Source organism: Nothobranchius furzeri, chromosome 7 (assembly GCF_043380555.1).
Source record: "Nothobranchius furzeri strain GRZ-AD chromosome 7, NfurGRZ-RIMD1, whole genome shotgun sequence".
NCBI lineage: Eukaryota > Metazoa > Chordata > Actinopteri > Cyprinodontiformes > Nothobranchiidae > Nothobranchius > Nothobranchius furzeri.
The window spans coordinates 78,192,665-78,264,753 of NC_091747.1; the positions used below are offsets into that span (position 1 = coordinate 78,192,665).

Genomic DNA, 72,089 nt, shown 5'->3' on the forward strand with positions numbered 1-72,089 from the left:
AAACTGAAAGAACTGGAGACGAGGAATGTGTGAATAAAGAATCTGGAATGGACAGATTGGAGCCAAATGAAGGAGGAAAGATAACTGTTACCGACATCCCTATCAGGCGATCGGACAGAGAACGTCAACCACCAAAGAGACTTGATTATCCAGAACTTGGAAACCCCCTGGTCACAGTAGTGAAATCATTTTTTCATGGGCTGACCACTGTATTGTCTGATGCTTTACATGATAATCGAGTAGCCACAACAGCTTCTCCACCATGCCAACCTCAAATTCATTGTGTCTGATTATTTCCATGTACAGGGACGTACATGAGTTCAGCAGGGGAGACTGTAACCAAGGTTTAGGAGAAATCTATTTTTATATAAAATATCATTCCATTAAAATGTGCTTAAATAATTAGATCTGACATAAATTGAGGAAAAACCATCAAATAAGTATTTTATTGGTAAACTGCCAAATAAATAAGATTTCATTGATTAAAAAACTGCTAGTTAATGGATTTTTTGTCAAAATATGGTGTTACTACGTTTCCCATGATCCCTCGGGAAAACCCGACCAATTGGAACGCTAAAACAGACCAAGGTCATGACACTTCTGGTTCCTTACTTCCTGTGAGTGAAACAGCCTCGTGTCATTGCTAGAAATTGAAAACTAAAATCTTCCGCCATCCGCATGAGCTCCGGTATTGGCACTCGGTCGGCACCGATGCTGGATCAATCTGAGAGACCCCATCTTGACTTGACGGTCAGGTTTTTTTTAGTATTGGACAGATCCGGATAAAGAACCTTGAACTTGCTCGGTTGAAGCATCCCTGCGAAGTTGCATCAGATCCTGGAACCTGAATCCTTAGAAGACTCCCAGCGGACGCTGGGTGGCGAGCCAGTGGAACCTCAGGACAGAAAAGGGTGTGGCACCCTTCCTTTTCCTCTGCCTGTGTGGTAGGACAATTGAATTGTTGCATTGGACACAAACCAGTGACAAGGGAAAAGAGAAAAAAAGGGCCCCAACGATTGAAGGGTATTAAAGTGGGTTTAATACTTTATTTTTCCTTGTTAATGTACGTTTTGCCGGCCAATTGTAATTTCTTTTTGTTCAGTGTTCGGAGGATTGGGTTGCACTACTGTGTTCAGATTGTCAACTGTGTTTTGTTATTGTTGAGTACACATAAAGGAAAAAACTTACCTTGTGGCATTCATCCATATTTAAGTTCACCTTGGCTCTCCGTACCAATTTATATCTTCTGAGACTGGTCCAGAATTGTCTTTTATTATTAAATATATGTTACTCGGTTATTACATAGTTAGTAAAGGGTTACACAGGACCTTCTCGCTGCAAGGCAACAGCTCTAATCACTGCGCAGCTCACCATCCTAACTCGTTAAACACAAATGTTACTTCTTTAAATCTTAAGATATGAAATAATAAAATGTAACCCTTTTAAAAGTGAACTATTGGATGATTAAAACTACTTAATCTGTTTATGATTTAATTCTACAACAATAATAGTAATACAGTAACTAAATTGGCCCCTTCTACCTGTAGGTCCTCCACCAGAGGGAAGTAGACGATTATGGGCCATTCCCATCTGTACCGGGTCGGCCCGGGCCGGGTAGTGTAGGTTGTTTACATATCTGGGTGGCCTGGTATTTTTCCGGGCCAACCAAGGCTCATTCTCAGCCCTCTTCTCGAGGGGGTCTGCTTCAGGCCGACCAGGGCCAACACACCCACTGCTGACAGCAAATTCACACCTTCCATTAGAGCAAGCCTCTGATTGGTGGGTAGAATCAGCCCACATGGGCTTAAGACAAGGATGTGTGGAATCAACCGGGCCAGGCTGGGGCCGACTGGGGCTACCCGGCCCGGGCCAACCTGGTACAGATGGGAATGGCCCATTGTTGAGGGTCTGACCTCATGAGGAAATTACTATGCAGTGATTTTCCCCAAAATGACTGTGCTTAAATTGTTCTGAAAAGCAAATAATCACATCAGCGCCAAGAAACTTCATTTCCCATGATGCTTTGCACACGGAAGCATTGTGATGACGTCACCGCCTAGTACCAGAAACACGTTCTGCGCATGTGCGGGAAGCCGTGGAGCTTTTCCCGCAAACTAAGACCATAAATCTTCAGCAGAGACAAAGAAACCTCGTTCTTTTGCCCAGGATACCTGGCGGTAAGGACACGCTTGTCAACGCTCCGACAACTTGAGCACGCGGAAGCTCTAAGTGCCAAGTTGAGCCACGGAACTGCTGGAAACTAAACTGCAAGCCCATCAGATCTGCTCGTTGCTGCTCCCCTCCAGCTGATGTTTGAGGACACAGAACTGCGGAGGAAAGCAACAACTCCATCAAGCACGCTGTAAGTTATAACTCAGCACAGAAAGAAACTTTGCTGTCTCTGTCCAGCCCGTGGAGAAACACTCGTGAACGCCAAACAACGGAGAAAGCATCAAACCGACGGATGACGCTGGAAACTGCGGAGAAAAACGGAGAACCGTCAAGTCATAACAGCGGGGGACGCCTTGCTGCTTTGGTGATCAGAAAACTCATTTTTTTCTCTCCTTTTCTTCTCCCGTTTCCTCTATAGTCCAGAATAAGCAATAAAACCGCGCTGTTGCTTAAAAAGTAGCTTCGTGTTTTCCTCTTTCGTCCCAAACACGTCCGTCGGGTCATTTTGAAAGAATAAACTGCTTATTGATCATTGTTTGGTATCTTAAAATGGTTTCTGTCATGGCCAGGCTGAAACTAAAAGATATTAATTTGTGATTAATCTTTTGTGTTGTTTCATGATCTTTTGAAATGTTTTGAGTGATTTAAGGTTAAGTTACTACTGATTCTAAGTGCTTTGGAAGTTAAAGTGCAAGTTGCCACCCACACTTTAGCCAGACAAAGGGGTCAGCCATCTTGTATTCAAGACTCCATTTTGAATCCATACACACGCACACACACACACACACACACACACACACACTACTCCTTTGTGAGAACAAAGGACCCCATTCATACATCCTCCATCACATGCAAACACATCCATCTTCAATCATATCACACGGTTATTATTCATCTATTCCACTGTTTATTCATTTGACAAATTGTTAATTAAATGTTATAAAATTCAGATTTTTGTGTCCAGTAGCTTTGTTGTGTCGAAGAGAAGTCTCTGCTCCGAGGATTCTACGAACTTCAAGAAAGACTGATAAGAGTTTTGGATTCATTTCCCTTTCTAATTAAAGGGTGGTGCCCCGAAGATATCTAAGAATATCTTAATTAATTAATAAATCAGTAAATAGTTCCATATTTACAGAATTTATTGAAGAATCCAAAAGTAAGTTAAAGCTTACGAATTGTTCGCTCCTAATAACCCCAACATTTTATTGGTGCAGCCCGCGTGAGGCTTGGATACACAGAGATTTCTATCCGGCACAAACAAACAAATAAATCCAAAGAGCTGAATTAAAAATAATCAGTTGTTCAGCCTTGAACCAGCAACAGAGTGGTGCTGATTTCGCTGAGCAGGAAGCTGCATCGAACTCTCACCAGTAACTCAGTGTTTCTTTAAAGGTGCAACGTGTAAATTAATTCTGGTTGACTTTTAGGTTAAAATTCAGTTTTTCCTTAAAGGTGCAACGTGTAATTAATTCTGGTTATCCTTTTAGGTTAAAATTCAGTTCTTCATTAAAGGTGCAGTGTGTAAGTAATTCTGACTAACCCTTTTAGGCTAAAATTAACTGCTAATTTAGCGACTTTAACTCACAGTGGCTATTGTAACTAACTGAAACCTTCACTCAAAGACTGATAACACCTTGTTTGCTAATATTCTGAAGGAATAACTAGCATATTTAACACTGCAAGTGTTGTAAGACGTTGCTACGGCAACGCACCAGCTTTTGCTAAAATACTGAAAGGAATAGTATTTTAGGCGTTAGTCACGGCATTCCGTGCAATCTTAAAACGCTAAAACCTGTGCGCACAAAGGTTAATTTAGTGTTTTTCTGCTACAAAGCTAGCAGTTGCTGCCCAAAAGGTGCAGCTTGAGCTATCTGCAGAAGCTCTACTAGGCTATTTTTGGTTTGGTTGTTAAATGGAGGGACAGAGTAGTGAACTGACTAACTCCCAGCAACCAGGTGGCGCTGCGGCCCACGACTATGAACCTGGCCTACTTTCTGGACAAATATTGTCCAAACTGGTCGCGGTTGCTCGAGAACCCGACTACCCTTCTAGGGATTTCACTGAAGAACAGCTTGACGCTGTAATCGATCAAATAGAAAACCCGGATGGTACAAAACCAATCCAGGTTCACTTAGCTAAGTTAGCCCTGATCCTCTATCAGAGAGGACTCCAACATGATAGAGAGATCATGAACCTCCAGAGTATGCTAGCTGAAAAACAGCGAAATGGAAGGCTGATCGAGGAAGACAACACCAGCACCGATTCTGGGGAAGATGGGGAGAAGACCCCGCCCCCTTCTGCTGATGACAACAGACAGTGGAAAGGGGGGGAACACCGTGACTCTGAGGCTGAGCCAGAGTGCTCTCCCACACTGGTACGAAAGCAAGCCGGCAAAGCCAACCAGGGTCCGCCCAGGACGATCGCCAAAGACCAATTGGTTTCCTCCACCCAAGGTAGCGAGGGACCGCCGTCCCGCCGTAAAGGTAGGCTACCTCCTGATACGTCTCCATACGATAATCAACAGTATGTGGTGTGGGACTCTCTGGACGGACGCACGCCGCAGGGGAGAGATGAAGCTTATCTGTCCCAACCTTCGGCCCCGTTCCCTACACACACTATAGGGCATTCAGGACCATCTAGGGGCCGAGGGCAGTTCGCCCTCGAACCCCAGGTTGGACCACCACCCTCATCTTCACGGCCTTCTCAATCAGTGAGAAGTCGACCAGCTGAGCGGCACCTCTATTTAGACCGCTCCCCCAGTCCACGAAGGGTGCAAGGTGCCGATTGGGGTTATGCACCCCAACCTGCACCTCAACCATCCACCCATCCTAGCTACTCCGGTATTCGGCATGCCGATAACCAGCTGCAGGACAAAGCATCCTACGCCAGTCCGTACCCGGAGAGAGCGTATTACGCAGAAGCCCCAGTTGAAAGACGCAGGCTGCACTACGCAGACGTGCTCCGGGAGGAGGACCTCCCAAGACACCCACGTGACGTGCCAGCAGCCCGCCACAACATGCCGGACCCCGATTTGGGCCCCAGGAGTCAACATTGGGAGCCCAGAGCACACCAGCGATATCCAGCACCCTCTGAGACAGACCGTGGGTCAGAGTCAGAGGATGACGCGCCGTACCGTGAGTCAGGGCTCCGTGTACGTCAAATTGAATCGCTAGCTAAAGACATAGAACGCTTTGATCCTAACACCAATTAATCCAATGTCGACGATTATCTCAGGGAGATAGAACGTTGTCTGCTTGATCTTCCAGCACCCTCTTCAAGGGAAAAGCTCAAGCTAATTTGGAAAACCACATCTAGAACGGTGCACGGTTTCATGGAAACTCTACCACCTGACATTCGAGATCGGTACTCCTCGCTCTGCCGAGCGTTGAGGGATGAATACGCCACGTATGCAGACTCCGCGTCAGCTACAATGGGGGCCTTCTCCATCAAACACGGGAGGAACGAACCCCCCAGAGAGTATTATCGCAGACTCAAAAGTGCTTATTTCCAAGGTCGATACGGCCCTGGGCTCGAGGAAGACCCTGCCTTCAGATCCCTTTTCATTCACAACCTGCACGAGTGTGTTCGCTCCGAAGTCTCAATGTATTGTCGGATGAAAAAACTGACAACTCAGGAGATTAGGAGATATGCTCAACAGGCTTGGGAAGCCGGCGGAAAGCCCCAAAAGCCTGATGCACATCACCGCGTCATGCACCTAGCTCCCGACGCCGAGCCGCGTTTGGAGCTTGAAGGCACAGAAGCTCCACCCACTAAGCCAAAATCTGCTAAACCTAGACCTGCTAAACCGCGAGAGCAGTCCCAATCTCCTCAACAGGGGAAGGGGGGTGCATATTGGCCACCTAGGTCTGGACAATCAGACAGGAAGTGGCCCAACCAAAACCAACGGCAGGCAGGTCGGAACAATGGAAGGTTTAAGGAGCGCCGCCCACAGGTAGGTCCCGGACGCGAGTCCGCAGATGAGTTTCTGACCAAAGCCGACGTCCAGGAGATGTTTCAGCAGTTCCTAGCTAAACAGAAGGAACAGCTGAGATCTGCAGAAGAAACCCTTACACCAAAGTCGTCTTCTAAGAAGCCAGACCCAGAGCCAACGTCAGCATGACTAGGCGTGGCTCAACCCCCCAGCGTGGCCAGGACCTACCTGATCAGCTGGGGGAACACTACGGGTAGATCACAGGAGTCTCCTGAAATCTACCCCCCAGAGAAACCTGATACTAAATTTCTGAAGTTCCTTGGTGACTTAACAAACCATGATCATGCTCGCCGTTTGTACTGTAGCACCAACGTAGGTGGGTGCATACAGGTTGATGCTCTGCTGGATACCGGCTCAGAAATCACCCTGATGTGCTCCACATTGTTCCATCGCGTGTCTGACACCATGCGGTCGCTCGGGAAACCAGTCCAGGTTGAACCTTGTGACCTGAAAATCACCAGCTACACCCAGACCCGGGAGTGTATCACTCACCGGGCGTGGCTGGACATCACCTTCCAAGACATGACTCTGGTTCACCCGTTTTATGTCTGCCAGCTAGACACTGAACCACTTCTCATTGGTCAGGACCTGCTTGAACGTCTAGCTCCCCTCATCGACTGCCAGAAGGGTCAACTGTGGGCCCAGGTGGACACACCTAAGCCCTGGAACCCAGATAGCAGCCGACCATCCTCCATTCTTGAAGTCAGCCTAAGTGAGCCGCAAAACCCTTGTTCCAAGGTCATGCCCCTCCCTACGGCTCCCACAGACGATGACCGCCTGCAAAGGCATGAAACCGCTCCTGGAACTCCGTTCCGCACACATTCATCTTTTCTCTGCTCGCTGAAGAACGTCAGCCTGCAGCCATATGCACCACACATAGTTGGTGGTCTTACCATCAACTGCACCCACATCTCAGATGCTCGCCTTGCTCTTTGGTCAGAAAAGTCAGCCATCAGCCAGCAGACGTTTGAACACCTGCGTCAGAAGGACCCCCTTCTGGTCAGTGTGACACATAGCCATCGGCTCTTGTCACCTACTTGGCCGCAGAGGCTCCTGAAAGCGCCAGAGGTCTGCTCTCTGACTATCCAACTTGGAGCAAGACAGCTCACACATACATTCAGCATCATACCACAGCTTGATCCACCTGCACTCATTGGAGCAGATCTGCTGGTTCGACTCGGTGCCCAGCTGGACACTTGCAATCAAGTCCTTTGGGCCCGGGCCACACCATCCTCTGAGCCTGGCTCAGAAGGCCCTGAACACTTGCTGTCCGGTCAGACCATTCCACAGGCCTGCCGTGCAGTGGTTGAGGCCAGCACGGTTCTGCCCCCACTGGTCAAAGGAGTGCCTGTTCGTCTGACTCTGATGAAGCATCAGAAGCTGCCAGGCACACAGGCCTTCTTCCAGCCATCACCACACTTCTTGGAGCTCAACTTAGCCGTCTGTGGCACGCCACTCTTGGAGCTGAACAATCGTTCTGCGTACTTGTTGGTCGAAAATCCGACCCAGAGTCCTATCCACCTGCCGGCAGGAAAGCCCTTGGGCATGCTGATAGATAGCTCATTCCATGACTTCGAACTTTCAGTCCCCGTGATCGGACAACTTCCGTTGTTCTTGAACGACAGACAGGTTGGTGTAGACACATTCAGTACTTTCCCTTCACAAATGATTACCATCAAGCGGCATGAAGCCCTTCCTGAGGAACCTATTTGCAGTGCAACCTTAGATACTGACGGCGGTCAGTGTCTAACGGTTTTTGCAATAAATACTCAACCCTCTGAGTCACCGGTTGAAAGCCCGGAACACCAGAGACCCTCCTCCTCTGAACCTTATGACGGCTTCGAGGCCGAAGTCAGCCAGCAGCTTGACAAAGCGGATGCGCTGGAGTCAGAGGAGCAGAGAGCAGCGCTTAGAAGCCTGTTCTATGAGTTTCAGTCCATCTTATCCAGGGACTCCCTGGACTGTGGACTCACAAACCTGCACACGGTTCGCATTCCGACGAACCCGAATGCCCCTCCTATTTTTGTACGTCAGTACAAGATTCCCCTCGCTGCTTATGAGTCGATCCAGGAGATCCTCGATCAGCTGAAGGAGAAAAACATCATCAGAGAGTGTAACTCCACTTACAACTCTCCCATCTGGCCGGTTCTGAAACCGACTGGGAAATGGCGTCTCACCATAGACTATCGTGCACTGAACAAACAAGTACCTCTCTCCAGGTGGCCTATGATCCATTTAGATCAGGAGCTAGCCAGAGTCAGAGATGCTCGTTTCTTCTCTACGGTTGACGTAGCCAACGGCTTCTGGACCCTGAAGGTTGAGCCGGTGGACCAGTATAAACTGGCTTTCTCCTTTGGAAATCGCCAATATACTTGGATTCGCTGCCCCTTTGGCTACTCTAACTCACCTGCCGAGTTCAACATCTTCCTCCACAAAGCCATGTCAGATGCTGCTTCCAGAGGGAACCTCATATATGTCGATGACATCTTGATGAGGAGTCGAACCTTCGAGGAGCACCTGGCCGAACTCCGTCACGTGCTGCAACAGCTCGCTGACGCCGGAGCTAAATTGGCGATTCTCAAGGGACAGTGGTGTCGAACCAAAGTGGAGTATGTTGGACTGCTGGTTGGCCCTAATGGAGTCGAGCCCCAAGCGGGACGCATTAGAGCCATTCAGGACATCAAAGCCCCAGCTAATCTGACTGAACTCAGGAGCTTCCTCGGAGTCTGCAACTACTCCAGACAGTTCATTGAGGAGTACGCTGAAACAGTGAGGCCCCTCACTGAGCTGCTTCGGAACGACACACCTTTCGTGTGGGACAGACCCCAAGAACTCTCCTTCCAGTTCCTAAAACAGAAGTTGGCATCCGCACCCTGTCTGGCTTACCCAGACAAGGATAAAGAGTTCTACATAGAGGCTACTTTCTCCTCTCACTGCCTGAGCGCTGCTTTGAAGCAGAAACACGATCAGGACATGAGAGTTGTGGCATACGCCAGCAAGCCTCTGAGCAAGGTGGAACTCCAGTTCTCAGACTGCGAGAGAGCTCTCCTCTCTACAGTCTGGGCCGTCGAACACTTTCGTAGTTACATCGGTGGACAGAAAGTGATCATTGAAACGTGTCATCAGCCTGTCACCTTCCTAAACAGCCAGCGTCTGCGCGAAGGAAGAGTGTCAAACAGCCGCATTGCGACGTGGATGATGGTGCTCCAAGGATACAACATTGAGGTCAAGTATGGTCAGAACACCAAGCTAGCGCTAGGACAAGGGCTAGCAGGCTGCCAGCACTGTGACTCTGACTCCGTCATGGGCCCCCTGGACACACCTGCCGCAGTCTACCCAACCGCATCCAATCATCGCTACTTTGATGAGAATGTTTGCCAAGGGCTTCCGAAAGTTTACACTGATGGATGCTCCTACCTTCACGAAGGCCAGCTCCGTGCTGGGGTTGGAGTCGTTTGGGTGGACTGTGACACTAAGCAACCAAATCACTACCGGCTGGGCCAAAAGTCTAGTCAGTACGCCGAAATTGCTGCAGTGTTGATAACCCTCCAGCAGGCGGCAGCCTTGGACATCACTCAAATCGTCCTTTGCTCAGATTCAAACTACGCTAGACACAGCTTCATTTCTCACTTCCCCATGTGGAAGGAGAACCACATGAAAAACGCCAGGAACAGAGATGTGAAACACTCGGAGTTATTCCTAGCGTGTGATCTGCTCACCACTGAGAAAGGCATAATGGTCTACTGGAAAAAGGTCAAAGGTCACTCCAGGACCATAGGTCCAGAGAAAGATGGTAATGACGAAGCTGACCGCCTTGCTAAGCTCGGTGCTGACCAGGGAACCTGCTGGGAATTCAAAGACGAGTGGCTTCCTCCCAAGGCCGTTCACGAGGTCTGTGCGATTACTCGTCGCCATGCTAAACAGGCAGACGAACCTCAGAACATTGGGGTACCCGTGTTTCTAGGCAGACAACCACATGACGCGGACCTAGTCACCATGCAGGAACAAGATCCTGACCTGAAGCTCATCCGCGAGCTTCTCCAAAAGGGCCCGATGCCTGAACAACCGTCACCACCTACTGGCGCAAGCCGAGATTTGGTAACCCTGCATCGTCAACTCACGCATCTGAAACTACAAAACGATTTGTTAGTTTACATGCGTGACGACCACAGCCCGCCGCGCTGGGTTGTTCCACTCGACCACAGAGGAGTGATGCTTGCCTACGCCCACGACACTCCGGTTGGAGGTCACCGCGGAGCAAAAGCTACCCTCGCGTCACTGACAGAAGTAGCATATTGGCCGTCGATGTCCAAGGACGTACACAGCTATGTCCAAGGCTGCCTCGTCTGTGCCCAGTTTCAACCCTCCCAGCCGCTTGCTAGAGCACCACTGCAACGCAGGGGAATAACCTTCCCTTGGTCCCACCTGCAGATCGACTGGGTTGGACCGGTTCCCAAATCGGCAAGAGGAAACAAATATATGCTAACTGTAACTTGCAGTTTCACAAAGTGGGTGGAATGCCTTCCAGCGCCAAACGATACAGCCGTCACAACCGCTGTACTGCTGATTAACCACGTTTTCAGTCGATGGGGACTTCCACTCTGCATTGACTCTGACCGGGGAACTCATTTCACATCCAGTGTAATGACGTCCCTGTTTGAACTTCTGGGAGTGGAAGTGAGATTCCACCTCCCCTATCACCCACAGTCATCCGGACAGGTCGAACGGATGAACCGCACGGTCGTCTCTATGCTCAAAAAGTACGTCTGCTCCACTGGGAAGGACTGGGACGTCAAGCTCCCTCTGGTCCTGATGGCCATACGGTCCACTCCACAGCGATCCACGGGGGTTACGCCCTTTGAGATGATGACCGGCAGACTGATGACTCTACCACTGCACCTCCTGTATCACCCAGAGGATGTCAGTGTTGCCACTGCCTATACCGCTCATCAGTATGTGGCAGACTTGAAAACACACCTCAGAGCTACGTTCGCGCACGCTCAGAAGAAACTGGAGACCAACGTAGAAGGCGCTAAAGCCTACTACGACCAAAAGACAACCAGCCGCGAATACGAGGTGGGTGACAAAGTATTCTACTTTCGGTTCGCCCAACCGGCACGCAAAGCTAAGAAGTTCCTGCCCTGCTGGTCAGGACCATTTGAGATCGTGGCAAAACTCTCTCCAGTTGCATACAGGTTACGCATCACCAAAGCGAGACAGGAGCCTGTCTACAAATGGGTGCATGCAAACCAAATCAAACCCTACGTCAAACCATCCCCGCGGGTACAGAGACCAGACTCCCCGCAGGAGGTAGACGTAGTCGCTACATAGTTCTATGCATGGAAATGGAAAAGGGGGGAAAGTGCACGTTTAACCCACTAACATGTACTAACCGACAAAGAACCAAGCCCCCCCCCCCCCCCCCCCCCCCCCGCCGTCATTTTCACTAACCAAGAGAAACTCCTCCTAGAACGCTAACAGGAAGTACTTACTAAAACCTTACAGGGTACTCTTGTAACTGTCAACCTACATTCTGCTCTGATTAATGAATCTCTACGTGCAATCAAGACTTTGTCTGAAACCATACATCAGGATATTGTGTGCACATGAGTGGTGAGAGATTTGATGCAGGACCTGCTCAGGGAAGTAAGTTCCACGCTGGACAGCTTGGTTGAAAGTCGTATTTCCCCGTACTTGGTACCACTGGACCTGCTCAAAGATAGCTTGACAGCTGCTACCCCTCTACTGTGCACCTTTCACAAATCCACCTAGCGTACAGCCTAGGCAGGGCAATTCCCATTCACGTTGAAAAAAAATTAGAACTCGGTTTCCTGTTAAACGTTCCCATAATTGTGACACCTCACATCTATAGGTTTAGGTCGATGCTGAACATTGGTATTTGAAAGGACGGTAGGCATTTCCACTTTGAACTAGAAACCTGACACTCCATCACCTCAACCTCGAACAGCATAACTCAGAGATTGAGATCATGGACGCTTTCCGGGGTTGTAACTTTGCCTTCGATTTAGAAATTGACCAACAATTACTGATTGAAGGAACCAAATTTGCTAAGTTCACACAAAACCCGCGTGAACTTACTTTGACGCCCAAGACGCCACATTGACACAGATTATACGACCTTAATCTGCACATTGGTCGCCCTGGGGATGGGATGGCTCATCACGGCCGTGATTGCTTATTCCGCCTACAGGCGTGTTAAGAAACTCCAAGATAAGATGCACTTGCTCACCTACGGTGTGCCTCGTGACCGCGTTCTGGGAGACTCCAAGCGTGAATGTACCACACCTGTCTAAAGGGGGTGAGCAACGTTTTCTTTATTATTTTGTAACCCTAAGAGTAGTTCTCATTTTAGTCTACCTCACATATTTATCTGAGTGTTGCAGTATGTCACATTCTTTATAAGCTACACACTGAATGTATGACCTAAGAATGTATTTTATGAGACCTCAAGGTTGCTATGAATTTTCTTGGGTGTTATATGTTTTTTTTGGGGGTTTTCTGTATTTTTGTTTCGTACTTGGTCACATATTAACTAGTGGTTATGTGCCGGCCCAGCTCAGTCTGTCAATGACTCTGTCTGACGCACCAGCACATTGTAGTACCTCTTAGTTTTATGGTCCTTGTTTTAGCCCAAAGACTGTCCTGATCCACCCTTTGGACCAAAAAGGGGGGGAATCTTGGGACCACATAGGTCAATGCGCGTTTGCGAACTATGGACCTCGTACATCACCGCGTGCTCCATAAACTGAACTGTATGGCCGGCGGTGAGATGCCTTTGTGTCCACTCGTGGAGTTAACCGCCCACCGACCTTCCTCCTTCTACACTACTACCTCTCGCATGGACGACATCATCATTGCGTACCACCTGCGTGAGTGGCTTCTTCTCGTTATGCGCGTTGGGGACTATCCCGTTTCCTATCCTCTTTGTGCCTGACCAGGATCAAAGACCAAGGGCGCCAGGATCCAAGACAAAGACCAAAGACAAAGGCGTCCAAGGAGACCAACGTCCTAAGGGACAAACCCACCTGTGCTTCCGACAATCAAGTCGACCTACGTTCATGAGGAACAAACCCATCTGTGCTTCCGACGATCGAGCTTTGGGCGCGATCCCCGAAACCAAAAGGGGGAATGTTGAGGGTCTGACCTCATGAGGAAATTACTATGCAGTGATTTTCCCCAAAATGACTGTGCTTAAATTGTTCTGAAAAGCAAATAATCACATCAGCGCCAAGAAACTTCATTTCCCATGATGCTTTGCACACGGAAGCATTGTGATGACGTCACCGCCTAGTACCAGAAACACGTTCTGCGCATGTGCGGGAAGCCGTGGAGCTTTTCCCGCAAACTAAGACCATAAATCTTCAGCAGAGACAAAGAAACCTCGTTCTTTTGCCCAGGATACCTGGCGGTAAGGACACGCTTGTCAACGCTCCGACAACTTGAGCACGCGGAAGCTCTAAGTGCCAAGTTGAGCCACGGAACTGCTGGAAACTAAACTGCAAGCCCATCAGATCTGCTCGTTTCTGCTCCCCTCCAGCTGATGTTTGAGGACACAGAACTGCGGAGGAAAGCAACAACTCCATCAAGCACGCTGTAAGTTATAACTCAGCACAGAAAGAAACTTTGCTGTCTCTGTCCAGCCCGTGGAGAAACACTCGTGAACGCCAAACAACGGAGAAAGCATCAAACCGACGGATGACGCTGGAAACTGCGGAGAAAAACGGAGAACCGTCAAGTCATAACAGCGGGGGACGCCTTGCTGCTTTGGTGATCAGAAAACTCATTTTTTTCTCTCCTTTTCTTCTCCCGTTTCCTCTATAGTCCAGAATAAGCAATAAAACCGCGCTGTTGCTTAAAAAGTAGCTTCGTGTTTTCCTCTTTCGTCCCAAACACGTCCGTCGGGTCATTTTGAAAGAATAAACTGCTTATTGATCATTGTTTGGTATCTTAAAATGGTTTCTGTCATGGCCAGGCTGAAACTAAAAGATATTAATTTGTGATTAATCTTTTGTGTTGTTTCATGATCTTTTGAAATGTTTTGAGTGATTTAAGGTTAAGTTACTACTGATTCTAAGTGCTTTGGAAGTTAAAGTGCAAGTTGCCACCCACACTTTAGCCAGACAAAGGGGTCAGCCATCTTGTATTCAAGACTCCATTTTGAATCCATACACACGCACACACACACACACACACACACACACACACTACTCCTTTGTGAGAACAAAGGACCCCATTCATACATCCTCCATCACATGCAAACACATCCATCTTCAATCATATCACACGGTTATTATTCATCTATTCCACTGTTTATTCATTTGACAAATTGTTAATTAAATGTTATAAAATTCAGATTTTTGTGTCCAGTAGCTTTGTTGTGTCGAAGAGAAGTCTCTGCTCCGAGGATTCTACGAACTTCAAGAAAGACTGATAAGAGTTTTGGATTCATTTCCCTTTCTAATTAAAGGGTGGTGCCCCGAAGATATCTAAGAATATCTTAATTAATTAATAAATCAGTAAATAGTTCCATATTTACAGAATTTATTGAAGAATCCAAAAGTAAGTTAAAGCTTACGAATTGTTCGCTCCTAATAACCCCAACACCATAATAGGACTGGATGGGGCCGGTTTTTATGGAACATACTAATCCTGATTCTCCATCCAGACACTTTGAGACCAGAAGTGGTTTGATGGGAGTTTGTAACAGTAGGCTGCAAAAGGATGATCAGTTATAGGTAAACATCCAATAATTACTTTTTGAGTTTCATCATAACCAGCCCAGTGAGTCATGATATAGTTTGCTAAACCTATAAACAAATGAACACACACACACACACACACCCATAGAATCAGAATCAGAATCAGAAAAGGTTTATTGCCATTATCAGTGAACAAACAATTCACAAACTAGGAACTTGCTTTGGTACTAATGTGCTACATATAACATGAATAATAATAAGATTAAAAATAGAATAAAATAGAATAAAACTTTCAGCGATAAAAAATGGCAGGTAATGGTAACATGGCTGATAACATGACTTTGTGTCGAGTACAGAAGACGAGCATGGTTGTGTGTTTATAATCTATTCACAAGTCTAAAGGCAGATGGAAAGAAGCTGTTCTTATGGCGGGAGGTTCTGGTCCGGATGGACCGTAACCTCCTGCCTGAGGGAAGCGGCTCAAAAAGTCTGTGTCCCGGGTGAGAAGGGTCAGCTGCTATCCGACCTGCACGCCCCCGAGTTCTGGAGACGTACAGGTCCTGGAGAGATGGAAGGCTGCAGCCAATCACCTTCTCAGCGGAGCGCACAATGCGCTGCAGTCTATGTTTGTCCCTCACCGTGGCTCCAGCGTACCACACAGCGATGGAGGAGGTGAGGATGGACTCAATGATGGCCGTGTAAAACTGCACCATCATCTGGGCCGGCAGCTTGGCCTTTTTCAACTGCCGCAGAAAGTGCATTCTCTGCTGGGCCTTTTTGAGCAGGGAGCTGATGGATGGCTCCCACCTAAGGTCCTGTGTGATGGTGGTTCCGAGGAAGCGGAAGGAGTCCACAGTGGTGACGGGGGGTGTCCGTCAGGACGAGGGGGAGAGATGGGGCTGTGACTTTCCTGAAGTCCACAATCATCTCCACTGTCTTCTGAGCATTGAGCTCCAGGTTGTTGCTGCTGCACCAGTACACCAGCCGTTCCACCTCCCTCCTGTAGGCGGACTCATCGCCATCAGAGATGAGCCCGATGAGGGTGGTGTCGTCCGCAAACTTGATCAGTTTAACGGAGTCATGGCTCGAGGTGCAGCAGTTTGTGTACAGGGAGAAGAGCAGAGGAGAAAGTACACAGCCCTGTGGAGATCCTGTGCTAATAGTCTTAGCGGTGGAAACATTCTTCCCCAGCCGCACGCACTGCCTACGGTCCGTCAGGAAGTCAGTGATCCACCTGCAGGTGGAATTGGGTCCGTACTTCTACCCATATTAGGACCTTGTAATCACTTTCATTCATTTTAGTAGCTGCATTTATGTCTAACCCTAACCTTAGCCCTATAAGCAATGTGTTCCCAAACCCAACTAACAAAAATATAAATCACAACTTACCTCTAAACCCAACAACAATTTGAACAGCAAAATAAATATATATATCTTAGAAAAAGGTTATAAAAAAAGCATCTTGTCTGCTTTCTATCACCAAGCTCCACAGACACCTGCTGTGGGAAAAGGTCGTTGGCTCATTGTCCACAGAGGCATTGTGAGATCCAAGTTGTGCAAAAACAGGAATAAGGAACAAAAAGCCTTTGTTAAGAACATCTACTGCAGCTGATGCATCACAACACACTGCTGAAAAAAAAGCAAATTTCTGAATTCTTCAGGTTATTTCCTCTAAACAGAATAATAATCATAATAATACATAACACATAAAAAATGTTTGATTCATTGGAAAAGATTGTTTGATGATGTATTACCTCCAGAAAAGAAGTGGAACTATATTCAAATTACTGAAAGGAAAATAAAGCCCAAAAGTAATTTGGACAAATTGCTGATGCAATGAAGGAAAGGCACACTGCATCTTCAGTTTTGTTCAGGTGAAAGAGTAATATCCGAAATTCAGAATGTAAAATACTTGTGTGTCTTGGCTTAGTGAAAGCTAATATTTTATTTCCGTGAAGGCTGAGGTTAACATTCACATTCTGCAGGAGAGACAGTTCTTTTTTGAACATTTTCTATTCTAGGTTGACATTTCTCAGTCATGAAAATATAAGAATAGATTATTGAAGGTTTTGTTTTCTTTCAAGCTGAAGCTTCATTTGAAATCATTTATGCATGGAGATATCCAAGGGTGCACAAAAATAGGAAAACATATGATGAGATGTGAGGTTTGAAGTTTTGCAACAACACTGCAAAAAATATATAAAAATCAACACCAATCCAATAAGAATTACAGCACACTGATTAGCATAACTGGGTACATTGGTGTGTGTCCCCCACATCAAACTGGTAACAATGTTGGCGATAATTATTAAAATTGATTTTAGGCTAAATTAACGTGTTTATTAGACTCTAGCTATCTAAGAGTAATCCTCAACTGGTGGCCCACAGGCCTTATCTGGCATCTGAGCTCATTTTGTTTGGCTCATAAAGTGGTAAAATATTGATAAGCCAACATAGTGTGTTTGCTCACTTACAGAAGACCCAATTCAAACAGGGCTACTGACCAACCAGAATACCACTGCTGACCCCACCAGGACGCTCTGGCACTCCAGCACCAGACGCTTTCTTGTTGAATGGACAGGACTTTTCTATGCAACCAAAGTGTTGGTGAGGGGTGGCCTAACCCCCAAATTCCACTACCTCCGCTCCGCTCCGACACGAACGCCGGAGCAAAATCGGTCCCGTTGTAGTCAATCAGAGCAATTCCACTACTGCGGCCGTACTCCGGCAGTGCGGCGCAGTGCGCCGCCCTCTGTTCCGGCGTCCAGCAAAAATAGAATCAATCCTATTTTTGCCGGACGCCGGAGAACCTCCGCAGTAAATGGACAGAAATCACAACCACCCAACAGGAAAAGGAGCAAGCACAACTTCCGTTTTTCACAATAAATCAAAAAACAAAAGGCGTTTTTTGTTTCTTTTGCACAGGTTTAACAACTTTTAACAACTATCAATGGCGGCTGAACTTTAAATGCACAAAAATAAGCCATAAATACAGTTTCCACTATCAAAGTAGTCGCCCTTTGTTGATCCAAACACTGCTGATCTCTCAACACAAATGATGGGCAGATTAAACAGTTCATTTCGATGCTTCTCCCACACAACGGGTGTTTGGATCTAACTTCCGCGTTTATTGCTCGGACTGTATTGCAAGATCTCGAAAATCCCGCGCATGCCTGTTTGCCCACCTCAGGTCTCCGCACCGGAGCGGAGCCGTTGTAGAGCGGGTACCAGTAAAAATTGAGTTCGGAAGCGAGCGGCTGCGGAAGGCGGGGGCGGACCGGAGCGGAGCGGAGGTAGTGGAATTTGGGGGTAAGGATCTGGGCCCTCATTTATCAAGCTTGCCTACGCACAAAACGGGGTCGGAAAATTGCGTAAACAACTTTCCACGCTAAGTTTGGGATTTATAAAAGAAAATGTAGCGGAAAAATGTGCAGCAACTTTAAGTTGACTAAGGACCTTACTTACGCACATTTTGGACATGGAGACCACAGTGCTGCTGCTGAGAAGGATACAGTTATGAATTCCAGCAGCATTATTCACTTGTACCACTTTGTGCGCACACAGAACAAGTACCCCCCCCCCCCCCCCCCCCCCACACACACACTCACAGCCTGAAGCGCAGAATACTGAATATCAGCAGGGGGCCAGATTGAGACAGAATGTCATGCTTCTGTGACAGTGTGAGCCTCCTGTCACTGTGACCCAATTGATCATGCGCCAAGGTCAGACTTAAAGATTTGGCAATAGGGGGTGTCCCTTTGGGTGATTGGTTAGCATGCGTGACCCTCACCCGGGAGCCTGGGGATCGGATCCCGCCCAGGCCCTCGCCCCCCCACCCTGCCACACGCCATCTATAGAACCAACACAGAAGGCATGATTTTCACCTTTTATTTTCTTGCCAATTCTTTAAGTCTGTCTGAAATTTCAGTCAGGACATCGCATATTTTGTGCAGTTCTTCTCGCACTTCATTCACTACACTAATCATGTCCTTCTGTACCTGCATGACTGCGTCAGTTAGTACCCGGCCCCTTCCAGGCGCGCGCTGGTGAGATAGGCTGACCCTGCATCCACATCTTCGGTCGTCTCCCGGGATGCCTCGTTTGATGCTTCATCCAGAGTCACTGGGGGAAACACCGTGATTTGGGTTTTGTTTTATATTTTAATGACGGACACATTTGGTCTGTATTAATAACAGGCTTAAACGTTACCAGTCTCCTCCGCATGTCTCCCTCATTCTCCAGCAAAATGCCACGCACGCTTGCCGGTCCGAGTACTGCTGAGATCCTAATGGCGAGCGGTGGGGGATCAGAGGGGCCAGGGCCTCCACCAATGGCAGACACACTCTGACAGTGGCAAGCCATCTTTTTTTTTTTTGCCTCCGCCTTCAGATCGGACCATTTTTTTCTTTATCCGCCACAGATCTCTCTGAAGAACTCACAGCATTGACGGCTTCAGCAACGCTGTGCCATTCTGTGGATTTTCTCTTATTTGTTTTGCAAAAGCACTTCCTTTCATTTTTCCACCTCACCCACAGGTACCTCATATTCTGATTGTGAAATTGTGCTTCCTTGATCTATGGTCGCCATTGTTAATGGTGAAATGCTGCAACGAGCCAGCTTATGTAAATGCATGAGGTCCACAAGGCACTTTGCACTGATCATTTATGGCAGAAAGTGGGCGTGTTGCGAGCGGGATGTGATCCAGAAACACCTGAGCACATTTCTAGGTAGTTTCTTATTTATAAAGTGGAGATTGGGTGAAGCTGTGCGTACTCCATGTTTTATAGGTCACAAACCTACTTGGCGTAAGTACATTTCTAAGGCTGAGCTCAAAGCAGCTTTCTGGAGTTTTCTACTTTCAGAAATTATGTATGATTTGTCAGAAATCCGTAAAAGTGATTGTCTCATCATGTACTGTGATATAATGTAAGCAATAGGTCTCCTGTTTGTTTGTTTTTTTGCTAAGCACGCCCCCTGCCCCGCAGAGCTCCGTGCAAAAGGAAACTGAGTGCCGACCAGAACTAACCAATAGCGTTAGGCTACCGCTTACTTGCATCAAATTTAAGGAATATCTCGGCTGATGCAGAGTTGAACTTTTCTCAGACAAGTAAGTCTCTAAAATATAAATGTGTGAGAACGCAACATGACATGATAATAATACTCGTTCAACAACGTGTTTTAGCTCTGTTTGTCGGCTACAGAAGCACATTTATTAACAGAAATGTGAAGTCGTGATCTTAAACAGAGTAACTGACTTTTTGTGTGATATGCTTGTCAGCCACTAGATGGTGTCATCGCATATGAGAAATACTCCGGAAAGAAGCTTTAAGTGCGGTTTTAGTAAGGATTCTATTCAATGTTTTATAAATGAGACCCCAGGTCTCTGCTTTTTGCAGATGATCTGGTCCTGTTGGCTTCATCAGAACGTGATCTCCGGCTCTCGCTGGAGTAGTTCACAGCCGAGTGGAAATGAGAATTAGCTCCTCTAAATCCAAAGTCATGGTCTTGATTGGTAAAAGGGTAGAATGCCTTCTCTGGGTCAGGGATGAGGTCCTGACTCAAATTAGGATAGATTACTGCAATGCCCTGCTTTCTGGTCTTCCCAAAAAGAGCATATCAGGCTTACAAATTCTACAAAAATCGGCAGCACGTGTCCTGATGAAGACCAGGAGGTGGGAGCACATGACACCAGTTTTAGAATCATTGCATTGGCTCCTTGTATGTTTCAGGATCCATTTTAAGGTTCTTCTAATGGTTTTTAAGTGTCTTAACGGTCTTGGGCCTTCTTATCTATCAGAACTGCTTTTACAATATGAACCCTTGTGGCCTCTGCGCTCCTCTGGCAGGCGTCTCCTGGTCATCCCTAAAGTCAGGACACACACTCACGGCGAGGCGTCCTTCCAGTGTTATGGCCCTCGCCTCTGGAACGAGCTGCTAGAGGACCTCAGGGCTGCAGAGAACGTTCATGTTTTTAAGTCCAGGCTCAAGACCCATCTTTTTAGGTTAGCTTTTATCTAAATATTTGCTACAGTTTTATTCCTTGTTTTACATGTTTATATTTTATTACTTGCTTTGCATGTTCTATATGATTATATTTTAGCACAGTTTTATTATTTAAATTATTATTTTACTGTTATATCATTTTATTTATTACTTATTTTCTAACTTTTGTCATTTATATTAGCTCTTTTATTACATTTTTACTCATTTTAATCCAGTGTTTCCTCTGTAGGGGCCCTCTGCCCCGGGAGCGGTGGTCGACTGTAGCTTCCTGGGCGCTCTATAGGTGGGGGTCTATGCTCCCCCTCCACTGAGCGCCCTGACTTAGTTTGGAAGAGCTGATGCTGCCGGGGCAGACGGCTCCTCTGATGGCGTTTCCTTGCCTTACCTTACTTGGCTCATCTGGACTCAGCCAAATATAATTTTTACTTGTGTGTGTGTGTGTGTGTGTGTGTGTGTGTGTGTGTGTGTGTGTGTGTGTGTGTGTGTGTGTGTGTGTGTGCGTGTGTGTGTGTTTGCATATGTCTGTTAATGTTTTTAACCTGTTATGGGAATCTGGGGTCATTTTGAAAAGCACTTTGTTTGAAAAGTGCTTTATAAATAAATTTGATTTGATTTTGATTTGAAATGCAGGAGTTTAAGTATCTTGGGGTCTTGATCATGATTGAGGGAAAGATGGAGGGAGAAATCGACAGATTAGTGCTGCGTCTGCAGGGATGCAGGTGCTGTACCGATGTGCTTATACTGAGCAAGCATCATTTGGAAGTTTCTTCCTGGTAAAAGGGAGTTTTCCTCTCCACTGACGCTGCATGCATGAGGATTGTTGTAAAGACAAATAAGACCACCTGCAACAGCGTCTCTCCCTTAAAGTGACAGAGCCCTGACACGGCTCATTCTGCTGAGATTGCTCATGTGAGAGGAATTTTATGCAAACTATTTCATGAGCATGTTTTGTAAAGACCACTGAACTAGTGCATCATGCATCACTTTCTCTTCTGAGTGGTCATTTGAGGTATTTTTGACCTGGTTCATATAAAAGCAGAAAAAGCCAACTATGACCAAAGCCCTTTTGCACCGTCAGAACAAGGTGAGAGAGAGCGATCTTTTTGAGTTCAGTTGCATCATTGGAAAAGTCTCTAAAGCCTAAATGACTGGAAGTCTCCAATTTTCCCTGTAGACAGAGAAAGCTCCCAGGCTGAAAAGCAAAACATCTTCAAAAACAAACAAAAACAAATAGTCTTAATTAAAAATTGTACTTTGAATTTGCCTTGTTTTGGATGACCAAGAAATTACACACACACACACACACACACACACACACACACACACACACACACACACACACACCACTAAAAAGACTAGTCATAATCACCAGAAAGATGGATAATCCGAGGCCAGGCCGCAACTGCCTGATTAGAAGAATCTCTGCCCCAGAGCAAAAGCTGCTGCTCTTTCGTGTTTCTGCTGTCAGGAACAAATCTGAATAATGTGAAGGGACAGAAAGAAGCTGTAAGTTTGCATAAACTGTTATTTTTAACACCTCCAAAAGACTGAGCACTACAAGGCTGAGATAACTTTTATCTTGGCCTATCTAAACACTTTCTGGCTGATTATGAGTAATCCTCGCCTCGTTGGCAATCACTTCACAGCCGCGGCCAGGTTCTAGTAAAATTACTCACACACGCTCCACACCGAGACAAGATGGGGCTGTTGGCTTCCTGCAACAACTACCTTACAGCCAGAACCCTCACAGGGCCAACTCACATTACATTTTCTAAGAGGCATATTGCGCTGCTCATCGTTCCAAACTTCCACGCTTGTGCTCGGTAATCAACACGCAAAGTTAAGTTGAGCTGAAAAATATTGTGTGAGTTGGACCCTGCAAAGGTTTGAGACATTCATGTGACTTAGATCAGTGCTCACCAACACTGTGCCTTTGCATTGACTCCACAAGCTAAAGCACCAGCATCACATTTATGATAGTTTCACCACTTGAAACTGGTGGTATCAGATGAATGTCATACTTTTGTGTTTCATTGTGATGAACATATAAAACATTTATTGGAAGCTCTGAATAATAAAAGCAGTAGAAACCATAAATTCAACTCTATTTACTTTGACACATGTCAAACTGACAAAAAAAATCAAACTGTCTCTTTTCTGATTGTTTTGGTAAAATAGTTCGATCTCTAATTCAGATTGTATTACAAATCATCTTCAGTCTCTCCTGTTCTGCTCCCTAAAACAGGAGGGGAAATCACGCTCTCTGAATGGCTAAGGCTACATCAAACTGTCGCTATGGTTTAACAGTGGGATTTCTTTGACTATTACATTTAGTGACATTTTCAGTTTCCATGGTGATGAAAATCACAAAACACCCACGTCAATAACCACAAGACGCTGAAATACCACATATAGATTATATAGATTGTGCTTCATCGCCAACACTCTTCTGCTCTTCTTCTTTTCTTGTCTTCGTCATTTTAGTTCTCTGATTATGCTGAGGCACTTTGTGATTGTTTTTTCCTGCAATAAATGCTAAATAATTAACTTTGCTTGTTTGTTTGTTTGTTTATGAAACCAATACATTAATTTTGACTAATATAATCAATCACGTGACCAAGCAGGGAAGTACTATGATGGAAATTCTGCTAACCAGTCACCCCGGGTTTTTATCCTCATCATTTACCAGTCAATGAGATGTATTTTACCATTTTGAATGGAGCTTTTACCACCTTTCCTAGGTCTTTGAATGTCTCCATGAGGCTTGGTTCAGTACACTTTGCAGCTGTATTAACTTAAGTGCATTTCCCTCCTGGGGCTGACAAAAAGACAGGAAAAACAGAACCTATTCCCCTATAGCCTGGGAGAAAAGGTGAATAAATCAAGGTAAGTGCTCTGCACGTATAAGTGGGAGAGATCATCTGGGTCGGTACTTGCTTGTATATTTTAGGCCTCTTGAGGTTGATGCGTATGGCTGTGATGTCAGTGTCAAAATATGTGAATGTGTGCTGGAATATGCCTGCACGTGTGCACGTCTGACTGTACCTTATGGCTCTTGGCTCAGATGACTGGTTAATCGGACGTTATGCGATGGCTTGTCAATTCTCATCAGCGTGAGTGAGGAAGGGAGGGAACAGAAGGTATTTATTTCATCTACAGTAACTATCCCCTCTCAACTTCTTTTTAATGATCATTATGGATGATGTATGTGCTCCTGCCATGTGTTTGCATTTGTATGCATGTCACAATTAAAAAGATTTGAGGTTTTCTTCAGACAGAGATGGATGTGAATGCTGAGGACACATTTCACCCTCCACGGTTAATGCTGGTGTCTGCAGACACGGATGAAATGTTGATACTTTAAAGAAAGAAAAACACACAAAAGAAACAGTTAAATTAAATAAATGATGAAATAACTACAACTAAGTGAATTAGTGATGGAGTATTTTTTATCAGTTTATGAGAATCTATGATTGCTTTTGAACTATGAGTCAACAAAATTATTTTACTCAAGTGTAATGAAACTGGCCCAGACAATAATTATGATTCAACTGACTTACTTAGGTGTACAAACATTTGAGGTAAAATCTGTACATCTCAACACAACGTCTGCACCTATCCGCGGGTATTTTGGCCCAATCATAAACAATCTGCTCACGTTTGAAGGGTTCCTTCTACAGACGGCATGTTTCAGCTCCTTCCACAGATGTTCACTAGAATTTAAATCAAGGTTCATGGAAGGATTCTTTGGGTCTTTTGTTCAATTTTTGGGTGTTGTTAGCCTTGCTTTGACCTATGACCTGGACCAAGCCTAATGACAAGGGGCAGCACATTTTACTCCAGAATGACTGGGACTGGAACTTGAACAGAGTCAAGTATGAGTCGAATGCAGCAAAGCAGACCAAAGACATACCGTAGCTCCTCTATGTTTCACCGTACCTAATGTCTTTTGATGCTTTACTTTTATACCCCTGAACATCGCATGACTTTGGAAGTCCTTTTGGGCTCTTTGATTGCCTTTCTTATTATCCATCTGTTCATTTGATGTTAATTTTCCTTTTGTAGCTCAGTACCCTTGCTAGAGACGTGGAGGGAACATAGGAGTTTGCCCAACCAGAACATACATGTTGTGGGTCTGTGGAAAGCTTATGATTGTGTCACCTGGGACTCTGTGGGGGACACTCGATGAGTATGGGGTGGGGTGTTCCTCTGTTAAGAGTTCTTTGGTCCTCATACCAATTGTGAGTCTGGTCAGAGTTGCAGGCAGTAACTCAGACCTATTCCTGGTAAAGATTCGACTCCATCAGGGCTGTTCTTTGTCACCAGTTCTGTCTTTAGGTGAAGCCGTGGGGTAGTGTGTCAAGTTTGGTGGCAGGAGGATTTCATCATGTTCTGTGGATGATGTGGTTGTCTTAGCTTTATTGAACAATGACCTTCAGCTGTTGCTAGGGTTTCAGCTGAGTGAGAAGTGGCTGAGTCGTGGATCAGTGCATCCTAATCCGAAGCCATGGTTCTCGACCAGAAAAGGGCCAACTACAGGTCAGGTGAGAGGTCATACCTCAAGTGGAAAAGTTCAAGTGTTTTGGGATCGTGTTCACGAGTGAGGGAAGGAGATTGAGAGATCTACAGGAGGATAGAGGCAGTGTCTGCAATGTTGAAGACACTGAACCAGTCTGAAGAAGAAATGAAGCAAACAAAGCAAAGCAACCAGTTTACTGGTCGATCTCTGTCCCAAATCTCATCTTTGGTCATGAGCTTTGGGGAATGACAAAAAGCACAAGATCACAAACACAAGTGACTAAAATGAATGTTTTCCATAGGGTGGCTGGGCTCAGCTTTAGAGGTGAGAAGCTCAGACATCCTGGAGAGCCTCAGGAGTACAACCCCCATAATCAAACACAATCGTGCTTTTAACCATTTAAATAGGCTGTTTACAAATGTGGAAAGTCTGTGATAAAAATTACTGGATAAATAGTATTTATTTATTTTCGCAAAGAAAATGGCTGAACAGCGCCCCCTACAATGTGAAAAATACCCCCTCCATAAACCTTAGTTTGTCGTACAGTTATGAAATTTTGTACACTTGTAGAACTCAACAGTCCACACAGAAAAGCCTCTTGCAACCATGGTCAACATCAAACAGGAAGTCGGCCATTTTGGGTTGAAGTGGCGATTTTGACCCCGTTTTGGCCGTTTCTAGGGTTCGCTTCTGATTGATTTACTTGATCATTTTTCACACGATTGTCTCGAAATTTGTGTGAAATTGCTCAGAAGGGATGAGCGATCAAATAGAAAAAATAAAACTGACTTTTCTAATATGCTGAGGGGGCGTGACCAGGCCTCAAAGTTCGATTACTCGCCAAAAAATTCTAAATGGCGATAACGTCATACCCGAATAGAGTGGAGTTACAAAAGTTTCTGTGGTCATTCGTCATCCACCCACAAACTAAACTGAATGGTCGGATGATGACATCAAACAAGCCCCGCCCCCTCAGGACCCAAAAGGACAAGTTTTACTGTGATAGGTCCCAAATCACCCCATTTCACTTAATCACCACAAATTTGTAGCTGGTAACTCAAGACAAGTGGGTGTTGCTTGGCGTCACTTTATGGGAGTTTTCTGCAGAGGGCGGGGCTGTGGCGGTGCGGCGAAGTCAGGTGTACCGCCGTGGCCTCACGTTTGCCTCCCATTTCGTCATTTCTAAAGATATCGCCACGAAACTTGTGGATTAGTGATCCTAGTCTGGCCCCCCAAAAAATCTGATGTGAAAATCCGGTGGGTGTGGCTTATCGTCTGAAATAGCGTCCCCTGGGACCATAAAACTGTCAGCCCCAAGCTATGCTTTGACTGAGGATTATGAAATTTGGTGCACTAATTGGTGTTTCAGGACCTACAAAAAAGTCTCTTGGAGCCAAGCGCAAAGTCGCACAGGAGGTCGGCCATTTTGGTCCAAGTACTCGATTTAGTGGTTTTTGCACACGTTGTTTGGAGAATGATGCCCCATCGCCCTTTTCACCGATTGCCTTCAAACTTCTGCTATATACTCTTAAGACATTGGGAAAAAATTTCAACCGTCAGATTTTAAATAAGTATAAAGGTATGGGCGTGGCTAAGCCTCAAATTTTGACTTGTCGCCATGCCACTCTTTTTTTCACAGCTCCCCATTGGACTCCTTTTACCCAATCATCAGCAATCTCTGGCAAATAGCAGCAGATAAGTTTAGGTCACTTGGTCTCCAGTACTGGCAGGTTTCGAAAAAAAGGCAGGGCTTTGAGAGCATGGTGAAATTCGCCATCACGCCATGGAAATATGTTTGCCTCTCATTTCTTCATTTATCGTGATATTGCCACAAAATTTCTGGTGAGTGATCCTAGTCTGACCCCTAATAAAAATTGATAGCTGAGGTCTGTGGGTGTGGTCTATTTTCTGAAATAGCATCCCCTAGAACCATTAAAACTGTCAGCCCCAAGCCATGCTTTGACTGAGGATCACGCAATTTGGTACACTAATGTAGTGTGTCAGGACCTACAAACAAGTCTCTTGGAGCCGAGCACAAAGTCACACAGGAGGTCGGCCATTTAGGTCCAAGTACTCGATTTAGTGGTTTTCGCACACGTTGTTTGGAGACTGATGCCCAGTCGCCCTTTTCACCGATCACCTTCAAACTTCTGCTATATACTCTTAAGACAAATGGGGAAAAAATTCAACCGTCGGATTTTAAATAAGTGTAAAGGTGCGGGCGTGGCAAAGCCTCAAACTTTGACCTTTCGCCATTACATTACTTGACTTAATAACTCCCATGTGCATGATCAGATCTATATCAAACTTTGGTTGTGTGAACACTGACCACATCTCAAGACAATGACAATGTGGACAGCTGACATAACCTAAGCCCCGTCCCCTGACTACAGGAAGTCTATAGTTTTATGGTGAAATACCCATATATGTCTCCTCTAATTTAGTCAACATGACACTAAGGTCTTGCACTGTCTTCATGATGCTGTAATGACCATTCAGATCTGATAGCTTTCCAGAAAGGGAGGGGCTTTGATGCCTGTAACTTCCACAAGCGGCCTCCGATCTGCCCAAGATCTGCAATCAACAATCATGCCCTTTAGCCAACGAGGCTCAAACGGTTGGTGAACGTTGTAAAATATCACCACAGCGCCCCCTACATACCTTTAAAATTGTAATAACTCCTACAGAGCAGGTCGTAACTGCACCAAACTTGCTATGTGTCATCACACAAAGGCACCCAAAACAATCCTGTGGTAATTGGTTGATATCGCTTTAGCTCCACCCCCTGACATATATTAGGCCCTGAATAACACATGCATGATGCAATTCACACCAAACTGCACACAAATGACTGTTATCAACCTACAAACTTCTTCATGGAGTATTTACTAAATTTGGGACAGCGCCCCCTAGATACAATTAAACCTTTGTAACTTCTGCAAAAAAGCTCCAAACTATATCAAACTTTGTGGGAGTCATCATACAACTGCACTTAACACATGTATGTGCTCACTTGTCTAAATCACTTTAACTCCGCCCACTTACAGCTTTTTGTCTCTAGATGACCCATGCAACGTTTGATTGATGCCAAATTAACAGGAAACCAACTTTGATGACCAAAGATGACCTCTATGGCATTTAGTTGTAAATGGTCACAGCGCCCCCTAGATGGGTTCAAACTTTATTAACTTCTAAAGACAAAGTCAGAATGGCATTATACTTGGCTTGTGTCATCACGTGACTGCACCAAACACATTGATGTGGTTGTTGGTTCAAACCCCTTTAGCTCCACCCTCTGTCAGCTCTCTGGCTCTAGATTACACACACGACATCTGATTAATGCCAAAATGACAGAAAACCATCTTTGTCAACCAAAGCTGACCACAATGGGATATTTCTGTAGTTGGTCAAAGCGCCCCCTAGATAACTTTAACCTTCGATAACTTTACAAAACGTGGTCAGAATAGCATTAACTTTGGTCTGTGTCACAACACCACCAGTGTGGTAGAGTATCCCCTAGTGGTGAGATGTGTAATTTAATGGTGGGCTCAGAGGAGATGCTGAACCAGGGTGAGGTGCGGATGAGGAGACAGTTTGCGGTTTCTGATGTCGGGGTGGGTTTCTGTTCCGTGGATGTGCCCGGGTGCTCCAGGCTGCCAGCCAGGCCGGAGCGGCGTGGAGCTGCAAGGGCCGAACAACGTTGCTTGCAGCTTTAATTGTTATTGTTATTATTATTATTAAAACAGCTGAAAACTCACATGTTCAAGCTGGCTTCATCACCACCCTCTCCTTATTCTGCTCCAACTCTGCCTTTCCCGGGATCCCCTGATTTCCTCTTTCTCTTTTCGTACATTTTTTAATCACAATGTTATTTCTCATTTTGACAAAATAAAATATATTTTTGATATTTAAAATGTTTTGTTCTTGGAAGCGCCTTGTGATTTTTGTCGTGAGAGGCTATAAAAGGTCATTTTCTTTCTTTATTATTCATCTGAGCTGCAATTTACAACACTGTCTAATTTTCATTATCTTTAGCTTTTCATCATTTTATTGTTTAAATCTTTTATTTTTTACTTTCTTTTTTATGGATTATTACTGTTTCAAGTTGTTTCAGTGATCTTTCTGGGACTTCCTGTCTTTAACAGAGGGGTACCAACTGTTCTATCCACTTCTGTAGTATTTTGACCAGAACTACTGATATGTGGGTCTGGGTGTGTTTGTGCTGCCTTTGGGATTTGTTGGAAATATAAAAGACAACTTTGTTAAAGGTAGAAAAAGGAACTAAGGGTTGAAAAACACAGAACTTTGAGAAAACAATGAAACCAGAGACAGTAAAAAAGAAATTGACAAATGAGTTTAGCTGTGCAGGTGTGCTTGTTGCACACATGTACTCGTGCACTCCATCTCCAAGTACATCCATCATTGTGTGTCCACATCCTCAAATACATTCGTGTAGGTGCAAACTTCTCGTGCCGGTGCATTGTTTTCTTTGATCTGGCCTTTCTTTTTCTTGGCTCAGCAGTAGTCGTAATTGGTCTCTGATGGGAATGACCCAGTGGGTTCTGATTGAGTGAAACAAGCTTTGGATGGCTTCCTTAAATATTTCAGGCCAGCCAGACGTGAGGTCTCGCTGCTCTGGCCTGAGGCTGAGCCAGGGCTGCCGTTTAGCACGCCGCTCTGCCCTCACAGAAAGCAGGATAAAGAGGCAGTGTGATGGACATAAAGCGTGTGTGTTAAGAGATATTAGGATGTGAATGTAAATGTGACAGCAGCCATGACACATTTCTGCCAAACTGCTGCGCATTCATGAGATGTCATTAAACGGCTGTCCACTGTTACTGCAACTGGACTGCGTCTCTATTTCACAGCAAATTGAGCTGCCTGTTTGATGCACTGAACTTCTGCCTCATTATGACACCCTTTGTCTGCACCTTAGACATTTCATTCAACACACTGGATCTGCAGCAATACATCAAATAATTATCATTTGAACACTTTCCCAACACTTTTACCCTCCTGCACCTCATTTTGTCTTTTCTACACACAAACTCTCACTTCTCTCCATCCTTTCTTCCTCTGCATGTGTCATTTTCTCTTCTCTCTCTCACGCTCTCTGTCCCATTCGTGTGACTTCCCTGGATCTAAGGCAGGAGTGAAAAAAAAGATAATTCCCTGGTTCTATGCACAGGGAGAGAAAAGAGAGGGAGTGCAAGCTAAAATAGAGAAGGTTACCTTTCATGTTCAGTTTTAAAGGCAAGTTTGAGATTTCCCTGAGATGATTAAATAGGAAACGTTCCTGACAAGGTCACAGAGACTTACAGACTCAGACAAAGAGATACACGCCACGCATGAAGAAGCACGTACAGGGCGTGGTTAGAACACCTTTGGGAGAGTTTGCCTTGGCGTTCTCATAAAATTGCAAAACAAAGAAGAAAAGAGGAAAACACCCATTCCTGCTGAGGAAAACCCACCAAATTCCCAGGATCTGTGTTTACACTGTGCTTCTCCTTCCCTGTGAGGCCTGATGACACAGGCAGCTACAGCTGATTTGTTTTTTTTACTCTGGCATCTATCACCTTTCATTTATTTTGAGAACACAGACTTAAATGATTCATGAGTCTGTCTTATGCATGTCTTTATTCTGCATGCCATGGTCTCACAGACATTTAATGTTTGTGTGCGTTTTTACAGCCTTATTAGGGTTTAACTTTTAGCTTTAAGCAGAACCGTTTCTCCAGAGACCAATTATCTGACAGGGTTGAGGAAGCTCTCTTGTGCCACAGAGAGGAGAATGTGCATTTCTGACAACACTGCAGCATGTTTCCTCTGGCGTTTGGATCGTGTTTGCGTGTGTCCTGCACATGCTTGCCTATGTGCATGTGTATTATTCATCATCAGAAAGCCCCTTGGCTCAGATATTAGGACCAAACATTGCTTTTCTGATCAGATTTGTTGCACGTGAATGCATAAGTAATGTTGGGGTGGGGTGGGGGGTTGAGAAACTGCGAACTGCTGTCAGTGGTGATACTAAAGGATTCTTGATGCGTCCCTGTCACTCGGTAACTGTAGCAGAGACTGACAGAAGTGTTGTGGGACAAAGTGGAGTTGGCGTTTTTGAATGAGTTATCTTGAATTCCGACTGCGTCCGTCTCCAGAGGCGTGGATGAATGGCCTGATTCTCTCTCCACCTCCTTTTTGCTCTGTGACTTTCCAACCCTCTCTCCTCCTCTCCCTTTTTACACCCAAACTTTCACTCCCTCCTCTTTCACCAAAATCCTTACATTGTGCCTTTTTTAACACATCTCCCCTCCTCAAGCCCTCCCCCTTTTTCTTAAGTCTTCACTCCCCTCCCCCTTTCTTGTTTTCATCTTTTTCTGCCCTCAGACACAGACCTTTTATTTCTTCCCACAACTGTTTAAAACTTTTGGGGGGCTGCAACAACGGGCCGTACTCCAGCTATGTTTCCATAGTGAGGAAAGGTCCTCACACTCTTTGCTGTCCAAACCTCTTCTGGTGAGTGTTTTCCTTCGCACTTGCCACCCATATTTTTGCTGTTTTTATTACATCTTCTCTAAAGCTCACATTTTTCTGTCTACTAAAACTCTGAATTGTCTGATCAGAAATGTGGCTTCTGTGTGAGACCAATAATTTTGTTTAGCCATGGAGGAACTGGGTCTTTATGACTCATGACTCACCTGCTGCCCTTTCTCTTTTGTTTATTTATTTATTGCTTTATTGGTCTAAGCCCAAACAAATCAACACATCACTCACAATAAGATTGTCCCTTATAACAAAGTAGAGCTCTATATCTGCAGAGGGAAACAAAATTATAAAAATATCTTATTTTGAAGGGATATTAAATGATTAAAAGTTTCAAAAATGAAACAATTTAGATGCCATGTTTCCTTCTACGGGAGCCCATGAGGACAAAATGCATTTGCTGATTTGTAACAAACGATTACAAAACTTTCACCATTCATAAACGTTGTTTTATACATTGACCTCTTCACTAGTTGCCAGTGATGAAAGGTAGTCTGATGTGTGTGTGCTATTTTACTGAAGTTTGCACTCCCTAGAGCTTTTTGACCCTAATGGGCATCCTTTGCAAGGCTTACTCCAACACAAAATTACAGCTTGCTTGCAACAATTTAGGTATCTACTGCCCCCTATTGCCAGGTAAAATACACACTGTCACTTTAAGTCATGGACCCATTACCAATACTCACGCTTGCACCCTTCAATTGCACGTTCCCGGCCAGGGGTGCGAGTGCGTAAGGTGTCTCAATTCTCAAGTGCGGAAGTTGAACATGCCCCCATTGCACCATAAATCTGCACTTCACCCAAGTCCACAGTGATGCGGACCTTGGGCAAGGGTGTTAATCTCGCCATTGCTGCAGGAGATAAGGCTCAAGTTCCTTTTCTGAAAATATGTATTTTCTAATGAAATCAGTTAAATTTGGGATGATTAGTTGATGCTCTAAAACTTTTAGACAAAGCAGCAATAAATGTAAATTTATTTCAAATAACTGGTTGGCTGTTTGTTTACAAGTTGTTAATAAAGCTTTAAGAAAAGTATTACAGCGACCTTCTCAAAACTCCCACGCTGCAATGGATTGTGGGTAATACCTTTTGCCAGAGTCTGTATCGATGCAGACTTGGGTGAAGTGCAGATCAAGGGTGCAAAAAGGCCGTGGTCAACTTCTGCTCTTGAGAATCGGGACACTCTACGCACTCGCACCCCTGGGCGGGATTGCGCAATTGAAGGGTGCAAGCGTGGAAGTGCGAGTTTTGGGATTGGGCCTAAGACTAGCTGAGAGTGAAAAGGATACTGTTGGGTAATCTCTCAATGATGGTTTTCATAAAGATTGTTTTTTCTGATGTTTCTTGTTAATGACCTCTCCTTTTAGACTAGAGGAGAAATAGCTCACACAATCTGGGGACTCGAGGAGCTAACCAGAGGATTGGAAAGTGCCTGGAGAGAAGCAGGTGGGTCGAATCGGGTTATGGCTCCTACTTGTCTGTCTTTCTTTGTTGTTAGCAGTGTCCTCCCATTCCTGCTCAGTGCACACATGCAGACACCACCACACAACACGTAGTGACCAATCAATTGTTGGAAGAGAAAACAGGGGGTGAGAGCAGCTCAGACTGTTCTCATCAAAGAACCATTTGATTCACTGACATGTCACTTTGTCACTGAAGAGTAGGAGGCAAGGCTGGTCCTGGTACAGGTGAGAATAGGTTGAACTTCTCAGAACGGCTTCACAGAGATAATTGAGAGACTAGTTTCCTTGCTATTTGCAAGTCACTCAGAACAAAGCAAGTTCTGGTGATTTCACAAAAAAGCAGATATTGTGGATCAGCAGCCTTGCAAGGAAGAGCTGGTGATGCCCAGCGGAGCTCCCGCTGTAGCCGATGAGCAGATTGGAGACAGGTGTGACTCTTCAGCTCCAAGGGAGGTAACAGCGCCAGCACCCAGAGAGCAGAGCAATATGACCGGCCCACAGAAGCCCTGTCCACACGTAGCCGGGGATCTGCCAAAACGTAGATATTTTTCTACGTTTTGGCCTGTCATCCACATGAAAATGGATTTTTTTCACACGAAAACGGATCTTTTTAAAAACTCCGGCCAAAGTGAAGATCTGTGTTTTCTCTGTTTCGGGTGTCTGCGTGTGGACAGACAAAACCGGAGTTTTAAGGTCCGCAACGTCACTTTCCGCGACAGAAAAATGCTGACATCACGTGTGCGACCTGTATTTACACTAGCCGACAGCATGGATGCCCTTAGAGCTGCGCTCGCTTTATCAATTGTCCAAGCGCTTTTTGCTTGTTTGTTTTTGCAAGTGGAATTACTGCTCCTTGCGGAAGACCACAGACGAAGGACGAGGTTAAGAACGGGGGAAGTACTGCCGCCTACAGGTCTGGCATGCCCTTAACAACGTATTTATCCGGGTACGTGTGGACCGTTTGTTTTTAAAACGAGGTGGTGTGGATGCAAGTTTTTGGAGGGGCAGATATTCGTTAAAAAAAAACCCTGGCTACGTGTGGACAGGGCCTTAATCACCAGCAGGACAGGGCAGGCAGAGAGAAGAAGAAGGAGAGAAAACAGGGATTGTAACAAATAAATGACACTGAAATTTGCAAAGATCAGTAAACCTTAAAGTAAAATCTTGAGATGATGTGTATTTTCATTAAAAACAATATGATAAAATATATATGGTGTCTCACCAAAATACTTTAATATGCATTTTACTTGATTCCCAAAGATGAATAAGAAAGATGATTTTCATCTTTTAACCAAAAAAGGAAGCAATGCTGGTTTATTTTCCATCATTCTTTTTAAAGACTTTGTTTTTTACCGTTATTCCTTCTACAATGCTGAGATCTGTTTTTTATGGGGTCATTAACTTGGAGTTTGACATTCCAGATTCTGTCTTTTCCAGTAAATTACTTAGAAAAAAATTTGACAGGGGGTTTTTACGTTCCCACAAACCCCCGAATGTGCAAAAGCCTCTGTGATTTATGTAGAGCTAAAATAAATGTCCATCAGAAGTAAGATCAACCCTTGGGGAGTGATTTACATACAGCGATGATGATCAGGTGTGCAGAATCACTAATGGAATACATTAACTGGTTTGTAGTACAGCCCTCTGGACACATCCCAGTTTTCAGTTCAAGGTAAGTCCTCAAATGCAAACACGTATCACATTAGAATTTTGAATAAAGGAAGAAAACATATTCATTCAGGACTATTCTGTGTATTTTCGTTTGCTTAAAGCGAAATTGTGTGCTGTTGCTGTGTTGTGGGACCTCCCTGTGCTTGCATACTTGGAAAAGCTAGAGGCAGAGAGAGCACGTCTTCCCTTTTACATGAAAAACTTTAGGCAGGAAGACAGAAAGCCAAAAACTGTGCTTGAAGAGAACAGAGCAATCATCAGTGACAGACATCACAATGATTAAATCAAAAACAGGATGAAAAGGTGGAGATGCCATGCCAGTCCATTTTCAAGAGCTTTACAGAAGATGAGGCGAGAGGTAGACAGGATGGCACAATGAAAGTTTGCTAGTAGCATGACTGAAGAGGAGTCAGCCTAACAAGGAGTCAAAGAAAACAAACTAAATCAATAAGATGACTGAAAAAATCTTTATTTGAATACAAGGCTGAGATTGGCTTTTAGTAGGAAATAAACAAATGCACACACAAACAGAACATGGTCAACTGAAAGACCTTGAGAGCATGTAGAGGGGAAAGACAGAAGATCATCAGCAAAAAATGGAGTCTAACTGCAGGCTAAGCCTATAAAAGAAAGTTGAGGCTGGATAGAGGTAGCATTGGATGCAAGGTAAAGCAGCTGGGAACCTGTTTGGTTTACTTGGTAATCGTGGAGAGGAACAACTTTCTTTGGGAAGGAAGCTCAAGCAGAACTAAGACGGAGAAACGTTTACATCAACAGGGACAGGGAAGAGACACAAACACAGAAGGGTTGGAATTGTCATCATGTCCATGGATAATCACAGGAGGCAAAGTTAAAATACAAACAGTGAAATAAAGAGTGTAGGCCTGTTGGCCTGACCAGCCATGCCAATGCTTCCCTAAATTGAAGCAAAGGGCCTGCTAACGATAAATGGTAAACTACAGCGTCGCGCGGTACAGTCGCCATTTCTGTCTTTTTTCTGGTTGGTTGTTTTTTCAAATTCAATTCATATTCAAAAATACTTTATTAATCCCAGAGGGAAATTCAAATGTTTCAGCACAGACAATTCCAAGATCAGACAGACATACTTGGACACATGACAAGAATTGGTGACTGTGGTCATTCGCAACATGAGCCGCGCTACCGTAATAGATCAAGAGGGTTTATATGAGGATAGAGTCAGGGGGAGGGGACAAAAAGGCACATCAGAGCTAACCCCGACAGAGAGGATAGCTTTGCTATGCAAAAAAACACCTCAGACAGATATGCACACAGACTTCAGACGATACACAGCATAAGTGTCCACTAGGTGGGGAGGTAGGGTTGGGAACTCTCCACACATCAGTGCATGCAGCTGCAATGAGCAGCGCTCGCCACCTCCGTTTGGACAGGGGAGGGAGGTAATTGGGTTAGAAAGCACAGTGACTCCTGGAAACGGTTCCACGGCCTTCACCGGTCACAGTCCCGGCCAGGCTGAGATAGGGAGGCAGAGTTGCCATGGCGACAGCAGCATTCCACATTTCGTCTGAGGGGGAGTATTCACTTCAGCCTTACAGGCTCAAGGGCACCAGATTCAGATAAGAACTTGTTTTGGGGCCAGACAGAGATCATTTCCTCTCTGCCTTAAAGTTCTGTCAGTCTTCAACCCCTGCAGGTTCCAATAATGGCATTATCAAACTATTCCAATCCGTGTGGATCCATCAACTCTCTCCTTGATCGAATCAACCTTCTGTGCCAGAGCCTGAATCTCAGCCAATGTTCAGAGCTTACGACTCATCTCAACAGTTGTATGAGTCTGTGAGTTTACAGCGTGATGCATTCCATCCCTGAGCTCCGGGATTAAGCCAATATTCCTTGACAGCTCATTAGATTTCCGGTACGCCAGGTAACCACTCAGGCCAAACAGCAGGAATCCCGACACCAAAACGGTGTTTGAGCTGGCTAGTCCCGCTCCTCGTGTTGCTCTCTGCCTCTGAGTACCCAGACTCGTCCTCTGCTTACACAACACATTTTCATACCCAAAGCATCGAAAAATGACTAACGGTGACCAACGCGCTGTGCCAGAGCGTCTCTTTCCGACGCCCACGGTAAAACGGACATTTCACCGACATTTAACCTCTAACCTCTAGCGATTTAGCCTTCCCCTCACCCCCATCCTAACCTTAACCCAGTTTCTCGTTATAAATTTCCCGTTAACCGTGTTTGAGAGGAGCGATACAACAACAAACAAAGTTTTGCATGTGCAAGTGTGTTAAGGTTAGGATGGGGGTGAGGGGAAAGTAAATTGCAAGAAGGTAAAGGTCACAGTTTGCTAAAACCTCCTCTGTGCCACGGGGCTCGGAGAGAGGACGCTCTGGCACAGAGTGTCGCCTCCCGACGCTCTGGACCTCCCAGCGCGTCTACGCTTGGCCACCCATTGTCATTTTTCGACACTTTGGGTGTGAGAATGTGTTGGTCTACAGGATGTACTCCTGTAATCTTGGGCTGAAGCTGGTCTAATTTCTTTCACTTATGGAATAATAGTAAACTAGAGAATGAGAAATGTGTCAGGAACGTTTCCTCAGACTTCCTGTAGAATCATGTTTCTGCACTAAACAGAGCCTTGTTGTTTAATTAGATCAAATACAATTATTCTTTAAAGGACTATCAGCATACTGATCAGAGAGGGGTGATATTATAATGCTAACAACATCATAATCACTCGTGGGGAATAGCGTATTAAATTTGCATGTCATGAAATGATTTGATGTTATTTGATTGGAAGTCTATTGTCACCAAAGAGGTTAGTGGCTGGTTGTTATTATGGACCTTAAGTCACAAAGGGTTTTGTTGACTGCAGCATTTTAACAATATTTGGGATTCCGTTTGGCATCAACCTCAAACATGAGACCCATCAGAAAACTAATGATTAGATTTCTTTTGTCTTTTTGTGTGAGTTGTATTTGATTTTAATCTCCTTTACTCAATGAACTACCCCTAAAACGTAATTCTTGCTTCACGCTAGAGGTAGACTAACTAATCTGCCAACTAGATTTATTGGCTGACTTTTATTAGCTGACCATAAATATTTCCAGAGTAAACAATGACAATGTGCTTAATGAAGTGCAATGGCGCCTACAGTCAACAAGTAATGATTTTTAAAGCAACACTAAAGAATTTTTAACACTATAAAATATTGCTTTCAAACTGGTTTCAGTGGTTCTTCAGTCACAAACTTGAGCAACTTCACTTTGAACCACACTCTGTAGCCCTCTGCTGACCAGAACCTGCACTTAAAAACTTTTGGTGGGCCAGCAAGGGAGGAAAGGTCACCTGGCAACCACATCAGACTTCCTGTCATCACTGGCCATGAGTACAGAGGTAAATGTGTAAAACAACGTTCATGTAAGGTGAAAGTTTTGTAACTGTTAGTTACAAATCAGTAAATGCATTTGGTCCTCACGGGCTCCCAAACACGGCGTCTAATCTCCGTGTGGTTCGGTGACTGCAATGTTGATGATCTCAGCAAACTACAACGGATTGTTAAGCAGCTGCCAAGATCACAGGAACACCTTTCCCTCTGTTACAGGGCATCTTCCACAACCGCTACATCAGTAAGGCCTCCGGCATCGTGCATGACTCATTACCTCACATGGACTCTTTCCTCTCCTTCCGTCCGGCAGATGCTACCGCAGTCTCACGGCCCGATCCCCCGGACTACAAAACAGCTTTTTCCTACGAGCCATCGGACTCCTGACTCACTACCAGTCTTCCCCCTATGCACACCCATGTAAACTGTTAACCGACTCTTTTACACTTGACACACCACTGCCCCTGTAAGACGTGCGGCTCTATGGACAATCTTTCTATGGTCAGTTTTACTCCAGGTTTACAAGCTGCTACACTGGTCCCTTTAGATCAATCCAGACTGTAAATCTTAAATTGTAAACTCTAATCGTAACGTCTCTTGATCCTCTGAGACTTAAGCGAAGGTTGTTTTTCAATCCTTTTTACATCTCTTAGCTTTATTTTTTACACTGACGTAAATGGAGCCCTGTTGTCTCGTCTCTCTGTATACCGCACTGGATGTAGCAGAGATGACAATAAACTTTACCTTTACTTGACTAATATGGCGTCCCCAGAGTCTTAGACCAGCTCCCGAGTAATTTAGACCTGATTTTTATGCTTATATGTTACAAAGCCACCAACATTTTTGAACAACTAGACATAATTATTTGATTTTTAACAACATTTTGATGGATATTTGCAGAGATTACCGGTGAAAATTACATGTTGTCTCTTTAAGGCTTCTGAAGATAAACTAATACTGTACATAAACAGTGGAAAACTTTGGAGGGGTCAACTGAGAACAGTCTAGTCACTTAACTGAAATGTATTCATCACTTGAATAGGTTAAATAGCTAAACAATAACAAACCGATTAATCGAAAAAATTATCAACAGATTAATCGATTATGAAAATAATCGTTAGTTGCAGCCCTAGTCTAGTGTGCCCTGCAAGGTGTCTTTTCAGCCGAGGAGAGGAAAATATGCTTCCAAACATAATGAGTACTTGTGTTGAATAATCATGACTATTGGCTTCAGCCTTAGAAGAACCTGTGTCAGTAGACCTCTCCTGCATGCTCTAAACGAGGGAGCATTTTGAGCTCGGGAAACAATTTGGAAAGCTATTTTTACTCTTGGCAATTAATAAACTTTTAGGAACGTCCATCCATTTGTCAAACCCAATTCATCTTGTTCAGAATAGTGGGGGCTTTGATGTCACAGTCAGAGACAGGGTACACAACGGACAGGTCGACGTTCCATCACATGGTCACATTCAGCTGTGTGTATGTCCTAATTTATTAGAAATATCGAGCTGGGTAATACTGCAGCATCAGGGTAGATGTATAAGCTGATTTATATGTCCTAGATGGCAATTATTTTCTCACTTTTGACTGAGATGAGATGCTGAAACACTGTCTCAGCATTTTAGCACAACACTCTATTTGGAAGCATGAGCCCAGAGTGGGAACATCATCTATAATTTATGCCTACTTATGAGAAGTCGATCTGTCAGGGTTAGTTGTGTGTCAGTGCATTTATCTTGGTTTATTCAGGCTGGTTTAGGAGTTTGAGAGTGAACGTGGGCAATCAAACAACATTTTTAATAATCGATTACACTTTGTTACCAAAATCCCCACACTAACCTTTGAATATTTACCCAAACTAAAGTTTTTTGGCCAGTTTTAAACAAGAGAAACTATCCTTTTGATAATTTAGTAGAAGTTACACATTGAAAAGAAGAGTGGCAACTGTTGATATGAGACATTTAGGCAAACTAAAACTTGATGATTGCCTTCATTATTGTTCACGGACGGGAGGATTGTACAAAGGATAGTTTTGTTTTCAACAAGAGGACTTGTTCCCTCTTGCAAAACAGGAAAAAGAGTAACAACAGTCATTTCGACTCATTCCTGCCAGGAGCCAGGATTAAAGTCTCTTCCACAATTATTTAGTTATTGTGCAAGCAGAGACACATCAGCCTTGACACTACCTTACTTTTATTCCTCCAGGCAAAGAGGGATAGATGATGTGAAGGAAGACCAATAAACATTTTGTGTTTGCTCCTACTTGTGCTCATGTGTTGACAAATTAGCATTTTTGCTAGAAAATGCTCACATAATGTTTACACGTCCATGCGTTATAGTGACAAGATACAGTTAGGTAAAATGAGAAAAAAATAAAAAGTCCTTTAATGTATAAAAAGTAGGGAAAAAGCTATTGATTATCAATAGTGTTGCTAACATGTCCAGAGGGCCTGGAGAACATAAAGAGTCTCAGTGAAGTTGTTCTGTGCGTGCTGAGATAAACAAGCCCACACTGTGAGAGATGTGAACACAGTTAAATATTAATCTAATCATCTATTTTTAATTCCGATGATAAAAAAACAAAAACACCATGTAAAGTTTTTGTTCCATCTCTGTGGTGTGAATTTTGTGTGACCCTGATTTTCTTTGTTATCCTTATCATCAAACGCATTCATGTTTATCCATCCAAACCACAACCTCTCTCTCTCTCACCTACGTGCACACACACACACACACACACACACACACACACACACACACACACACACACACACACACACACACACACACACACACTCCAGCATAAGCAGAATCTCATGATGCAGTACTACCACTCCACCCATACACTCAAAGATACACACGTGTCCGCAAACAACAGCAAAGACTTTGCTTGCCGACAACCATCTAAACCAGTCTCACACACTTTTGTGCGTTCCCACACACAGAGTCGGTGCTCCGTCGCCCACGCTTTGGTCCCTCTGGCCAGGAGATTCTGTCATAACTCAAAGGCTGACCTTTCATAAGCCACTGCTTCAGACAGATGAATAGCCCCATAACACCGTGTCTATGTGGCATATATGTGTGGTGTGTGTGTGTGTGTGTGTGTGTGTGTGTGTGTGTGTGTGTGTGTGTGTGTGTGTGTGTGTGTGTGTGTGTGTGTGTGTGTGTGTGTGTGTGTGTGTGTGTGTGTGTGTGTGTGGGTGGGTGGGTGTGGGTGGGTGGGTGTGAGAGAGAGGTAGACTTGTGATGACAGTGTGATGCTGTCACTGAGTAAAAGAGGTGGAGAAGGAGGACATTGAGCAACATGCTGGCGACCTCCAGGAACACTTAAACTCTGTGCGGATGACCAGAAAAGGCCTTGCCATGAGGAAAAGTTAGACATTTGCTACGGAACTGCATTTTCCGGACTATAAGCCGTTACTTTTTCCCACGCCTTGAACCATGTGGCTTATTATGTGGTGTGGCTTTAGTCAACCAGAAAGGATGGATGCTGGAAAGTTTGATGAAGGAATGGTTAAAAGAGTGCTACGGGATTTTTTTCACAGTAAAACGACGCTGCTTGTTTCCCCAGCTTCACCCCGGGATGATGACAGCAACACGGAGAGCGACACTGACATCGCCACAGAAAAGGTGTGTGAAGAAGCTCTTCTGAGGCTGTTCAACTCCGACACTGAAGAAGATGACTTCAGTGGTTTCAGTGTGCAGGAGGACGATGAATAAACTAATCAATAACTTTTCTGTTTTGTTTGATACTGATCAGTTCAGTTACGTTCAGTTAAACTACGTTTTTAATTCAGTAGATATCTGCGGCTTTTAACCCAGTGCGGCTTGTATTGAGGTGCACTCTATAGTCCGCAAATTACGGTAATGCATTTTAAAATGCTAAATGCAAAGAATGCATCGCCCCCTTCTTCATTAGAACACTGGACGTTTTATTGTCTGGTTGCACATGTTCTATAGCTGTAAACATTTACTGCTTTCAGTAAGGTGCCACGGTACAGGATTGTTTTCTGCAGACCACACAAAAATTAAATAAGGTGCTGAAAAAAGAAGTAGTTGCAAAAGTACTCAAGTTAGCATCACTAATGTTAAATACGACGAGTGACTTATTTAAAGTATCTTTCCGGAATTTTCCCCTTTCAATCAATCAATCAAACTTTATTTGTATAGCACTGTTCGTTTACAAGCTCAAAGTGCTTTACAGGTTAAAATCACCCCATATAGCCCATAATCCCATCATTTCCCCAAAAATATAAAAATAATTATGACAGTCCCCCCCCCCCCACCCCCCATTCCACAACTCATTTCCTAAGGAATATTGCCCCCCCCCCCCCCCAACCCACCCACCCACACACACACACACACTTGAACAACAAATACACATATGCACACACACAAAACTTAGAATAAATTAATTAATTAATGTATTTATTTATTTATTAATAATCATAAATAAACACTAGGCTGAGTTCAGATGGGTTAGGTAACGAATGACACGCCATCAGGTGAGCCATCTGCATCGGTAGTAGTCGATCGACGGCAGCAGCCAAGGCACCAGCCCAGGACTCCCAGGGAGGTAGGGCGAAAACCCCCACATCCGCCTAAGCACTCCCCGAGGTGCACCCAGGCCGCCACAGTCGACCACCACCCCCGAGGCAGAGGGCCCCACAGAGAGAAACACTGGCACAAACAAATAAGTAACATAAAAAATAATAAGAGCTAATATGGATAGTAAAATAAATGAAAAAGTGATTAAAAGAATGTAAAACACTAAGACATAAATGTCTAATAAAAATAAAATAAAAATAATAAAATAAAAATAAAACAAGCAACACAGCTAAAAACAGATATCAATTCAAAGCTCACCTGGGCTCTCCCATCGTTTTTCACCCCCACTTCTCTGACTAACGTCTACTTCCTGAAACAGCACTAGAGTGTGTGTTCCATAGGAAACGACTCATAAGGCATTCATTCATAATAGAGACCACAGCAGATATGTTGAAGTGATGAGGGCATGCCCACTTTAATAGACACCACCAGTATAATTACAATTATTTATAAAATTAACACATGTTGGATTATTGTTGAAGTCCTACTGGAATCACATTTCAAAATAAATCTATAGTTTTATTTTGAAATGTGATTCCACCATAGTGAAATGACAGGTGCAACTAGTAAGAACTATTTGTTGTCTGAATGGTGAAAATTCATTTAAGTTAAAACTATTTTAGAGATTTAGAGAAATTCTAGACTTTAAAAGACCAACGTATAGCAAATATCTAGAACAGAAAACCCAAAATACACATAATAAGGAAAAAATTTAACAATTTTTCCTGGAAATAATGTCTCTTTGCTAATGACTAAGAAAGAAAAACAACTACTAGGAATCTGATTTTTTTATCATTAATATCTGCCACGTACACTACAGGCCAAAGGTTTGGACACACCTTCTCATTCAGTGTGTTTTCTTTGTTTTCATAACCACTTACATCGGGAGATTCTCACTGAAGGCATCAAAACTATGAATGAACACATGTGGAGTTATGTACTAAACCAAAAAAGGTGAAATAACTGGAAACATGTTTTATTTTCTATTTTCTTCTAAATTGCCACCCTTTGCTCTGATGACTGCTCTGCACATTCTTGGCATTCTCTTGATGAGCTTCAAGAGGTAGTCACCTGAAGGACTACCTCTGAATGAACGAGAAGGTGTGACCAAACTTTTGGCCTGTACTGTATGTCTAATTCAGCCAATACAGGCTGAAACATCCATTTAAACATTTTTATGAGTTTCAGTGTGGATGCCCTGATCCTGGATCCGGGTCCTGATGATGGCCTTTTTCATTGATTGTTATTGGATGGGTGTGGTGCCACTCTTTACAGCGCCAAAGAAAAGAACCACTTTGATCAGGAGTTGGATGCTGGCAGGAGTGCAACAACCACTAAATATGTTGAGTGCTTTTGATACATTTTCTGAGTTCGTATCACTTTTACTTCACTTAGTTTAAGACAAAATAAACCTCTTCAGCAGGAAACGTATTAAATTAGCTGTAGAACAACATGAGCTTGTTGTCTTTCATTTCCTGCAGTTTGTGTTTGTTCTGTTTTATTCAAAAGTGAAAGTGGGATAGATCCCAGAGTCAGGCTGCCTTCACAGTCACTTTAAAACTAAATTCATAAACAGTTTGAAACACCATTGGTGAACATAATCAGTTCTTTAAATGTCACCAGCTGGTGTTCATAGATCCTGGTTGTGTGCAGCAGCATTTGATTCACAAGCAATGACTTTAAATTTACAACAGTGTTAATAAGGGATTTATAGGACATGTGTTTGCAGAAATAATGAGACAAACCCTGTTGTTTGTGATATAAACTGTTCTATCTCCAGCTGGTGCCTATCTCCAGTGGTCGTTGGCTATGACAGGGGACACCCTGGACTGCGGTCCACCACAAGGCCACATAGAGACAAACAACGGTACACTCTCAGAAATAGAGGTACGAGAGAAGGACATTTTTGTACCTATAGGTACATTTTTTTAAAATGTTCCCTTAAAAGTACAATACTGGTCTTTAAAAGTCCAGAAATGCCCCTTTAAAGGTTCAATTTGAAATAAAGTACAAATCTGTACCATTTTGACCTGTACTGCAGTGACAGTAGCAGAATGTGGTAATGGGTCAGCATGGGAAAATCGGGATGGGCCTGGTTAATTGTAAAATTCATATGAGATGTGAGTGTGCTCATAAAAGTTACATGTTATAATCAAATCTGTTGGTCCTCTCCTCTGTACGTAAATTATCCTATGATGCAAATGTGACAGTGTGAGCGTCCTGTCACAGTGTCCTGATTGATCATGAGCCCTGGCTACTTGGCCAAGTAGATGTCCCTTTGGCTGACTGGTTAGAGAGTATGACTCTCATCCGGGAGTCGAATCCCACCCGGGCCCTTGTTTCTCCACCTTGCCACACAAAGAATATCTGTAACCTCCCTTTGTGTAAGTTATGTTAAATTATATTAAAACACACACACACACACACACACACACACACACACACACACACACACACACACACACACACACACAATGGCATGCAGGCGCAACCAAATGATGTTAAAAGAAATTGGTCCATTTCCAATTTATTAAGTTCCAGTTATAATTTTTAATGTTTTACATCTTGGTTGTTGCATTCAAAAACGTGAAATCATTTTACTGTTATGTTTAGCCATTTACTTTTTTGCTTTTACTACATCCTAGAATTGTTCATTAATTGTGAGGTTTTTTTTGGAATTTGTAACATCAAGTTAAACCGAAGTTCTTTGGAAGTTAAAATGTCAAGCAGATTTTTATGTTACGGTGACTACATTTTGTAAATTACAAATATAGTTCGCCAAGACAGCATGACGGTTCTAAACAACTGCGCATTGATACCACAAAGTTGTATTTTCATGTGTCAAGTTCGCAACGCGCATTAATCCCAAAGGCTGAAAAGCCAGCAGCGATGAGTGCTCCGCCCCCGCACTGACTAGCATTGACGCAGAAAATGACTCTCAGGGGGTTATCAACGGAGGAGCTCCTTAAAAAGTTGATGGAAGAAGGCATTGATGTGTCAGACGACGAGGCGCAAAGATTTAGAGGTAAGTCGGGTGTGATTTTGTGTTTTTATAAAAATTACAACGTGTAATTTTACAGTAGTTAGCAAAAGTCCGAAGAGCTACATTTCACATGGGTGAAAGCTAGCAGTTAGCTAAGTTTTAAACAAAGAAAGGTACAAATGTGGACTATTTAGACTGTTGGTGGAATGTTCAACGTCCGTCTGCCCGCTGTATTCGAGTGTTTTATCAGTAAATAGTGACTAACCCTGTACAACAATGTAAAAAAATCAATAATTTCTCAAGACATGCTAGTATGTAAATATAGCTATTAACAAAATCGTTTTCTAAGCAAATGGCTGTGTCTCAATTCAGGGTCTGCATCTTACCTCGGCCGGATTCGTCGGCCGGTTACGTCACAGCGCCGCGACTCGGCCTGTCCCAATTCGAAGACTCCTTCAAATGCGGTCGACGAATGCGGCCTTCTTTTCGCCTGAATGAAGGATGGGTCGGGTGTATCCTTCAATAGGTAGCATTTCCCAAGATGCCTTGCGGGCCGGCCGACAGAAAAACTTAAAAACAATGGCGGACAGTGAAGCGGGAGCTGTCGGAGAGGATTGCGCATATAAATGTAAGTATAAACTTGGATTGCGCATATAAATGTAAGTATAAACTTGAAAACTGTCAGTTTAAGGACTTTTTGTGATACATGAACGTTATTTTAGTTAGAAATGTTACAGTAAAAGTGCTTGTATTGCGGTCTCGGCTCGTATGTTCGGCCGCGCTCGGTGTCGTACTTCTCCCGCTACGTTTCCCCCTGATTTTAATTGAAGTTTGTATTTTAGGACCAAAAGAGAAAACCAGGGAATTTATTAAGCTTAGGGCGGAGATGGACCACATGATCACCGGAGCAAAGTATTCGGCGGCTGTGGCATGGAGGTACAATAACATCTCATATTTTAAAAACTCGTTTGAGTTTATTTTTTCTGCGAAAACATGAAAGGAATAACCCGTTGTCCTCTTTTCTCTTCCTGTTTCTTTTCTTACATGTTTGTTAAGACTATTCTGGAGAAAATGGGCATCCAGGGGAAGGTGCCAGCGATGACCAGCATCTGGAGCTGATCTGGGAGGAATTGAGGCTGCAGAGGGAGGCAGAGCAGCAGAGAGCACAGGAGAGAAGGAAGAACTTTGACAGCTTTTTACTTTGCTAGAAAAAATGGTTAAGGAAGATTAAACATGTACATGTAAAAGAAATATCTAAATAAAATCAGTTCTGCATTAAACTCTTGAATTTTATTTTTGTTTACAAATGAGAATTGTTTACTAGAGGGTATCCGCTGGGTCTTGAAAAGTCTTAAAAGGTGATAAATCGGTTTTGGTCAAATTAAGACCCTTAGAAAGTATTAAAAACTATTATCACATCTTTGCTCATGCTCAGCTTGTCTAAAGTATTTTCTCTGAATTAGCTCTCCAACAGTCAAGGAAATGATTAACCCCCAGAGACCCACGGTTGTAATATTACAACATCAGATTTAAGTCCACAAAAATAAACCTTCCCCATTTTTTTTCTTTTTAAAACCACATTTACATTGCTAATAGGTCCTATTGTTCAGTTCTGCAACACTATTGGCTGTTAAAATGTGTAAATAGGCCCGTTTATCTGGCCTCCTAGAACAACATGTGAAAGGTTAAAAAAATATTTTGCAGTTGTTTTCTAAATTTGGGTTTCTGGGGGTTAAAAAGCTAAATAAAACGTCGAGCTCAGTCGTTTAAGGTTCCTTCTGCCCAGCGGTTCCATGGTTGCTAGGCGACGGAACGTTCGCCGAGGGAGTTCATGAAGGCTAGGCCTGTCCAAATTCACAGCCGTTAACATCCGGTCTACCCGGCCGACGGAGGACGCAGCCCACGTCGGCCGGGTGGGCTGGGTCCTTCGAAGGATGCAGACCCTGAATTGAGACACAGCCAATGTATCGCATCCAACTTGTTTCCCGCTCAAAGGAATTTTAAACAATGGAAGGTACACATTTGTACCATCCCACCTACTTAGTGAGATTTTTGAATATGATGAGAGCTGTAAGCTCTGCACAGGGACACTGTCTGCAAACACCTGTGATGCCAGCTAGCTGCTGATCAGGGATCGATTTATCATTTCAAATAAACCAAAATCAAGGAGGCAAATTGTGGGCAGCAAAAACAGACAAGATAGTCTAGGGTTCTATTCTATCCACAACTCGGATTATTGTTTTGGTTGCAATGAATAATGCCTACAGCCAACAGGCAATCGGTGCAAGGATTTCCACACAAAAGAAAAAAATGTTGTGTACTACAACATTTCATTGATGATTTAAAATTCACTTCAGCAATGTATCCGGCTTGCAACGTGATTAAACAATGTCACGATATCGCTGCAGACGAGTCAGGTCAGGTCACAATTTACCAGTTAATTTATATTAACAATTAATCAAGACAATTTATTGTGACTTCCTTTTGGGGAATATAGACAGATTCACAATGATAGCTTATTGTTGTTGTTGTTATTATGATGTATTGACCATTATGTCACTTTAAAACTAAATTTGAAAATTATTTCATACTGTACTTTATATTTCAGATAACGATGTAGATGGAGAGACGGTAGACTGTGGACTCACTGAGACCATGGTTGCATATCTTTTTGACAAGTCTTTCAAAAAGCAGCTGAAGTTCAGAGACTTCACAAATCGCTACAAGGAAGTCATCATCACTTTACAACCGGTCGACCCATTTGAAGGTCCAGTGTCCCAAGCAAACCAGAGGTAGGTTGTGATAAATGTCTAAATTTGCATATGCATTTAAGTGCTTGTAAAATGGCTAGTTAATGCTGTTTTCCTACTGTATTGCAGTTCTATACCTTCTTGCCGTAGACTGCCTGCAGTTATTTCCATTCCAAAATTCCCACAAGATGTCCAGAGTCGCTTGGATCTCAAAGAACCAGTCCAGAAAGAACAGAAGTACCGAAACAAAATAATTGGGACTCTTTATGAAATGCTGTCACAGTACACAATGTAAGGGTTCCTTTCCGAATAATTATATTAATTTCTTAATATTAATATTGCTGTTGTACGAAAGGCAGAGAACAAATGGTTAGCCCATCTGCCTCTCAATCTGGAGACCAGCGTTTGAGTGTGGTGTGACACACGGTTCCAGTGAACTGGCAATAGTGGTAAAACCATACATCCTGTGTCTCCAGACCTTATTTGGACTATGATATCCAAAGTGTTTATTTTCGAATTTGCTCAAGAGTAAATTTAATAATTCAGGACTGCATTCAATTAATGGAGTTTGGGAGAGGTGTGGCTGTTTGTCCACGCCCATTTAAAAAAAATTTAAATCAACTTTAGCTACATTGATTTGACATTGGTCTACAACATACTATTTATGGTAATAACAAAATGATTAGAAGAATTGAAGAACAGAAAAGCCCCCAGGAAAGGATAAGAGTAATCAGTGTATTGTGGGTTGTTTTTCTTATGTTTGAAACAGGTACCCAACCCACTCAGACTACATCCAGGTCATCAAAGCCCTGATTGTGAAGTATCCTTTCTTAAGAGATGTACACGGAAATGGTTATGTGAGTACCTCTCCTTTTTTGCTTCCTTTATAGATTATATTAATATAAGGTAAGCATAATTAACTTCTTATATACATTTGAAACAACTAGGACACCTGGCATAGCCAACTCAAGAGAAAGTTCAAAGCAGAACGGGCTCCCCTAATCAGCAACGAAGAAGTGAACCGGGTTAAAGAAAAGTTTGGACGCACGCAGAAACATCGGACCACAGAGGAATCCAGCAGCTCCTGTCTGAAGAGACTGAAGCCCTCTCTCGTAAGTCCTCACACCCTGAGCCTTTAAGAGCTAAGGTAACATATGTAGTCTTATTATGTTCTCTGTAAAGCTAAAAGTAAACATTAATTGAAAGAAACATTTTAACATTAACATAGAAAAAGGAACTTCACAGTTGATTTAACAAAAGTCAGCTCAACTTGCAATTCCTATTCAACATTTTTGCATTTTTTTAAAGCATTTGGTGTACAAATTACCGCATTTCGAGTAACATTAACTTATCAGATGTTACTTATGATATTACTGATATCTGCTTTGACAAAGGATTCGTGCTTTGTGGGGGAAGATGCAGCCTCCGTTGATGCTCATATCAAGGTACTAAATGATCAGCACAAGAAGCTACATCCTGACACAGCACTGGTGAAAGACCGCATGACAAAAACCTTTGCATGGAGACGTCGAGAGGTAGCTGAAGGAATGTGTACTGTGGACCTATTAAAGAGATATACATTCCTGGGGACACCCGCAGGGGTAAGGATTGTTAAGATGATTGGGGAATAAGCTAATGATTTTTTTGTCTCTAAATCTGATTATTACTTTCTGTACTAACAGATTAATCAATCTGTTTTTTTATCTTTAGAATGTTTGTTCAAGGGTTAAAGCACTTTACATTTATCTTCAGTCTGTGTCTTTAACCCTCCCACTGTCCTAATGGGTGTGACCCCATGAGGAAAGTTGGCCATTGAGCAGGATTGATGGTTTATCCCTTGAGGTCCACGTGGCAGGGGTGAGGTGGTGCTCACTCCTCACCCCTGCCACGTGGACCTAAGGGATAAACCATCAATCCTGCTCAATGGTCAACTTTCCTCGTGGGGTCACACCCATTAGGACAGTGGGAGGGTTAAACATGTCAAAAGTTTAAATCCTCAATGTAAAATGTAATTCTTTTGTCTATTCTGCTCTTTTCATTTCCAGTTGTGTGATGAGGTTGATTTAATGCATCCTTGCCAAGACAACATCTGTCGCCGCTTTAGCAAAAACTTCACAGCTGTTCTTCAAAATGTTCTTCAAATGACCAAGGATTTGCCACTGAAGAAGGTCTACATGGAGGCAAGAGAGAATGCACTGGCTGAAGACATTACAGGTGCTAATTTGACCTCATACAAATAGTAAATTTTGTGACAATTCATTTGCTGTCTCTTCCAGAGATAATTGATGTACCATAGTGCCATGCCAAGAGCATGTTAATGGGAATTTGCATGCTATCAGAATCTAATGAAGTGCATTTGCATCCGTATGACCTAGGAATCGACTTCAAGGGGGCACTTCTCCTCTTGCCATCCATCTTCAAGGAGAAGATAGAAGATTTCATCATCCTTGGAGAGGTAAATGCATGATGCCATGCATAGCGTTTGGCCACAAGTTTCATTCTTGGTATTTTGTTGGCATGGAGCTGAATTCAGCTGCAATTCAGCATCACAGCTAAGCTAATGTAGGGGAAACACTGCTGTTAATCCACAGTGCTGCTGTGCTCTTGGGTTTTGTCTGGTGTTTACACCGCCCGCCCGCCTGCCTACCTACCTACCTACCTACCTACCTTTATTGTCCCCTTAGGGAAATTCTTTTTCACAGGCACTGTCACTGTCAGGGGTGATTGCTTTTGCCCCTGAATATTATGTCAAACTTTAGCAGGTTATCAAACACTACCACAACAGTCATTGGTCAAGAAGTTTGTTTGGAGTAGGGACCATGTTTACAGGTTATCAGAATAGACAGTTTTGTTTTGCAGCAAAAAAAGAATGTAATTTGAGGAATCTGTTGAAAATCCACTTGGCACATATTGCTCAAACATACTGTATACTAATGTTTTTCTTCCTCTTCTGCAGAATACTCCCACGAGTCCATACCCAACCATTCGAATGAAGGATAAGAATTGGACAGCTGCCCTCTCAAGACAGTGTCGCGGTGTTGTGACAGTTGAAGGAGTGGATGTTTGCTCGTGCCGCTCGCTGGATGAGGCCTACATCTCAGCATTCTCCAGCTTCTTCGTGTTCAACATGACCTACCCTGCATACTTCAAGAAAACACTTGTCTTTCTTCAGAACTGCATTGTCAACATAGGAGAACAGGGAGACAAACCCCTTCCAGTAAGTGTCACCAGAGTACTTAACCAACTCTATTAAAAATGCCCCCACTCTACAAATGTTCAAAATGTTCAAAAAGGGCATTTACTCTGAGGAAGTTGATTACACATGTTGGGTTAGTACATGCACATGAGGCTCATTTCAGCATCACTTGTGGAATAAATGACTGCCAGGCAGCTTTTTGCAAGTATCACTCTTTTCGACGCCATGTGTATCGCAAACACAAACCCTCTGTTTTGAATAGCCTTGAGGTAGTTGAAGATGGATTTGAAAACCATGCACACAAAGAGGTTGAAGACACACACACACACACACACACACACACACACACACAGTTCAGACGAGACACACACAGTTCAGCAGCCCACACCACCTAGTATGGACAGTTTGCTTGATAATTTAGGAGATCATTTTTTTAGCTTTATTCTCAAATGTGTGATTGCAAGCACATTTCCCACTTTGTCTATATATATTACATATATATATATATTCTGGCTTGTTGAAGTAGAGCAAAACATTTGTGTGGACAGTTTTTTAAATACATGCCATCTCTGTGATCCGTCAAAACATTTTGTTCAGGTGTTTAATGTGATTGTTTACTTTTTTTAAAATGAATGTATTTTTCCTGACATGTTCTATGGCAATATACAAATGTAATGAAGGATGTATTCCTGTGGTTGTTTAAATGCTTTGATGTAATTGTATTATCGAAAATAAATGGTTAAATAACCAAATATTTTGGAGTGTTGGGGGTACATTTTTGTCTCTTTAGGTACGAAATAGGTTGTCGCTGGGGGGGTACCCTCATAGGTACCTTATTGTACCCTTTTCAAGGGAACATTTCTGTACTATAGTTTGAAGGTACATTTATGTCTTAGGAAAGTACATGACTGTACTTCAGATGGTACAACTTCATAAGGTACAAAAATGTACCAAGCCTAAAGGGTACAGAAATGTCCCTCAAAAAGGAACACCCCCAGCGACAAGCGTTTGTACCCTTTTTGGTACACTTTGGTACCCCTATTTCTGAGAGTGTACACACACTTACTCATACCAAGAACAGTTTGGGGTTTCTGCCTCCCATTCATGTTTTTAGGAGGAAAGAATACCTGGAATAAACCACTCATGCATCACGAGGATGTGCACATCTCTGCAGAAAGGTCATGGAGGTGAAACGCTGCAAGGCAACAGTACCAGCTGCACCACCATGCACCGCATCACAGATTCAGTTACACATACATTTGTTTCAAACCATATTCCAAAGATTGTCAGCATCCGTCCCAGAAACAGCAAGCTTCCACTGGGGAAGTGTTGGGTGGAGGCAACATTTTGAAGTTATTATTTTGATGTCCTGTCCTAAAAAGAGAAAACTTCACATAAGATGACAGAGGCCTGATATGTTGTATCAGAAAAGAAATTCTCTTTTATTACGATATATTAAATTAATTGATAAAACATGTCACAACAACAGATCTCGCCAAGTTGTGATGTCACCTTGAGATACTTCAGGCTTGCTAATGACACACACTTATTCACACACTTATTTTTGGCACACAATCAACAGATTAAGTCTGGTTTCATTAGACAGCAGGTGTAAGAAATCCAATCACCCCATTGCTACGAAGCTCAACCCGTCCAGGCAGATCGGGCCAAAGATGATCATTTGCTAATGTGTCTTGAAGTTTTGGTCTGTTCTAATGAAGATCTTGTGACTGTATCTGAGGAGAACCTGCACTGCAAAACTGTTACATCTGATGTCTTTATTAAATATTTAACCTTTAGGGATGGGTACCGAATTCAGTACTTTTTAAGGTACCGACTGAGCACCGATTCACGTCGTTTGAAACGGTGCCTCGTTTCGGTACCCGTCCTTCATAACGAGAACTTGCCAAGACAGCTGCGCATGAGCAAGAGCGTTATGTCGTCGCTTGCTGCAAGCCAGTTGTAAACAGAGCAGCATGGTAGAAAGAACACACGCTAAAGCTTGGGTCCACTTCACTAAATGTGATGGGTAACTGGGTGATGATGAAACCAGCGACAACGATCTAAGTGAGACATCCTCATCTTAATCTGCTCCGGTAGGTAAATATAATTAGCTTGATATGTTAGCTTCCGTTTCGCTAATGATGCGTTCGCTTTCTCCTCAGAACTCCGAAATTCCGACTAGAAGAACATGAATGCGCTCTAAAGTTTGGCTTCACTTTACTAAATGCGACGGGTGATTGGGTGAAGATGAAACCAGTGACAACGATCTAAGTGTGAGGCATCATCGTTTTAATTTGCTCCAGCAGCTAAATGAACAGTTTAAGATAACGTCAGCTTGATATGTTAGCTTCCATTGCCACCATTGTTATCAGCTAATGGTGCGTTCGATTTCTCCTCGGAAATTCTAACTTCCCAGTAGGAAAAATCAAATGAAAAAAGACGGCAAAAGGAATGAAGATACACAGTAAATTTAGTTCACAGTAAAGATGTTTGCTTCAGTTTAATTATCAGCTTATAAAACTACAAGGACGATGTTAAAATACAAACAGTTGTATGTTATTTATCGTGATATTTATCAAATATTGTTATATATTGAGAAAAATATATATTTAATTATAAAAGAGAATTAAAATAATAAACACTCAAAAGTATCGAAAATTGGTACCGTTAAGTACCGCTATCGATTCCTAGGTACTGGGAATTAGTACCGAATCGATTCAAATGTCAAAGGTACCCATCCCTACCTTCATTTAACTTCATGGTTATTATTTAAATAATTTCCAACACTGAGCATCCTGACCAATGTTCCAGGCAGGAGATATCGAGCACTGGACGGGTCTCATCGTAACAGAAGTGGACCAAGATTTTATTCCTCTTAAAACAAATGGATAAAAAAAATGAAATCCTAGCAGTTTAGACTTAAGCAGTGACAGTTACAACGATGACAGGTTGGGAAGCAAAGGGTTTGTGTTTGTTTGTGCCTTGGGCCTCAAAGTGAGTACACCCACCTCTGCTTGTGAGGCCAGAGGACAGTTAGAAGAAGGACAAAGTTAGAGGCTGCAGCCGGCTGGAAAGAGGTTAGCAAGGAAGACTGGATGGCACAAGGGACCAGGGGCTAAATGAAAGATCGTGCATTATCTGCTGTGTGTCATTACATGTATGCTAATCTGTGTGTGTGTGTGTGTGTGTGTGTGTGTGTGTGTGTGTGCGTGTGTGTGTGTGTGTGTGTGTGTGTGTGTCTTGGCAGCAGCGGAGGGGCAGATGCTGCCTGCGCTCTAGGCCTACTGCTTTACGGCCTTCAGCGGAAATGTTGCTGTGCCAACCTTAGCTCTCATCCGCAGCCAATCACACGCCTGGGACCGCGGTGGAGCAGATTTAATGCATACACACAGGACACACAAGCATCCATACAGTCCACCAACAGGAACGTAGCGCACACATTATGTCTGGGCGCATCCTCACACCAATATTCAACCCATCATGAGAGACAAGAGTAATAACTGCAAAGTGTGTGCGTCAGTGGTAATTCTGTTCATTAAGGTGCAGAGAACAGTGTGTGCCTATAATCAGTGGGAGGCTTTTGGAACACTCACACACAGACACACAGGTTTTATCTTGAACGGCTGCCTAAAGAGACATTTACGCCTGCTTTATGTCAGACAATGCAAAACCATTCCAACCCTAAAGTTTTAGGGTTATGGCAACATTTTCCTCAGGGAACTGAGCATATTAAACTGATCAACTCTGTCTGTTCCACCACGTTCTCGGATCTAAAGAGCCTGTCTCATCTCGTTTACCACGGAAGGCAAAACCAGACCACAATGAACATGTCGATTTCATTTAATTGCTACCAAAGCTGTTCTGCAAACCTTTGACTGAAATTGGATGGAAATTACTGTCAAGCGGCAACATATTCTTTTTTTTATTAAACTTCAAATCTAGACAAACATTTATGCATTTGATAAGCAAAACATGTCATAGTGATGGACTACGTTGGTGCTATGGAAGTCTTTGTCCATGTCACTATTTGATCTTGTAGGGTTAGCACTGAGTCCAAAACAAACCTCTACCAGGGTATGCTGTATAATATTAAACTGCACTTTCATGCTATTGTATCACATTGTGAGTGAGGGAAAGATGGAGCAGGAGATTGATGGTTTGGTGCTGCGTCAGGAGTAATGCAGGCGTTGTACCGGTCTGTTGTGGTGAAGAGAGAGCTGAGCCAGAAAGCGATGCTCTCGATTTACAGGTCCATCTACGTTCCAACCCTCATCTATGGTCACGAGCTTTGGGTAGTAACCAAAAGAATGAGATCGCAGATACAAACGGCTGAAATACGTTTTCTCCGCAGGGTGTCTGCCTTAGAGTTAGGGTGAGAAGCTCAGTCATCCACGAGGGGCTCGAAGTAAAGCTCCTTCACATCGAGAGGACCCAGTTGAGGTAGCTCAGGCATCTAGTTAGGATGCCTCGTGGATGCCTCTCTGGTGACCTAAAGACCGCCCCCATACCCCCTTTATGCCTCCATCATGTAAAAAGGACACAATTGTGCAACATTACTGTCATGGTCTGTGCACTTCCTGATGCCGCCACGCCGTTGCAGCAAGTTGGCGGTATTGTTTTCTAAAAGAGGCTTGTGTCTCTCTGCTGCCAAGGGAACACCTTGGGATTATCCCGGAGGAGCTGGCCCAAGTGGCTGAGGAGAGGGAAGTCTGGGCCTCCCTGCTTAGGCTCTGCCCTCGCAACCCAACTGCGGATAAGCCGAGGAGAATGGATGGATGGCTGGTATTGTTTACATTGTCACATACTGTATCGTATCATCAGCATATGTGCAGCATTTTCTCTTCCAAAATATATTTTCTCAACTTTGTGCAATTTTATTGTCTTTGGTTTTAAAGCTTTTTACTTTTTTAACTCATTGAGAAACCAGAAGAAATCCCATGGATGTGTTTTGTATGTAAATGGTGATAAACAAATTATCTTACTAAGCGATCTCTTAACAGTTCGCATATATTTCTTTATCGTAATACATCACAATTTATTTAATTTATTTTGAATGTATGATATCACATGGTTTCTGTATTATATTGTGTAATTTATTATAACGTAATTTTTTTTTTGTAAATTTGTCTTGTCTTTTTACAGGATTGTCTCACAATGCACTGTTTTCATTGTATTATATCATCTTAGAATAGAATAGAATAGAATTGAATGAGTAAAATTAAAGGGTTAAACAATAAAAATATTACTCAGAAAGAATTCAAAATACTCAAAGATTTGAAAATCATAAGATGCATCGTGTGATATCAAAGGTTCTCATATTGTGATGCTATTGTGTTACATGAGTTAAAATGATGTAATATTATGTCACATCTTGTATCAAATCATGTTGTATCATCCTGTAATATATCATATTGTATCCTATTACATTACAGTCTAGTATGTCAGTCGTGTCCCATAAATAAAACAAGCAACACAAATGTTGCCGTTCAGTTTTCTCTGTAATTTATCAATTTGAGAAAACTGTTTTTTAAGTGTAAACCCAGCTGGCCAAAATAAACATTCTTTTAAATGAACAGCTTAGAGGTAACGACAACGAGAATAAATAGAGGAATAAAGGCTTTGCAAACGCTCAGAGGGAGTGACGGAAAGGGCGTTGAGGAAGACAAGCGAGCAGGATGCTGCTCATGAAAAGAATGTCAGAGACGTAGAGGATACAGAAAGCAGCAGAGGGCTCCGGAAACAGCCAAGTGCAGATGAAAAAGTCAGGAAAGGAAGAATGAGAGTGAAACAGAAGGAGAGGTTGAAGGTTGAGACGTAGACAGAGAGATCACAACCAGGCTGAGGCCGGCCGACAGCTGTGAGAGCAGAATTTGATACTGCGGCACAAACGCACAAACACACACATGCCCACATGCACACATGCAGACGCAAGCACACAACTCTGGCTCAGGAGGGGCGTGCACACTCACACACACGCTCACACCATCCAAAAGAGCCACATTACACATGAAATATTAATGGTCAAGAGCAATCAGCAAAAAAGGAGATGGGGTAGACAGAAGGAGAAGAGCGGGAACGTAAGAAAGAGAGACAGATGAATGCTATGTCTTTAATGCCAGGCCTGCTGTGACATCCTGACAGTCAGCAAAATTATGTTTTTGGAATCATCACTTTTGGTAAAAAGTGTCAATCGGCCCACGGATATGACTTATTTTCTCTGTCAGTAGTGTTTCTGTTCCAACCAACAACAAAGCAAGGTCATCTTTAGTGTTGAAATGCCCTCGTGCAGATCCAAGCTGGAACCAATAAATATGCAAAAAATTACGTGTGTGTGTTCTGTACTTAATGCTGTGTAAGAAATGCAAAGCTTAATTCAGCTTCTCAAGCCTGGGTGGCTTCTGAGGGTCTCAATAAATCATTAATGAATAATTTTCACAGGTGAGAGCACGTGTGCGTGAAAAAGCTGAACAATGTGGGTGAGCGTCTCATTCCTAATGCTAATATATAAATAAAAAATCCTATATGTGTTAAATAAGTGTGTGTGTGCGTGCATGTGTGTGTGTGTGTGTGTGTGTGTGTGTGTGTGTGTGTGTGTGTGTGTGTGTATGTGCATGTCTAATTTGTGATGATAAAGCACAAACAGTCAGGTGTGTTTGTTCCCTTAAGCACCTTTCTGCTCCTTAAAAGCTTCGGGTAATAACACCATCCATCACCAGCTAGTGTGAACATGTGAGCGTTTGGGATGTGTGAGCACAGGTTTGACAGGAAGGTCAAAAAAGGGCGGAGCTCCATGAGACACCAGAGGTATCGCCTCACCACGGTAGTCTAATCGGTGGGGGGGAAGAAAGCATACAAAACCAGAATCTGCACTCAGACGGCCCGGGACACAAGCATCAGTCGAGTACATGCATTAGTGCACAGCAGAAGCGCGCCCCCCCACCCCCCACCCCCACCCCCACCCACCCACTAATGGTGGGGGTGGGGGGCTGGGATTATGGTGCAGCGTGTCGAAGCAGGTGTGAGGAGAGATAAACAACATCACCAAGATTACTGCACATTCATTAAAGGCTTTCATCTGTTCCCTAGCCCCTCCCACTTTTCTTTTACTCCATATCAGACGAGATCATCGTTTCCTAGCGTGTTACTTTCCTCTGCAGCTCCCATCTTTACTTTTTAAAGGCGCAGAGCTCTTGAGTGTGGCCAGCTCACATATTACAAAGTTATTTCTTTCAGTTTTCCCGAGGACAAACTTCACCTAAAACCTACGTTCAAACATCCAGTGCAAGGTCATCTTTTTACAAATATCATGAAAGTGAAATGAAATCAAAAGCAGTTTGAACCATTTTAGAGCCAAAAGGGCACAGCTGCAAAAACATGATAACAGACTTTTCACAGCAATTTACATTTATTGGAAACTCTTTTATCGTCTCTTATTTTCAAGATATTTATTATTTATGTCTTCTATTTAATGGGTTTCGTTTGAAGCGATAATACTGCCAGTTTGTGTAAAAGTTTTAAACGATTAATATCGTACCCAATCGATGAGAGCTTCCCGAATGGCCTCGGTTTGGAGAAATAGGGTTTGCATTTGACAGGACTAAGAAGCAGTGCTGGTCTGATTACATCCAAGACCAAAATGGATTTAGATTTTTTTTACCATCTTAAAACAACTCCAATCTCCAAAATGTCACAGCAGTTCGTGTGATTTTATGTTATAAACCTTCATGCCTGAGTCCATTTTACATTACATGGTTATTTAGATGGATATGTATGGTTATTTAAAAGCAAACGGCTCCAGCAAAATGCAGCACCCTTGGTGCACTCAGGGGTCAAATGAGGCGGGTCCATTCAGACAACGCGGACAAACTAAAAAACGACTTTTCAGAATCCAACAGGTCCAATCAGCTCATGCAAACAAGAATCCATAAGCGCTTACATCAGTGGGACTTTACGTAGTTATTTCTGCAGAAATACTAGGAAAGTCCTGCTGGACTTGAACCGTAATGCACTTGAAGTGTTATTTGCTGCTGGTGGTGATATGTTTAAGTACATAACCACAGAATTGTAAATAACTGTGTAAAGAAGTGTTGGAGATCTAACCCTTTGATGCATGAATTATGAAATCTTCAATCATGATTTTTTAAACAATTTTTTCATTCATTTTTAGGTGCGAATGAAACAAATTTCAACAAATATCTTTTGTAATGTTTTGTTAATTTACAAATAATTTATTACATGTCCACCTCAGTGGACAGCGTGTATTCTGAACATGAAATATGTTGGCTTGACTTACTGAAGTCCAAATGGAGGGGCTCAAATGCAATAAAGTCTTCAACAGCTGTGCTTAATAGCAAAAATAAATAAATAACAATTTTGAATACCTGTCCACTGTAGTGACCATTCTGCATCAAAGGGTTAAGATGTTTTAGGATCCCAGCAAAACATTTTGATCAGATAAACTCTGTTTCTCATTACCAAGGCTGTTCTGAGAGGTACGGATTTGTTATTTTTGTCACATTTTTCTACAGAAATATCCCTTTAAGCTCAACGCACAGCAGCAAGAATGAGTTTATAGGGGCGTATGCATGTTGGTCATATTTCAGAATGTTGTTAAAACGGAGGGTTTATTGAAGGAAACCTATTTGTGCAGCATAATGTGTGCAGAATCCTCCTTTCCCTCTTTGGGAATGCAGTTTTCCCCCAAAATTTTCTGCAGCACAAGATTTTTGCTCCAAAGATTTAGAACTTGCTGAATATTTAATGAAGTTATTTTCTTTCCTGGTTTTATGTTAATGGTCACTCTGCAGTCATCCTTGACTCCATTCACGCACTAACATCCAACAGAGGAGAAAACCTGTTATGATAAATAAAGGCGAAGTGTGAAAAAGAGGTTCTGGTACTGCCTTTTCTTTTGTGGACGCTGTGTAACTTTTTGACAGCTAGTGCTTTAGCGGTAAATTTCCAGTGTGGTAAGCCTGTGCTGTCTGTGCCAGCATGCTTGTTATTCTGATGATGTGTGGAGGAAAAGGAGGAAAAGCTTCCTGATCTTCATTAAGAATGACTCAGCTGCTTTTTCTGTCTGTCAGCATTTCTAAAGCTGATGACGTTCCCGCGGCGCTGCTGGGAGAATTATTCAACATGGGGATTGAGTGTTTAAGACTAAAACTGCCATTGCTTTAATTAAACTATCACAAGAAAACAGGAGATACACGGTATCTAGTGACTGCACACGTGTACGTGGAGGGAAATGTCAGGGCAGAAGTCAGACACTAAGTACTTGTCACAAGCGCTTCTTACTAATGCTCTAGGACAGATAAAAAAAGTTGAGACGTACTATATCTCCTCTGTTTTCCCCATCTAGTAAAACAGGATTCAAAACCTTAAGAGTAGATTTAAACGAGTAAAACAAACCAAGGATACATCCACACAGGCTGAGACTTCCTGAATACAAATCAACTGGATAAACTTTATTCTTAATATTTACTTTTTTCCTGCTGATAAAATAAATCGCTTCAAAGAAGCCAAGTGATTTTTTTTTCACACTGAATAAACTTTAATCACCATTGTAGGAATCATGCAAACATAAATAATGCAACTACACACAACAGGTAAGTAAAAAAAAACAAAGTTCATTTTTGCGAGTCTGAGGCCTAGTCCACACGTAGCCGGTTTTTTTAAAAACGAAAATCCGCCCCTCCAGAAACTTGCATCCACACCACCTCGTTTAAAAAAAAACTCTGTCCACACGTACCCGGATAAATACGTTGTTAAGGAAGGACATGCCAGACCTGTAGGCGGCAGTACTTCCCCCATTCTTAACCTCGTCCTTCGTCTGTGGTCTTCCGCAAGGAGCAGTAATTCCGCTTGCAAAAACAAACAAGCAGAAAGCGCTTGGACAATTGATAAAGCGAGTGCAGCTCTGAGGGCATCCATGCTGTCGGCTAGTGGAAACACAGGTCGCACACGTGATGTCAGCATTTTTCTGTCGCGGAAAGTGACGTTGCGGACCTTAAAACTCCGGTTTTGTCCGTCCACACGCAGACACCCAAAACGGAGAAAACGCAGATCTTCACTTTAGCCGGAGTTTTTAAAAAGATCCGTTTTCGTGTGAAAAAAATCCATTTTCATGTGGATGGCAGGCCAAAACGTAGAAAAATATCTACCTTTTGGCAGATCCCCGGCTACGTGTGGACAGGGCCTAAACTTTCTTCGCAGTATCTCACTGACTGTGTCCGTCGGCACCTAATTACAACTGTCAGTCAGGATGGAGGCTTCAAATTGTCCCAAAACAGTTGCGACAGTTCTGAATTGTCTCGCACGCATTGCAACTAGCTGGCTAGTTTAGCTAGCATGTTCTGTGAGAAACGGAGTTCTCGAGTGTTTGCCCTGGGACTGAGATTAAGGTTAAAATCCTGGGGGTTCACACCAAAGCCTTTTAAAAAATGACACTCAGCATTGAGGGGTTGGATTGGGGGGGTTAAACTAGTGAATAGTCCCCGAGCGCAGCCACAGCTGCAGCTCACCGCCCCCCACGGGGATCGGTCAAATGTAGAGATGAATTTCACTCGTGTGCGACGACTAATGGGACTTTAACTTACCACATAGCCAGGTTTTAAAACTGAATATCCTCCCTCACCCATCTAGAACACAAACATGGGTGCAGATCACCTCATTTTTAGCAAAAACATTCAGTGCATTGTGAAGCACATATTTATACAAAGCCTGTAGGTGGCAGTAGTTCCCCAGATTGTTGGCGTCTGTTAAAAAAAAAAACATTCTTTAGAAGTGGAAAAATTAGATGGTGGGCAATAACTGTCCTTAACCCGTGCTTTTGTAAATATTCTTCTGCAGAATTTAAGCTTGTAAAAAAATGTGCAGACACAAGTCACACATGTTATATCAGAGTGTTTATTTTGCAGGCAGTGATGTTGCAAAACCTAAAAAAAAAACCGTTATTTATGTCCACGAGCAAATGCAATGGAGAATTCATAAATCTCCACCTTTTTATCAAAGAAATGTTTTATCTTCGCTTTTGTGTGACTGACAGGCCAAACAAAACAAATATATTTGTGGATACCCAGCTACATGTGTGCAAGGTCTGAGTTGCACAGGAGAAATGTGAGACAGCTTGGTGAGCTGTTTGAGATTAAAATGAGGGAAAACTGTGAAACATCAATTCAGACTGCATCACAACCTTTTGTGAGTGAATCAAATGAAAATGTGTGTATTTTATTAGAAATTTTTATTGAAAATCAAATATTATCGCAACATAAGTTGTGCATATTTCATTAAAATCTTTCCATGTGAGAGGCAAACGGCATTTCTGCACTAACCGGGTGATTTAAACAGAGCTGCTAGCACGTGTGTCCTGATGAAAAAATAAAACTGTTCAAACCGCAGAAGTGGAGGAGAAAAGATGGCATGCTGCCTAAAGCTATCTGCAGAACATAAACAGTTTCAAGTCATGTCTTCAAGAAATATAGAGGAGAAAAATCAGCAGACGTGACACCAAACCTGACAGATGCGTGTTTTAATGGTTTCTTCCTGCTGCTCTGTCTCTGTTAGAGCTGCGGGGTCAGAATGTATCCAGCTCCAGATGGGAAGCGTTTAGCGGTTTTGAGCTTCAGTGTCTCAAAAATCTAAATGTTGAGCACCTTGAATCACACAAGATATGTTGAGCGAGCACCCATCACAGGTGTGTGCTCACTAAATCCTGATTGTCCTGCAGGTGTGTGCCCTTGTGAGTATAGTCCACGTTTCTTCTTCTAAATTATTTTCTGTGCTACCAAAGCAGAAATTCTTCATTGCAGCTCCCGGTCTGTGTACATTTAAAAACTAATTAAATGAGCATGCTTAGAGCTACATTCAAAGCTCACTTAAGAGGTGAGATAGAATCAACTTTTGTCTGAATAATTAAAATCAGTAAATAACTCATGTTATTTTCCGAACATGCTTGATTTCAATGTCATAATAATGGTGTAAATACATATTTAAACACTAGACAGAACAATAAAACATTAAAATGCCCCCTAGTGGTTGGCTGCAGTACAAGTTGAATGAGACATGTTTTCTATTTAAAAAATAAAAATAATAAAAAAATACAAAATCCAGCTTAAATTTAAATGTTACCACTTGTTAACCCACATAGTTCTTACATAGCAGTCGTATGTTCAAATATCCTTTATGATACCTTTAGCTACTTGACACGTGTGCATGAAGTAGATGAGACTTTTCAGCTAGTGTGCAAACTGGTGCCTCAAATAAAGCATGGCAGTCCTCCTCAGCTGGTTACTTTGGTTTCCTTTTCCAGCAGAAGGTGAAGGTCCTGTGCTGATGTAGATGTTTACACACTGGACTGGGCAGTCAGTAGCACAGAGAAGCCAGTTGACAGCCGTACCTGACCCCAGGGGCGCAGATAGGATTTTCAAACTGGTGGGGACAAAGTTCCAATGTACCCTCCCCCAAACGCATGCACGCACACACACACACACACACACACGCACACGCACAAACACATACACAAACTATTGCAAGCGCCTTAACTAGAGCTCAGTCAGTTTGTGTAATTTCATCCAACGGTTTACGTAAAAACTAACTTTCATATACGTGTTTGAAGCCATTATGCAGTGGAACACTGGCAACAAAGCTCTGCCTGATCAGCACTATAAATGATAAATGATCCGCACTTGTATAGCGCCTCTCAGAGTAAGGACTCCAAAGTGCTTTACACTACAGTGTATCATTCATCCATTCACACACATTCACACACTGATGGTGATGTGCTACGATGTAGCCACAGCTGCCCTGGGGCGCACTGACAGAGGTGCTCCACTATTTAATTCATTTGTTACTCTTCCAATCAATTACTAACCAAAACCTCCTGCTTTATGCAAAACATTAAATGATTTTCAGCATACCAATCTCTACAGAAAACATAAAAGCCCTAAAAAACTGCACATAAAATATAATAAGAAACAATATTCACTTATCACTTAGAGCAGTGGTTCCAAAACTTTCAGCCTGACCAACAGATGTTCCTTCGTATTTTTATGTTATTTATAAATTTTCATTATATTTGGAAAGTTTTAATTTATTTGTAAATATATAAATCTCTTTTTAAATTGTATATTTTGCTTTTTTTATGATTATGTGGCACACTTGACTTCCATATTGACGCATCGGCATCTGTCTCTTTTTACGGCTTTTTTTTTTTTTACATTGTCGCTACGTCTGTCACGTTAGCGGTGTTTTACCATCATTTCTACATCCATCACGTCCCAGAGAAGGCTAAACCAACATCAAACCCAACGTTTGGAGCTGTTAACTCCACACACCTCTCGTGCAGCACCAGCTGTCTGACGCTGCAGCAGCGCCAATCTTCCCGGCTGGATGAGTGAATTTCTTCATCAGAGTCAATATTCTGCTTCATAATCAGAGTCAGTCATGACCAGACAAAGTGATCAGTCAGCAAAGACCAGACCTGCTGGCAATTATACGTTTTATCTAATATTTGCGCTCTTCATGCTGCGCGCATCTCCTCCTCTCCCCGACTGGGAGCTCTCGGCGGGAGGCGATTTTCAAACTCTAAAAACTCCCAAACTTTACTCAGCCTGAAGGTTCCACATCTCCACTATCTTCTGATGTAAAGTAGTAACTTCATGAGGGATCATATTTGTAGATGAGACTTGTTAAAGTCAGCAATGGGGCTGAGTAAGTCCCAACACTGACAACAACGTACTGAAACTAGAACCAACACGCATAAACAGACAGATCGGTCCCGCCTACTTACACTACTGGTCTTTTTTAAATACGCAGTAATCGTTGCCATTTTCTCCTAGCAGCAATCACTTTGGCGCCTCTGGAGTTAGTGTTTGTTTATGTCATGCTGCATTCAGTTTAATTGGAAAAAGGAGCTTCAAGCGCTAAACCTCCGATTTTGTTTTCTTTCTGGCCTTAGTTGGGGGGGGGGGGGGGGGCGGATCTGGGGGGGACAGATGCCCCCCCGTCCCCCACCCTATCTGCGCGCCTGCCTGACCCCCACAACAGGATTTCTTCATTTCCCTTTCTCCTCACTGGTTAAAAATCTAGTTTGGACGTCCTACAGAGGAGGTCTGGACCGACGGACTCAGTCTGCACGTCCGTATGATGCTGACTGTTTGCAGAGTCTTCTCGGACCCCCTCCCACACTGGACCCAGGACAACAAGTATGTTTATTGCCTATAACTCAACCCTTTTATTGTGGTGAAAACCAAAGAACTTGATAAAAGACACAAAATGCACAAAGAAAACCTGAATATCATGAAAAATCCTACAAATAACAAAATATAAAATTCCTGTTTATGCAACTAAAGATTGGCTGGAAATTATTTAAATGAATTCTAATGTTCATGTTTCCTTGCACCATGTCTTATACACCCCATTTCTCTTCCTCCATCTTGGTGTATCGTGAGTTATTACTTAAATAAAACCCCCAAGTTTGTTTGTTTGCATTGGCCAGTTTATTGTTTTTCTTCTTGCAGAGAAACTTGATTTGCTTATCTCGGTTTCATGCCCGCCGCTTGTTTGGATATATTTCATTCATTTGGATTGCATCCCAGTTTCATGCAGTTCTTTTTTTAACTTCTGTAAATTTAATTAAATTTACTGGGATTCCTCGCCAGCCTGCCTGTTGAGTCAGCATTTGAGTCTTCACCTACTGAATAGTAACTGACAGTGTGTGTGTGTGTGTGTGTGTGTGTGTGTGTGTGTGTGTGTGTGTGTGTGTGTGTGTGTGTGTGTGTGTGTGTGTGTGTGTGTGTGTGTGTGATTAAAGAAGAAAGCACAGTCAACTCTATTTTTCTTTTTTTAGGCAAAAATTTATTTTCGGCCGCTGTCCGTCTCAGGTCCATTAAATGAAATCAGAATGCTAATATGCTTATGTTGCAGTGAGTCACAGGCGCCACCATTTAAACTAAAACGATTTTATAACCACACCTGAGGGAATGTCTGGCAGCTCTTTCAAAGCCAAAGTGAGACTTTCTAACTGTGGTTGAAGGAGTAATTGAAATCTCAGGGCAGTTTTCTATGAAGAAAATTTTGATGCTAAATATCAAAATGTTTTAGTAAATATTAAATATAAATAAATATGTATTTATATTTACCCCTGTGTAAATATAAAATTTTTCGATAAATCATGTTTCTATAATTAGTTTATATATATATATATATATATATATATATATATATATATATATATATATATATATATATATATATATATGTATATATATATGAAGGGTTGACATGAAGGGTTGACAAATAAGAGGTTAAATGTTTTTGACGTGGGCCTCTGCGGAGCACAGACAGCCGTCTTCTCGAAAACTCATGAAGCCAACAGCTTAGCAGGCCGGTGATCTGCTTTGGAACCACAGAGGAAAAATCAATAACTAATGTTTACTTGAACTCTTAAATCTGTGGTTTCTACATTGAAGTATTTTTTCATCAGATATTTACTCTCCTCGTTTTTTTTTTTTTTGTTTTAGTTTTTTTTACCGTGTCCTGTCTGGCTGTGAAGCAAGCAGAATTGATGTCTGAATGCTGGTGACAAGCCTTTCAGATTTACTCTCAGGTGGAGCATCAAAGCTTCTGCTTTTAATGTCACGCCTGATACTTAAAACTTTATTGTTATTGTTTTTGAATGCTTTGTAATTCCGACCAGGCACGGAGACAGAGGTGAAAGAGAAAGGAAAAGAAAAGGTGGTGGTGGGGGGGGGGGGGGGGGGTCCACAAAAATAAGCAATAATGAACAAGAGTCTGCTTCTAGACCTGCAGAAAAAGACAAAAAAAAAAGCAAAAGAACAAAAACAAATGGGACACAACCACAATACAAGATCTAGCTATCACTGCGTCAACTTGATGAAGAAATATATAATCAACATTGCTTAACTGAACATTCACGATAATAAATCATAAGTGCCCACCATAGTCTTAAGACCTGTGTTTAACGTGCCCAAGCCCATACTTTTGAGAGCACCTGTGTGTGTTTCTCTATAGGAGCGTCCAACAGAGAGTGTGAGGGGCCACAGATCCGCCCCCCAAAGATGCGCAGGAGACGGGGGGAGCTCCAAGTCCCAGAGATCCAGGCGCTGCCCCAGAACACAGGAACCCCAAGGAGACTGCAACCAGAAAGGCCCCCGCCCCCCTTGAGAGGCACAGAGGATCGCCCCGGGGGGCCACAACCAGCAGCCGGCAGAGTCCCGGGAGGCATCAGCAGCAAGTCCACAGGCCCGCCCGCAGCCTCCCACCCCCTAGCTGGCCGAGCCCGGGACCCAGACCCCACCAGGCAGCCACCAGGATTGATCAGGCAGATGCCAAAATCTTAAACCCCCAGACCCGGTTGCCACGAACACTCAGGCTATTTTGTGTTGTAGAACACACATCTATCAGAATGTTTTGATGGAGTGCAGACTGACATGTCTTCAGTGTGAGTGTGTCTAAATGTGACCCACATAGCAACGTTGTTTGGCTGCCCAGTACAAAAACTACTGAAACTCCAAGACCCAGAATGCACAGAAACAGGTGTCACAAGCCTGGAAGCCCCTCCTGTCACCTTGCTATCAGGTGAGAGGCAGAGTCTCCATCAGAGCGGAGTTCTCACCACAGTTAAATGATGATGAATCTGGGAGAGTTTTTATGTTTCCTACATTTATACTTTTGTTTCTACATCTTCGTTTGTATGTATATTTTTTATACGTTTGTTCTATTTTAATTTAGCTTTTTCTGTCGAGGCTGCTCAGGGTCCTGTTTTGCTGCAGATTGTATAAGTGAGCATGTGACGAATGAACCTTTTGAATCTTGAACATCTGACTGAGCTGGATTCTGTTCCATAATTTGATCTGAAATGATCTCTGACATGATCTCCAGAACAAATATGTAACCTTCTCGGTGATGAAAACTGGGAGTCGTCTCACTGAAACACTTTCATTCAGTTTGCAGCATTTTTTTCAACCTTCCATGATTCCAAATATTAATGAAATTGAGAAAAAAGATGTCAGGTGAGTGACTTTGACTTTATTTAGAGCTGCAGGGTCGAGTTTATTATTCAGTTATTCAGTTTAAACTGACTTGTGTTTCTTTCTGAGTTTTCTCTTCACAGTTTATGGAAGATTATTAAAATGTTCACGTTTTGAAATTTTAAATGAGGAATTTTCTTTACTGTTTCAACCTGTGAAAAATATTTTCATCATAAACTAAAGACATCTGGGATGTGAGAAAAACTTCATTCTTACTTTTTTCAACAAACTGATGGAGGTTGCCTCTTGATTTAAAACAAGGTTTTATTTTATTAATAAAATCTGTAAACAAATCTGATTTGCGACAATTCTGACCTGATAACATCAAGGCAGGTGTGAGCAGGGGCGGCGTTAGGCCCAGCTACTTGGGCTGAAGCCCCGAATGTTTCATGAAAAGCCCCGGATCTAAATCGCGGAAGTAACATGCAGTACCAAAGTCCAACAGAGAGGGAGCAGCTGGCAGTAGTTTGTATACAGCCTGCCTGAGCCTCCACCACTGAAGAAGAAGCCCTTCAGCAGCCGGATTCTTCTACACACTGCCTGAAACGCATGAGTGAAGATGGACATAAGGACGTTTTTTAGACCAAAAGTACGACGACAGAACCCCAGCTTTGATGAGACTGGTGCTGACTCAGGTTTGTGAGTCTTATTTGAAAATATTTGTTGTGCTGCTGGTTTGTCTAAAGTTAGCTTATCAGGTAAAGTTGTTGGAGAAAGAAAGGGAATATTTACTATCATCTCACACTAAACACTAACAGGAACAATACTCTGCCCTGAAAATGCTTAATATGTAGCTTCAGATTAAAAATTATGTGGTACAAGACAAATATATGTCGACTAGTGCGTGTCACGTGTGTGTGTGCGCGCGTGCGAGTGTGCGTGTGTGTGTGTTCAGCCCCGGACCTTCTTCAGTCCTAAATCCGCCCCTGGGTGTGAGTAAATGACAACATAAAATCCATTATTACCGGTTCTGTTGTGCGTTCATTGTGTGTGCTTGTGTTTGTAAATAATTACGAGTACTTTGATGAGATTTTAATTTCAATCACGGGATGATTACATGTTATTAACAAGGTGTTCAGGCTTTTCTCTTTGCTGTTTAAGCGTGAATTATTGCAGCATTTTGAAAAAGTGAAAAAGTGCATTTTACGTGCTTCACCATGGGCTCAGGGACAATAACCTGGTTAGAACACATTGGTTGAGTTTAGACGTACAAGATCTTTGTCTGGAATAACTTGTTCTAGAGCAGCCCAAACCCTGCTGGATAGAGCAACAATCTAGGAACATCTGAGGCTGCAGTTCTGTTATCAAATAGCCAAACACACCACTGTTGTGGGTTTTAGGTAACTGTGTTTGTCTCTTTTGGTTGTTTTCCTTATTTGGCCATGATTAGCCTTGGATCGGGACCCTAGCCTAGACATGACCAGTCTGGCTAGGGTTGGCCCGCCCCTGGAGGGCACCATGATGTCTCTGGTTCATGCCTTCTCAGGAGCGTGGATGTGTACGAGCATGAAAAAATCTGTGGTGTTCTTAAATTGTCAAACAGAAGTGTACGTGCGCAGTGTTGCTTTTGGGGACTCTGACGTGAAGCACACTGCTTCCTACTCTCACGGAGACTGCTGTGTGCTCCCACAGCAGCCTGTCCTCGTGCTGCCGCGGCTCGAACGGGGCTTCCGGGCTGCAGTCAGAGAAGATGTTTACTTCACCTCATCCAGACTGATAACAAATCGCACATGTGGGAAGGCACCGCTGGCGGTGATTCTGTCCACCAATCAGAGGCTCCCTCGCTTTGTTGTGGAGCTCACATAGAGGTATTAATGGTGCGAACTTCAGCCGTCCAATCAGTCAGTGGGTGTGTTGGATCAGCTCTGCACAAAGCTGACCGCAGGGCAGAAGATCCAAATATGAATCCAAATATGAACAAATTCGACTAAAGCAGCTGTACATACATCGTTTCCCTATTTGTGCAGCAACTAACTATAAAATATTAAGTAAATAATTATGTGATGCAGATTTTATGTTGATGTAAACCAGGGGTCACCAACTCCAGTCCTCCAGCGCTGTCATCCCGCACATGTTAGCAGTTTCTTTGCTCCTTCACACCTGATTGAAATGAATGAGTAAATAACAAGTTAAATGAGGTAAGGAGAGGATTCAGTCCCTCCATTAAGGTGTGGTCAAGCAGGGAACACAGAAAACTAGCAGGATGGTAGCCCTCGAGGGCACCTGCCCTCGAGAACACCTGATGTAAACATTTGTTTAAAATAATTTGCTTAAAATGCAATTACATTTTCAAACTGGAACAATTATAAAACTATCAAATTTGTCTTAGTCTTGACTTCACTCCTGCAAGCCACAAGCTTTTCAGTCTGCTCAGAACAAACATTTATTTCTCTGAACTGAGGTTGCTCATAGAGCTTTCCATAATGGAGAATTAAAGATGTGGTTCACTTGTTTATTCAGTACATTTGCAGTGTTCTCTAGTAGGAATTAATGCTTTGTAAAGCCTGATTTATACTTGTCCGCCTGTGTCGGTGCGAAGAAACGCAATGCCATTATGCATCAGCGCAAGAGCTCTCCGACAGGCTTACAGAGGGTGACGGAGACATACCCAAAATTTTAAACATCTGTCGAAAGTGACGGAGACCGCAAGCTTGTGGTTGGTCAGGATGCCGCTTCTTGTATATTCGTCACCAGCACCGCTGTAGCTCCGTTAAAAAGTAAACAGATATGTAGCAGCAGACCCAGAGCAGACTGAAGAACGCATCGCAGAAAACGTCCAAAGGTATTGACATTTTTTTCACCCATGAGTGAAGGAGTGCCAAATACGGAGCAAATGTGGACGGAAACGATGGAAGATGTGGGTTTAGGGGTGGCGACCGCATGAAGAGGTGGAGGAGAATGAAAGACTAATTATCTTTGTTATAAAGCACATGTGTCAGACACAAGGCCTGATGCGGCCCACGGAGCATTTTTATGTGGCCCGCGAGATAAATATCAAAAATATATTAAAACTGGCCCGCTGGCCGATTTTACCGCAAAGACTTCAACTCCC

At 43.2% G+C, this 72,089-nt stretch overlaps 1 protein-coding gene across 2 annotated transcripts; it reads left to right on the top strand.

Annotated features, from left to right (window-relative positions):
- Positions 1-31,680: 31,680 nt before the first annotated feature.
- Positions 31,681-52,704, top strand: LOC129165470 (sterile alpha motif domain-containing protein 3-like). 2 transcript variants are annotated; one of them, XM_070553420.1, is made up of 13 exons: positions 31,711-31,918; positions 33,313-33,391; positions 42,018-42,076; positions 44,243-44,396; positions 44,835-46,079; positions 48,646-48,829; positions 48,917-49,078; positions 49,557-49,644; positions 49,735-49,899; positions 50,182-50,388; positions 50,833-51,001; positions 51,163-51,242; positions 51,744-52,704. In XM_070553420.1, exons 5-13 carry the CDS (start codon positions 45,986-45,988, stop codon positions 52,038-52,040), a joined length of 1,446 nt encoding a protein of 481 aa, XP_070409521.1. In that variant the 5' UTR covers positions 31,711-31,918; positions 33,313-33,391; positions 42,018-42,076; positions 44,243-44,396; positions 44,835-45,985; the 3' UTR covers positions 52,041-52,704. The 2 variants fall into 2 exon arrangements, 1 of the variants encoding a protein (XP_070409521.1); XR_011521176.1 differs by lacking the exons at positions 48,646-48,829; positions 48,917-49,078; positions 49,557-49,644; ... (3 more) ...; positions 51,163-51,242; positions 51,744-52,704 and adding an exon at positions 46,880-48,287 and having other exon boundaries at positions 31,681-31,918; positions 44,835-46,665.
- The last annotated feature ends 19,385 nt before the right edge of the window (positions 52,705-72,089 follow it).

What these genes read in the sequence shown, in the direction of transcription:
- LOC129165470 (XM_070553420.1), top strand. Translation starts at nt 45,986, where the DNA reads ATGACTCTCAGGGGGTTATCAACGGAGGAGCTCCTTAAAAAGTTGATG. An exon ending in GTGTCCCAAGCAAACCAGAG is followed by an intron (nt 48,830 to 48,916) that starts GTAGGTTGTGAT and finishes ACTGTATTGCAG; the next exon opens with TTCTATACCTTCTTGCCGTA. An exon ending in ATTTCATCATCCTTGGAGAG is followed by an intron (nt 51,243 to 51,743) that starts GTAAATGCATGA and finishes CCTCTTCTGCAG; the next exon opens with AATACTCCCACGAGTCCATA.